The sequence below is a fragment of the Triturus cristatus genome, chromosome 5_2, assembly GCF_964204655.1.
Source record: "Triturus cristatus chromosome 5_2, aTriCri1.1, whole genome shotgun sequence".
Classification (NCBI taxonomy): Eukaryota; Metazoa; Chordata; class Amphibia; order Caudata; family Salamandridae; genus Triturus; species Triturus cristatus.
This window is the reverse complement of record NC_140588.1, coordinates 1,086,520,074-1,086,592,162: the sequence shown is the minus strand read 5'-3', so window position 1 is coordinate 1,086,592,162 and position 72,089 is coordinate 1,086,520,074.

The following is a 72,089-nucleotide window of genomic DNA, read 5'->3' as shown; positions in this document are numbered from 1 at the left end:
TGAACACAACTAACTGTTGGGTGTGTGGTCTTATGCCTCATACTACTGATAAAGGTATCCCTTATCTGGTCCTGCCTTTCAGCCATAATGGCTCTGTGTGGGCATATAGAAAGATGTTCATATACGCTCATGAAGCCAACCCCCTACGTTCTGTGAAAGATAATCCTAAGAATAGTGCTCTAGTTAAGGGTATAGTAGATATGATTAGGGAAGATATTTCCTATGAGACTATCCCGAGAGATGAGACACTAGCATATATTGGATGGAACATAACAGGATATGGAGTTACTCTGAGTGAGAACCAGCAAGCAAAGAGATCCTCCCCGATTTGGATTGTACCCCATAAGGGCCACCTATGTCTGCAAGGTAATGGCAAGAATCCCAGAGCTCAGTTAGGGAAAAGTATCTGCACTAAAACATATGTTTTTGCGTCTCAGACTTCCCCTTCGTTCCTAGCAGCTAAGGGTACCTATTTCATCTGCTATAATAGAGCCTATACATGGTTGCCCCCTGACTTCTCAGGCACATGTTTTGTTTCGTTCCTGTTGCCTCCCACCTACACGGCCGCGGCAGATTACCATAAGACAAGGATAGTTAGAGGTGTCATCAGTAAAGAAGACACTACAGGACAAGAATTTGGAGATTTCGTAAAGGGTTTTCTGCCGTTTTGGGGGCCTATGGTTAACAGCAGGAACATAAGGCAATTGACAAGGGTGGTTGAATCCACGGTAGTTGAAACCGCTGGTGCCCTTAGTAATTTGACTGCTGAGCTCCAGTCGGATCGCCTTATGACTCTTCAGAACAGGGTCGCATTAGACGTCATACTTGCAGACCGAGGTGGGGTATGTAAAGTGATCCAATCAAGTTGCTGTGTTTTCATTCCAGATAACGCTCCGACAGTTTACCAGGCCATTTCCAAACTGCATAAGATCTCCGAATCTATTCACGTGGATAAAGGAGATTGGTCATTGATGGGGTGGTTCTGGGAACTGATATCCGCCTGGGGATGGAAGATTCTGATAGTCACGGGGATGATCTTGGCCATTCTTTTTCTGTCCTGTCTGTGTGTACAGTGTGCTCCTGCAATATGTGGCCTCTGTGCTACATCGTGTGTAAGGAAACCTGTATCAAAAGACGAGCTAAGTAATAGGATGATGCTACAGCAACATCTCAACGACTTTATGAATATAGACCTGGACTCAGATTAGCGTGAGTATAGGTTATTGCCTATGTAAGGGCAAAAGGAGGGTCTGTGGTACTGAAAATTCTGGACCCGTGTTATAAACATCGTCGTATCATGACGATTTTGGTATCAGCAGACCGAGAATGACTAGAATACTATGCACAAGCATTTTCGTCATATTCGGGTGACGAAATCACCCTGAAATCAGAGTTTCTGTCCTGAACCCTCAGGTTCCATTTGAACGGTAGCCATTTTGTGATTGCCCTCACATAGGCCAATGACTAAGGCCAAAAACGAGTCTGAAGGACACGTACACCTTTGCTGACTCCTCTGTGACCTGGGCAAGCTGAGTCCACTGCCTGAAGCCAAACCTGTTCGGCCAGTTCCTTTCCCAGTGGCCGAATGAGATTAGTATCAAGGCACAACATATCATAAAACCTTTCATCACATCCAAACCATGCCTAATCTTACACACACCTGTCCCTGTTTCTTTCTTTATGACTTGCTTTACGAGGAGGAGGTGCCCGTTTTTATTGGGGGTCCGTCGATATCTGACTGAGCCTTGTTTGGTAATTGATTGAGGGCTTAACAAACTGAAATATGGGCTTGTCATCATGACTCTGCTTTTTCTCTGTAGTGAAAATATGTGAATGGTCAACTGTAAAATAAGGAATGTTTGCCTAAAGCATAATATTTTCTATAAAAGGAGAAGGCTGGCTTTTTAAGGGAGCAGTCTCCTGAGAATATACACTGTGTTGTACTTCTAGGATACCTGTTACTGGCTGCAGCCAATAAATACGATCTTTGACTTCACCAAGAAGACTCTGTGTTTCTGTAGTCTGAAACAGGAAGGACTCGAAGTCTTAGGGTGTGTTCCCTGGCACCGCTGGGTTCTGAAAAACCCAGTACTTCACCTGTTGTGGTTTCCTGAGATGCTGAACCCTGTTGTGGTGTCCTGGTATGTTGAACCCTGTTGTGGTGTCCTGAGATGCTGAACCCTGTTGTGGTTTCCTGAGATGCTGAACCCTGTTGTGGTGTCCTGGTATGTTGAACCCTGTTGTGGTGTCCTGAGATGTTGAACCCTGTTGTGATGTCCTGAGATGCTGAACCCTGTTGTGGTGTCCTCAGATGCTGAACCCTGTTGTGGTTTCCTGAGATGCTGAATCCTATTGTGGTGCCCTGAGGTGTTGAACCATATTGTGGTGCCCTGAGGTGTTGAACCATATTGTGGTGTACTGAGATGTTGAACCCTGTTGTGGTGTCCTGAGATGCTGGACCCTGTTGTAGTTTCCTGAGATGCTGAACCCTGTTGTGGTGTCCTGAGATGCTGAATCCTATTGTGGGGCCCTGAGGTGTTGAACCATATTGTGGTGTCCTGGTATGTTGAACCCTGTTGTGGTGTCCTGAGATGCTGATTCCTATTGTGGTGTCCTGAGATGCTGAATCCTATTGTGGGGCCCTGAGGTGTTGAACCATATTGTGGTGTCCTGGTATGTTGAACCCTGTTGTGGTGTCCTGAGATGCTGAATCCTATTGTGGTGTCCAGAGGTGTTGAACCCTGTTGAGGTGTCCTGAGATGCTGAACCCTGTTGTGGTTTCCTGAGATGCTGAATCCTATTGTGGTGCCCTGAGGTGTTGAACCATATTGTGGTGTACTTAGATGTTGAACCCTGTTGTGGTGTCCTGAGATGCTGAACCCTGTTGTGGTTTCCTGAGATGCTGAACCCTGTTGCGGTGTCCTGAGATGCTGAACCCTGTTGTGGTGTCCTGAGATGTTGAGCCCTGTTGTGGTGTCCTGGTATGTTGAACCCTGTTGTGGTGTCCTGAGATGCTGAATCCTATTGTGGTGCCCTGATGTGTTGAACCCTGTTGAGGTGTCCTGAGATGTTGAACCCTGTTGTGGTTTCCTGAGATGCTGAATCCTATTGTGGTGCCCTGAGGTGTTGAACCATATTGTGGTGTACTGAGATGTTGAACCCTGTTGTGGTGTCCTGAGATGTTGAACCCTGTTGTGGTGTCCTGAGATGTTGAACCCTGTTGTGGTGTCCTGGTATGTTGAACCCTGTTGTGGTGTCCTGGTATGTTGAACCCTGTTGTGGTGTCCTGAGATGTTGAACCCTGTTGTGATGTCCTGAGATGCTGAACCCTGTTGTGGTGTCCTGAGATGCTGAACCATTTTGTGGTGTCCTGAGATTTTGAACCCTGTTGTGGTGTCCTGAGATGCTGAACCCTGTTGTGGTGTCCTGAGATGTTGAACCCTGTTGTGATGTCCTGAGATGCTGAACCCTGTTGTGGTGTCCTGAGATGCTGAACCCTGTTGTGGTGCCCTGAGATGTTGAACCCTGTTTTGGTGCCCTGAGATGTTGATCACTTAAGCCAAGTACGGTGATGCTGTTGTCATTACCACCTAGCAGCTGTGGAATCCATCCAGCTTGGCACTGCAGCAACAGGTGAGCATCTGGACACTTTTCATTCTGTTACCAATAGAATTTGTTCTTCAACCCAGAGACCTTTTAAAGCATGAGCAAAGTGGGTATTTACCTAGGGCCCCCACCTTCCAAGCCCCCCATGTGGTTTTAGCACAAAAAGGAGTTTGCACCCACAATGAGAGTTGCACTCATTGCAATCAAGCTGTTTGTCTGCCACGCCTGAGTATGACATGAAACCTATCGTCAGCAGCAACAGTAAGGGCCAGATGTACGAAGTATTTTTGCTTGCGCAAACAGGTTTGCGACCTGTTTGCGCATGCAACAATACCTAAGGGCCATGTACAAACCCTAATTAGCGAGTCGCAATTTCTATGCGACTCGCTAATTAGGATTTGCGACTCGCTATTAGGAAGGGGCGTTTCAAGGGCGTCGCTTCCTAATAGCGAGTCTGAGCCCTTTGTATGACTGTTTTGCAACCGCAATTGCGGTCGCGAAACAGTCACAATGTACCACCTATTTGAAGTAGGTGGTAAAGCATTCGCAAACCTGAAGGAACCCCCAGGGGACCCCTTCCCCTTTGGGAATGCAGGGGAAAATATTTTTTAAGGGCAGGCAGTGGTCCCAGGGACCACAGACTGCCCTTAAAAAAATTAAACGAAAACGTTTCATTTTTTTTTTTTTTAAATGCATCCCGTTTTCCTTTAAGGAAAACGAGCTGTATTTAAAAAAACAGAAAACCTGCTTTATTGAGAAGCAGTCCCAGACATGGAGGTCAGCTGAGCCCAGCAGGCCACCATCCCTGGGACGGCCAGCCATTCCCAATGGCGTCGCAAATTGCGAGTGGCTCGTTAATATTCATGAGCCTCGTATTATGCGACCCCATTGGGAAATGCAATCAGTGTCTTTGACACTGTTGTACATTCCAAATTGTGACTCGCAATGTAGCGCAAATTGCGAGTCGCAATTTGGAATGGTCGTACATCTGGCCCTCGGCTCCCCGAGCGCCTAGTTATTAGTACTCTCTCTATGCCAACCAGTGCACTCTACAAGGTGGTGGCCATGGTTCAGATGCCAACGTTTATATAGGACATGGACCTGGCTCTTAAAAAGTAAATACACAGTCAACTAAATCTGACTAGTCACAAAAGACTCAAAAAAACTTCGCCTTTTTCCTTTTCTAGGCAAAAAGACCTTGGCTTAAGCCGATATAGGTGATGAGTCAAGCCTCTATAACTCATGCGCCTATAGGTCTCCCAGAATCCAAGACCAAACAGACGTGTGAGTGGTGGTAATGTAAATCATGGCCCTTAATCTATTCCAGTAAGGGATTCCACTGGCTGCCAGCTTAGGCACTGCTCAGGTTTACGTCTGACTGCTACATATATGAATTTACTTCTGCTCAAGCCCAAAGTTTCCCTGACAAAAAAAATGAAACCTTAGCATGCCCTCTGAGAATTGTGATCTGACATCAGAATCTTCAGCTCACCTTGTTCACTATTGTGAAACTAAACGCCACTCACCCTGCGAGCCTATCTGTTGTTTCTTACAGCGAGGTACACCATGCACCACCCTACTCTTTGTCTGCCCTCCTCCAGTCTCTAACTCAGGGGCAAGAGATACACCTGACCTTTCTCGTCAATGACCCACCCCTGCCCTGCCAGGGCACCTCTAGTCTCCTGCAACAAGACAAGAGATTCACCTGACCCTTCATAGAAATGCATCACCTCACTCTCTGCAAACCGACCTCTGGTCTCTTATACCAAGGCGAGAGATGCGCCTGGGCCTTCCTGGCAATGCACCTCTCCTCATCCTGTGAGTCCATCTCTCGTCTCTTATACCAAGGCGAGAGATGGGCCTGAGCCTTCCTGGCAATGCACCGCCTCTCATCCTGTGAGTCCATGTCTAGTCTCTTACACCAAGGCGACAGATGCGCCTGAGCCTTCCTGGCAATGCACCACCCCTCATCCTGTGAGTCCATCTCTAGTCTCTTATAACAAGGCGAGAGATGCGCCTGAGCCTCCCTGGCAATGCACCGCCCCTCATCCTGTGAGTCCATCTCTAGTCTCTTATAACAAGACAAAAGATGCGCCTGAGCCTTCCTGGCAATGCACCACCCCTCATCCTGTGAGTCCATCTCTAGGCTCTTATAACAAGGCAAGAGATGCGCCTGATCCTTCCTGGCAATGCACCGCCCCTCATCCTGTGAGTCCATCTCTAGTCTCTTATAACAAGGCGAGAGATGCGCCTGAGCCTTCCTGGCAATGACCTACCCCTGCCCTGCCAGCCCACCTCTAGTCTCCTACAACAAGACAAGAGATGCACCTGACCCTTCATAGAAGTGCATCACTTCACTCTCTGCAAACTGATCTCTGGTCTCTTATACCAAGGCGAGAGATGCGCCTGAGCCTCCCTGGCAATGCACCGCCCCTCATCCTGTGAGTCCATCTCTAGTCTCTTACACCAAGGCGATAGATGCCGCAAAGCCTTCTAGGCAATGCACCGCCCCTCATTCTGTGAGTCCATCTCTAGTCTCTTACACCAAGGCGAGAGATGCGCCTGAGCCTTCCTGGCAATGCACCGCCCCTCATCCTGTGAGTCCATCTCTAGTCTCTTATAACAAGGCGAGAGATGCGCCTGAGCCTCCCTGGCAATGCACCGCCCCTCATCCTGTGAGTCCATCTCTAGTCTCTTACACCAAGGCATGAGATGCGCCTGAACCTTCCTGGCAATGCACCACCCCTCATCCCGTGAGTCCATCTCTAGTGTCTTACACCAAGGCAAGAGATGCACCTGAGCCTTCCTGGCAATGCACCGCCCCTCATCCCGTGAGTCCATCTCTAGTCTCTTATAACAAGACAAAAGATGCGCCTGAGCCTTCCTGGCAATGCACCGCCCCTCACCCTGTGAGTCCATCTCTAGTCTCTTATAACAAGACAAAAGATGCGCCTGAGCCTCCCTGGCAATGCACCGCCCCTCATAATGTGAGTCCATCTCTAGGGTCTTACACCAAGGCGAGAGATGCGCCTAAGCCTCCCTGGCAATGCACCGCCCCTCATCCTGTGAGTCCATTTCTAGTCTCTTACACCAAGGCGAGAGATGCCGCTGAGCCTTCCTGGCAATGCACCGCCCCTCATTCTGTGAGTCCATCTCTAGTCTCTTACACCAAGGCAAGAGATGCGCCTGAGCCTTTCTGGCAATGCACCGCCCCTCATCCTGTGAGTCCATCTCTAGTCTCCTATACCAAGGCAAGAGATGCGTCTGAGCCTTCATGGCAATGCACCGCCCCTCATCCTGTGAGTCCATCTCTAGTCTCCTATACCAAGGCAAGAGATGCGTCTGAGCCTTCATGGCAATGCACCGCCTTTCATCCTGTGAGCCCATCTCTAGTCTCTTATAACAAGGCAAGAGATACGCCTAAGCCTTCTTGACAGTGCACCGGCTGTAACGTACTCCCCAGCCCAGGAGCATGCAAAATGAACACGCCACACAAGGAGTTCGTAACTGACGCCTTTATTCATCCACGTACAACATTCAACTGAACTTCTCCTTATCTCCTAACCATTAATATCCACACCTTAACACCTCCCCAAATGGTTACATAATTCTCTCATTGACTCCACCCAAAACTGCAGTGTCCTGGCGCTCATAGTCTTAAGACACGACATCCCCCCACTTGTTAAATAAAAAGGTGTAAACAATGGCAACATTTTACATTTCTTCGAGATGTCATCTTGGGGCTCGCACTGTTCGGCCAGAATGCGTGGTATGAGGTAGTTGAGATGCACCCTGAGCAGACATCGAGGGTACAGAAGCTGATGTTTGATCTAGGTCATCAGGTGGGCCAGCCCCATCTGGGATTACATGGGCTGATGACTGTCGAGATAGATCATTTCACTCTTTACTGTTCCATCTTCCATGTCAGCAGCTTGATGATATGCTCTTTCCTTAGCTCTTGCAGCCGTTAGCACTTTTTCTAAACTGAGCTTCTCTATCAACACGTGTCTTTTGAACGAGTCCGAAAGACAGCCATCAATGACTCTGAGGCGCATAGCTTCTTCATCATTAAATTCACTAAATGTAGAATTTTTGATAAGACAATCAAGTCTTTCAACAAACTAATCCATCGTTTCACCTTTCAACTTGTTGGCTCGCTTGATTGAAAATGTACCTTTCATAGTAGACATTTGGCATTGGATTGAACTTGGCTTCCTACGCTTTCTTATTTGGATGGTATGATGCTGTATCAGCTTGTAATATTTTCTTCAGCGCTTCTTTTACTCCGTCACCAGAAAAAGTTCTTTAGGTACTTAATGATTTTCTTATTATCTACTTCTTCTAGGGCATCTATGAAATAATTGAATGTCTCAATCCATGCAGTCCATCCTGCGCCCATTTTCTGCTTCTTCGGCATGTCGAATGGGGGTGGTGGTTTCAGAAACACAGCGGCATCATACTTGACGCTCTTTTCTGCTGCAGTTGACCGTATATGCTGTTCAGGTAACGGCAGCTGTTATTCTGGGCCAGGACCTCCTGCAAGCATTGGCAGTGTGCTTGTACGTGAGTTGTCATGCCCGATTGGAGGGCGAAGGACACCACTGTCTTTTTTGATGGGAAGTGACGGTTTCGTCTCTCATATTTGTTCGTCATTGCTTTCAGCTTTTTGAATTGTAACTGGTTGTGGCTACCTTTAGTGCTGTGCTTTGTATCAATGATGGCTCTCTGTTAGGCCGCGGTGCAGTATCTCTTTTTTCGGACTAACCAGAGGATTTCTAGCAGGTTTTCTAAGATACTCCTAGGCAGGGCCTTCAACTTCTTTGAGGGTCGTATATATGGGCTGGAGCGGGCTTCTTTCCAAACACTCCAACCTTGAACTGCTTCTCATCAAAGAGGCGCATGTCGCACACATGAGCAGTTTGATGTAGTGCTGCAAACTCTCAGGGAGAGTAGTCTAATTTCTTCGGGGCACAGATCCCGTATTCATCGCCTGTTGTAACATCCTCCCCAGCCAGGAGCATGCAAAATGAACACGCCACACATGGAACCCGTAACTGACGTTTTTATTCGTCAGCGTACAATAGTCAACTGAACTTCTCAGTATCTCCTATCTGTTAATAACCACACCTTAACACCTCCTCAAACGATTACACAATTCTCTCATTGAGTCCGCCCAGAACCGTGGGGTCCTGGCCCTCATAGTCTTAAAACATTACACTGGCAATCCCCTGTGATTCCACCTCAGGGCTGTTTGCAATGAGGCAAGAGATATCCCTGAGGCTTCCTGGCGATGCATGCACAACCCGCTCTCCACGAGCCTACCCATCTGTCTGTGAGAATGAGATAAGAGATACGCCACAGCTATGCCGGCAATAAACCAACCCACTTTCCGTAAACCCACCTCCTGTCTCTTGCAATGGGGCAGGTGACATACCTAACCCGTCTTGGTAATGTACGACTCCTGCCTCTATGATCTCAACTTCCGGTCTCTTACAAATTGGCAAGAGATACACCTGAACTTTCCTGCCATTGCACCACCATACTCACCATGAGTCCACCACCGGTCTCTTGTAGCGAGGCAAGAGATACACCTAAGCCTTCCCACCAACGCAACACCACACTCACCGTGAGACCACCAATGGTTTCTTGTAGTGAGGCAAGAGACTTGCATGATGCTTTTTGGCATGCACCAGCCCTCCCCCTGTGAACCTACATACAATCTCTTACAATGGGGCATGAGATTCACCTGAGCCTTCCGGCAATGCACCAACCACTCTACGGGAGCCCACCTCCGGTCTCAGATAACGAGGCAAGGAATATGCTTAAGCCTTTGTGCCAACGGACCACCCATTGTCCGTGACCCTACCTCTGGCCCCTTACAATAAGGCAAGAGATACGCCTGAGCCTTCCTTGCAGCGGCTCTCCACCCCCTGCATTCTCACCTCCGATCTCTTATGTTGAAGAAAGAGATACGTTTGAGTCTTCCTGGCAACACAGAGGTCCTCGCCCTGTGAGCCCACCTCTTCTCTCTTACATTGAGGCAAGAGACATGCCCGAGTCTTCCTGACAATGCACCGCACCACTCTCTGTGAGCAGCCCTCATGTCTCTTACAATGAGGCAAGATATAAATGTGAGCCTTTCTGGCATTGCTGACCCTCCCCATATGAGCCCACTCTGGCCATTTACAACTAGGCAAGAGATTCACCTGAGTCTACTTGGCAATGTACTCCTGTGAGCCCACCCCTGGCCTCTTACAATGAGGAAAGAGATACAACTAAGCCTTCCTGGCAATACACCCCCAATTCCCGCTGTGAGTCTACCTCTGGTCTCTTACAACGAGGAAGAAGATACAGCTGAGCCACCCCATCTTATATAAACGGGCAAGAGAATCACCTGAGCCTTCATGGAACTGCAGCTCTTCACTCTCTGTGAGCCGACCTCCAGTCTCTTACAATGAGGCAAGAGATATATCTGACCATTTCTGACATAGCCACCCATACCCATGTGAACCAAACTCCGGTCTCTTAGAACAAGGCAAAAGATACATCTGACCCTTCATGGAACTGCGCCACTTCACTTTCTTTGAGCCGACATCCTGTCTCTTACAACGAGGCAAGAGATACATTTGACCCTTCATGGAACTGCACCACTTCACTTTCTTTGAGCCAACCTGCCTTCTCTTACAACGAGGCAAGAGATACATCTGACCCTTCATGGAACTGTGCCATTTCGCTTTCTTTGAGTTGACCTGCCGTCTCTTACAACGAGGCAAAAGATACAACTGACCCTTCATGGAACTGCGCCACTTCACTTCCTTTGAGCCGACCTCCCGTCTCTTACGAGGCTAGAGATACATTTGACCCTTCATGGAACTGCGCCACTTCACTTTCTTTGAGCCGACCTGCTGTCTCTTGCAACGAGGCAAGAGATACATCTGACCCTTCATGGAACTGTGCCACTTCACTTTCTTTGAGTCGACCTGCCGTCTCTTACAACGAGGCAAAAGATACAACTGACCCTTCATGGAACTGCGCCACTTCACTTCCTTTGAGCCGACCTCCCGTCTCTTACGAGGCAAGAGATACATTTGACCCTTCATGGAACTGCATCACTTCACTTTCTTTGAGCCCACCTCCCCTCTCTTACAACGAGGCAAGAGATACATCTGACCCTTCATGGAACTGCGCCACTTCACTTTCTTTGAGTCGACCAGCCATCTCTTACAACGTGCTCACTACGCCACTGGAGTCAAACTATCCTGGCTGATGACGGCTGATAGCCAGAAACCGGTCCTAGGATGCTTGATTCCGGTCCAGGGAAGACATGGCTTGGCAGTTCGGGCTGGACTGTTCCCATGAGGCACAGGGTCAAGACTGATTTGCATATGGCCATGTCTGAACTGGGGTGGCGTAGTGGGCAAAAGAACGATGGATTTAACCCAGATCTCTTGACTGGGGGAGAATGTCTGCATTGTCAGCATTCCGTCCATCATTTGTTTGTTGTAACGCTTTTCGCCCTAAGTGGGATGGGTATTCCCAGACGTGGGACCCGTGCTCACTACGCCACTGGAGTCAAGCTATCCTGGCTGATGACGGCTGATAGCCAGAAACCGGTCCTAGGATGCTTGATTCCGGTCCAGGGAAGACATGGCTTGGCAGTTCGGGCTGGACTGTTCCCATGAGGCACAGGGTCAAGACTGATTTGCATATGGCCATGTCTGAACTGGGGTGGCGTAGTGGGCAAAAGAACAATGGATTTAACCCAGATCTCTTGACTGGGGGAGAATGTCTGCATTGTCAGCATTCCATCCATCATTTGTTTGTTGTAACGCTTTTTGCCCTAAGTGGGATGGGTATTCCCAGACGTGGGACCCGTGCTCACTACGCCACTGGAGTCAAGCTATCCTGGCTGATGACGGCTGATAGCCAGAAACCGGTCCTAGGATGCTTGATTCCGGTCCAGGGAAGACATGGCTTGGCAGTTCGGGCTGGACTGTTCCCATGAGGCACAGGGTCAAGACTGATTTGCATATGGCCATGTCTGAACTGGGGTGGCGTAGTGGGCAAAAGAACGATGGATTTAACCCAGATCTCTTGACTGGGGGAGAATGTCTGCATTGTCAGCATTCCGTCCATCATTTGTTTGTTGTATCTCTTACAACGAGGCAAGAGATACATCTGATCCTTCATGGAACTGCGCCACTTCACTGTGTGAGCCGACGTCTGGATGCATCTGAAACTTCATGGAACTGCGCCACTTCACTTTCTTTGAGCCCACCTCCCGTCTCTTACAACGAGGCAAGAGATACATCTGACCCTTCATGGAACTGTGCCACTTCACTTTCTTTGAGTCGACCAGCCATCTCTTACAACGAGGCAAGAGATACATCTGACCCTTCATGGAACTGCGCCACTTCATTTTCTTTGAGCCGACCTCCCGTCTCTTACAATGAGGCAAGAGATACATCTGACCCTTCATGGAACTGCAGCACTTCACTGTGTGAGCCAACGTCTGGTCTCTAATGACGAGGCAAGAGATGCATCTGAAACTTCATGGAACTGCGCCACTTCACTTTCTTTGAGCCAACCTGCCATCTCTTACAACGAGGCAAGAGATATATCTGACCCTTAATGGAACTGCACCACTTCACTCTCTGTGAGCCGACTTCCGGTCTCTTACAACGAGCCAAGAGATATATCTGACCCTTAACGGAACTGCACCACTTCACTTTCTTTGAGTCAACCTCCCGTCTCTTACAACGAGGCAAGAGATACATCTGACCCTTCATGGAACTGCACCACTTCACTGTGTGAGCCAACGTCTGGTCTCTTATGACGAGGCAAGAGATGCATCTGACCCTTCATGGAACGGCGCCACTTCACTTTCTTTGAGCCGATGTAGGAAGGTGGAATCTGACTACATGTTTGCCCCCACTTTTTTTCTGGTGTTTTGTAGGTTTTTGACTAATCTGGCTGGGATCCTGCTATCTAGGACCCCAGCCTATCTGCTTACTCCCTTAAATAACATGGTGTGCACATTAGGTGCACTACTGATTGGATACTGTGGTGCCTTATGAGTCCCTAGTATAAGGGTACCTTAGGTACCAAGGGCATAGGTACTTCACAGGCCTACCATGGGCTGAAGAATGTATTATGCCACCCCTGGGAAGCAGACTAAATCTGACACCACAGGCCTGTTACTGCAGCCTGGGTGAGGTGGTTCTAGCACCCCTCACTGAGGTATAGGTTCACTATATCTCTACCTGCACACATATATAAACCTATCAGTCACCCCTAAGGAAGACCCTATCGATCCTGAGGGCAGGGTGCTTGGTTTCCATGTGAGGGGGTGCCTCTGCCTGAGCAGGGCCCCTCTGCAGCTCTCAGAGTCCATTTTCTGGGGCTGTTTGTGAATGCGGTCAAACCATATACTCTTAAGTGCATTATAACCTCGCGGTTAATGCTAACTTTGGAATGGCTGCATCAAAACATGTCGTGTTTGGTGTCAAACGTTTTGGAATCATACCCCCACACCAGTAACTGGTGTGGGAGTATGATCCCACCCTTCTAGAGGGATAGACATGTACCTACTGTTGAAACGCCGTAGAATCCTGAGGAGCCCTGGCATCACAAAATGGATGCCACCAGTCACAGACACTGGGCTGCCCTCCCGCTGATGACCGAAACTCGCAGTGGAGGAGGCCCAACAATAGGTATCCTGTCACAGGGAGGTGTGACCACCTCCCAGACAGGGTTTAGTGTATTGGGGCTGGGTGGGTGCACTCCTAGAGTGCTTTGAAGTCCTGCACTGGGGGAGCAGTAGACTCCTCTGTGCATACACCAGTTCAAACCGGCTCAGGGGCTACCCGCCCCTGCTCTGGCGTGAAACTGGACAAAGGGAAGTGGGTGTAGCCACCCACTCCCCAGACCCTCCCATAGGTGGGGTCATAAAGCTAGTCCCTCCCTTCCTTTCAGTATAAGTTAGGGAACCCTTGCCATTGCAAACTAGATATGCCTGGACGACGCTCTGAAGAAGAATCCTGCACCTTCGATGTTCCATTACCTCTGGAAGACGGAAGAATCTCCCTTGGAGTCAAGGAGTGACTCCCCTGCTTGGCAGGCACCAAATCTTGCAATCAACGGTCGCAAACTTTCCCGCTCAAGCCGCAGTCCAAAGTCCCTGCAGCACAGGAAGAGGATTTCCTGACTTCTCCAAGGCCATTGTGAGTCCCCAGCGACGCTGAGGCAAATGGACCCCACGAGTGACGAGGAACCGCAATCCCTGGGTACCGTGCACTATTTTCGAGTGTAACCCCTTCACAACCTTCTACGAACCTGTGCATTGGACCACGTGTGGTCCAAGCCTCCAGCAGGGAAGCCTCTGAAGATCAGAGGCCTACCCCGTCCCGAGTGACCGTGGGCCCCTGTTGAGTGAATTCTCCTGAGGCGTCTTTGTGATCCTTTGCCGGTTGGCTTGTGGGTCCCCAGAAGACTTTTCTACAGTTCCAAAGGGCTCCCCTGGTTGCTCCAGGCGTACCCTGACTTACCCTTGCTGTGTGAATCCCTCAGACCTTGCAGGTTTGCAGCGCTGACTTTTTGTCCTTTCCACAAGACTTGCTGTTGCCAAGGCTTGTTGGCTCCAATCTGGTTGCCGACACCGCAGTAAGCTGCAAACCTCGTGGTACACGCCAAATCCAGCTCCTTGTCATTGTCGACGCCTCCTGGACCTCGTGGCTGAAGAGTCAAGACACCCGTGATCGCCTGAAATCACCCGACGACTGTGGGCATCTATCTTCCTTGCCCCGGGTCACTGCCAAGTGACTTTGAACACTGTCCCCGCTGCTTTCAGGTCTTCCTTCTTCTGAATCCAGCCTTGGATTCCACCGGACAGTTCTCCTGTCTTCACAAGCAGCAAGTCTTCATTGGCTACCTTTGAAAACGACGCCGCGACCCGACACCAAAAGACATCTATGCACCCGGCTTCCCTGGGTGATGTAACTCCAGCACTACGGTGCTCCTGTGGGTGTTGGCTCTAGAACTACTTACCCTGTAAGTGACTTGCTTGTAGACTCTCCCGAAGTATCCTAAAACTCTTAATTTCCAATTGCGACTTGCTTCATTGAAGTCAATAGGGATTCGCGGCTGTGTTCTCACACTGCATGCGTCTCCTGTGGGTCCTCTACTTACCTGCCTTGGGTGGTTTCGTGAGGCCCCAGCGCTTCTGAAGGCCCTAGGCCTTGTCCGCTTGCAAGTCGTTAACTCTAAGTCTCTTTTTTAGTATATGGTCTGGTACGCCCCTAGGGCCCCAGCCATATTTGTGCTTAACTTATTGTAAAATGTTGATTTGTGCATATGTCCCGGACTTTGAATCTTATAAAGAGATTAGCAGAGAGTTGTTAGTAATAAATAAATATATATTTGATATATATACCTGTGTGATGTCCTTTCATTTAGTAATTCAAGAGATTATAAGGTAAAACAAGCTGATTTACATTCCTCTAAAGACTTAGCCTGAAGGCTGCTCTCCACGGCTACCACTAGGAAAGCTTTCTTTAAAGGTTGTCTTAAACCTACTACCATAAGAGTCGAATTGGACTGGTGCAAGGTGTCCACTTTAACTAGTGAACAGCATATACTAGGCCAACTTCTCACAGCCGACCTCCCGTATCTTACAACGAGGCAAGAGATATATCTGACCCCTCATGGAACTGCACCGCTTCACTCTCTGTGAGCCCACCTCCCGTCTCTTACAACGTAGCAAGAGAAATATCTGACCCTTCATGGAACTGCACCGCTTCATTCTCTGAGAGCCGACCTCCCGTCTCTTACAACGAGGCAAGAGATATATCTGACCCTTCATGGAACTGCACCACTTCACTCTCTGTGAGCCCAACTCCCGTCTCTTACAATGAGGCAAGAGATACATCTGACCCTTCATGGCACTGCGCCACTTCACTTTCTTTGAGCCGACCTCCCGTCTCTTACAACGAGGCAAGAGATACATATGACCCTTCATGGAACTGCACCACTTCACTGTGTGAGCCGACATCTGGTCTCTTACAAACGAGGCAAGAGATATATCTGACCCTTCATGGAACTGCACCACTTCACTCTCTGTGAGCCAACCTCCCGTCTCTTACAACGAGGCAAGAGATACATCTGACCCTTCATGGCACTGCGCCACTTCACTGTCTTTGAGCCAACCTCCCGTCTCTTACAACGAGGCAAGAGATACATCTGACCCTTCCTGGAACTGCGCCACTTCACTTTCTTTGAGCCGACTTCCCGTCTCTTACAACGAGGCAAGAGATACATCTGACCCTTCCTGGAACTGCGCCACTTCACTTTCTTTGAGCCGACTTCCCGTCTCTTACAACGAGGCAAGAGATACATCTGACCCTTCATGGAACTGCACCGCTTCACTCTCTGAGAGCCGACCTCCCGTCTGTTACCACGAGGCAGGAGATACATCTGACCCTTCATGGAACTGCGCCACTTCACTTTCTTTGAGTCTGTAGGAGAGTAGGATCTGCTTCACATGGGTACCCCCACTTTTTGCTGGTGTTTCACTGTTTTTCGACTTTAGTCTGGCTGTGGCCCTTCTAATCAGGACCACAGCCTAGCTACTTCCTCTCTAAAATGGTTTCCATGTACTTTAGGTACATATCTAATTGGATTCTGGAGTGCCTTATAAGCCCCTAGTATATGGTATACTATGTACCTAGGGCATAGGTACCTCAAAGGCCTACCAGGGGCTACAGCATGTATTATGCCACCCCTGGGAAGCACTCCCAAAATGACACCACAGGTCTGCTACTGCAACCTGGGTAAGGGTGTGCTTGCACCCCTTACTGTGGTATAGGCTACCTATATCACTACCTTATACAGATACATATAAACCTATTAGCCACTCCTATGGCAGGCCTTGACAATCCTGAAGGCAGAGTGCTTGTTTTTATGTGAGAGGGTGCCCAAGCATGAGCTGAGCCCCTCTGCAGCATTCGGAAATACTTCCTTATGCCTGTTCTGTGATACAGCCATACCATATACTCTTAAGTGCATTATAACCTCGCGGTAAATGCTAACTTTGGAATGGCTGCATCAAACCATGTCATGTTTGATGTCAGACGCATTGGAAAACTACCCCCCGCCAGTTCTGGCGGCGGGGGTAGCATTCCACCCTTCTAGAGGGAGAGACATGTTCACACTGGCTAAACCCGGTTAAATCATTTCAAAGCCCTGGCATCACAAAATGGATGCCACTGCCACAGACATGGGTCTGGCCTCCTGCTGCTGGGGGAAACTCTGGCAGGGGAGGCCTGGACAATAGGTTTCCTGTCACAGGAAGGTGTAACCACCTCCCCAGACAGGCTGATGTGTATTGGGGCAGGGTGGGTGCATTCACAGAATGCTTTTGAGACACTGCCTGGGGAACACAAGGTGTCCCTGTGCATAGCCCAGTTCAAAAAGGTTGCAGGGGCACTCAGCTCCTGCTCTGGCGCGAAATTGGACAAAGGGGAAGGGGTGTAACCACCCCCCCCCCAGGCCCACCCATAGGTGGGGCCTTAGAGTTAGTCCATCCCCTAAATGTAGTATAAGTATAGGAATCCGGTCCCTAGGACTTTAGATTACCCTGGACGAACCTCTGAAACATATATCCTGGACCTTCAACTTTCTATCTCGACTAGAAGACGGAAGAAATCTCCCTTGGGGTCAAGGAGTGACTCCCCTGCTTGGCAGGCACCCAAGAAGCAACTGACCGGTCTGCCTTGCTGAAGCTCCCTCCGGACGCCAAAGTCTCTGCATCACCAGAGGTGGATTTCCAGACTTCCCTGAGGCTACCCTGTGTCCACAGCAAAGCTGAGGACCATGGCTATCGTGGGTAACGTGGAACCGTGACCCCTGGACACCGTGAACTTTTGCAGCAACAACACCTTCCTGGTCTTCCTCGAAGTTGTGCTTTGGGCTCCGAGTAGCCGCAGCCTTGAGCACCTACTGCATCGAAGATTGTTGGCCTCCACTCCACGAGTGACCCGTGGGCCAGCTCCAAGTGCGACCGCTCGAGGCTCCTTCGCGATCACTAGCCCATTGGCTAGCAGGTCCCCACGAAGGCAACTCCACTTCTACTTGTGCTTTTCTGGTTGCTCCAGACTTGCTCTTACTTACCCTCGCTGGGTGAGTCCATCAGACCTTGCTGGTCTGCACCGCAGTCCTTTCTTTCCTGAGACTTGCCGTTGCCAAGGCTTATTGGATCCTTTCTGGTCACCGACACCGCAGCACTCGACAGACTTTGTGGGACAGCTCGAATCCGGCTTGTGGACTTCGTCGACACCTCCTGGACCTCGTGGCTGAAGAGTCAAGACACCCGTCAACTCACCTGAAGCACCCGACATCTGTGGGCATTGGTCCATCCTGCCCTAGGTCACTGGCAAGTGACCCAGACTCTGTCCCCTCTGCTTTCAGGTTCCTTACATCCTAGATCCAGGCTTGGATCTCTCCGGACACTTTTCCTCTTCACGGCAGCAGCAGTTCTTTGCAGGCTTCCATCGGAGTCGAAGATGCGACCCGACACCAAAAGACACCTATGCACCCGGCTTCCCTGGATGAGGTAACTCGAGTACTCTGGTGCTCTCGTGGGTGCTAACTCTAGAACTGTCTAAGTCCAAAACGGTTTGGTCCTAGCTCGATTAGAAGTGTCCCTAATCTTTAAAATTCCAATCGCAACATTCCCCATAGAAGATAATAGGAACCAGCGGTTGTGTTTTCACACTGCATACGGCTCCCGTGGGTCCCCTGTGCACTACCTTGGGTGGTTCCTTGGGGTCCCAGCGATTCTAGAGACAATAGGCATACTGCCTATTTCAGTCGTGGTTCTTATACTATTTTTTTAGTATATGGTTTGGTACGCCCCTAGGGCCCAAACGTGTATTTGTGCTTTAACTGATGCTTAAATACTTGTAACTAAAGTACTTCGAACTCCAGTCTCGTAAAGAGACTAGAGGGGTGTGTGTTATCTTAAATACATATTTTTTAAATAAATATATACCTGGTGTGGTTGTCTTTTCATTTGATCATTCAAGAGATTATAGACTGGTAAAACAAGCTGCTTCACATTTCTTTAAGACTTAGCCTGAAGGCTGCTCTCCATAGCTACCACTAGAATAGCTTTCACATATGGTTGTCTTTAACCTATCACCATAAGGGGTTGTTTGGACTGATACCAGGTGCCCACTAGAACTAGTGGACAGCACATATCAGGCCACCTTCTCACATGTCTCTTACAACAAGGCAAGAGATACACCTGACCCTTCATGGAGCTGCACCACCTCACTCTCTGTGAGCCGGCCTCCCGTCTCTTATAACTAGGCAAGAGATACACCTGAGCGTTCCCATCTCTTATAACAGGTCAAGAGAATCACCTGAACCTTCATGGAACTGTATCACTTCACTTTTTATGAGCTGACCTCCAGTCTCTTACAACGAGGCAAGAGATATATCTGACCCTTCATGGCACTGCGCCACTTCCCTTTCTTTGAGCCAACCTCCCGTCTCTTACAACGAGGCAAGAGATACATCTGACCCTTCATGGAACTGCGCCACTTCCCTTTCTTTGAGCCAACCTCCCGTCTCTTACAACGAGGCAAGAGATACATCTGACCCTTCATGGAACTGCACCACTTCCCTTTCTTTGAGCCAACCTCCCGTCTCTTACAACGAGGCAAGAGATACATCTGACCCTTCATGGAACTGCACCACTTCACTTTCTTTGAGCCGACCTGCCGTCTCTTACAACGAGGCAAGAGATACATCTGACCCTTCATGGAACTGCACCACTTCCCTTTCTTTGAGCCAACCTCCCGTCTCTTACAACGAGGCAAGAGATACATCTGACCCTTCATGGAACTGCACCACTTCACTTTCTTTGAGCCGACCTGCCGTCTCTAATAACTGTGAGCCGACCTTGAGTCTCTTACAACGAGGCAAGAGATACATCTGACCCTTCATGGAACTGCACCACTTCACTCTCTATGAGCCGACCTTGAGTCTCTTACAATGAGGCAAGAGATATATCTGATCCTTCCTGACATAGCCACCCATACCCATGTGAGCTCACCTCCAGTCTCTGATAACGAGGCAAGAGATGCACCTGAGACTTCATGGACGGTAGTTTGGGGCAGAACCCATGGCTCTGTCAGAGTTTGTAAGAAAGGCCTGTTGGAAGCCCACCTCTTTCCCGCTGCCTAGTGCTTGGAGCACTAAGATCCTTAAGAAACCCAGTAGCTTCAAGAGAAGAGTCTGACATTCAGTAGACATTTTCAATGCATCCCTTGGCTCTAGCAATAGTGGTGAGAGAGGCCTGCTTGAAGCCCTCTACTTCCCTCTGCCCAGGCTCCCTAAAACACCCTGTCTGTAACAGCAGCTTGGGGCCTATCCTAAGAGTCTACCGGTGGTGGCCGAGTGGTGTCTCCGGTACCCACCACTCAATCAATCAATCAATCAAACATTTATAAAGCGCTGCAAATCACCCGTGAGGGTCTCAAGGCGACGATACTCTTCTGACCCGCCCCAAGCAATGACCTTTTGCCCTTTTTTGAGTGATAAAGGTACTGTACCCAGGAGCTCCTGACTTGGGGTGGACAACATCGGGAGGATCTGGTTGAAGGTTTTCTCAGTGATTGTCCCTAATGAAGTGAGAAAACAAAAGAAAAGATATTAAATCCAGTTTTATACACTGCAGGCCGTGCGAGAAGAGCAACACAAGATATGTTCAGATTGGAGAGTCCTCCATAATACAGTGGTGGTTCCATCAATAACTACCCAACAAGTGACGGACAGAGAAGGAAACACAAGATTTCATGCCCTGATGCTCACAGGGGCTGTCTACACTGAACCACAAGGTAGCATATGTTCCTGGATATAGCAATTGGAATGGGAGAGGGACACAGGAGGGGCACCACTTTACGGCCATGGCCTTTAAGGTCTGACCGTAGTGGGGTGCAGTGACTGAGACCACAGGAAAGCTAAGAGTGTTGTCACAAACCTGAAGGGTCAAGAGTGGGTCTGTGCCCTATATATTGTTACACTGCGCCAATTGGGAAATGGAAGACTGCAGATAAGACTACAGGCCTGGCTTAGATCTTGGCGGACGGGTTACTCCATCACACCAGTGAGGGATATCCCGTATCCTGAAATATAAATCACATAGGATATAATGAGAATTATATGTCGTCGGACAGGATATCAGTCATGTTGTGACGGAGTAACCCGTCCGCCAAGATCAAAATCAAACCCTAGGTTCTGTATTGTGTTGTAAATTCCCATACACTGCGGTAAGAACAAAGAATACAGTCTTCCTGTATCTGGACATAGTTACCATGTGTACACACAGGCTCAACGCGGACAGACTGCATGTAGGAAGCTGGCTCTCTACACAGTGTACTAAAAAGAAGCACTGTGCAGAGAGTCCAGAAATCCCCAAATGGTACACAGAGACTAATGCTCTTTTTGTGGTAGTGGGGCGAGCAGTTAGGCTTATCAGAGGGTAGTGCTAAGTGTAGGAAGCTGGCTCTGTATATACTATACCAAAGTGAGGTATAGTGTGCACAGAGTCCAGGGGATCCCCAGAGGTATAGCAGAGGCTGAAGTAGATAATACCTCACTGTAGGAAGCTGGCTCTGTACAAATCCACACCAATTTGGTAGGTATAAACAAGGTATACTTATGTGTTATTTCTAGAACCAAAGCTGGACTTGGCGCAGGTAGGCAAAATGTACTTGCAATTGTAAAACTTTACATGGAAATGCAGTTGGGAATGGATTTGCAAATGTTACAGGTTTGTATTGGCTTTTAAAACAGTTTAAATTACATAGAAATTACTGGTGATTACTTTCATGTTACTTTTGGATTACATCGACTACTCTGGGTCATATACCTGGATATCAAACCGTGGATCCTACAATACAAGGGTAAGTAAGACTTTTTCGAGTTTAAAACACAGTTACTTTTCTTTCATACAAAACACAGGTCAAGACATTAATGGAAACTGAAATTTGTAACATTGGTTCCTATGGGGAAAAGAGTGTCAAAGGTTTACAGGTAAGTAATCGACCTGAAAATACGACTTTTGGGGGTTTGGACCAGGGTTCCCCAAGGTCCATTAAGGCACACAAATTTCACCACCAGGGGCACTGGGGCGGCCAAGTACAGAGTACAGGGGCCCAATGTTAGCCAATGGGGCTAACGGGGCCTTCGGTCAGGGGCTGCTTACGTGCAGGCCACTCGGGTATGGGAGCAAAACTCCAGGGTGTAGGATCATCCTTGCAGGGGCCAACAATCCGCACAGCAGCTGCACCACCAGCGGCACGGGGCGGGTGGATGCAGAGTGCCAAGAAGACGTCAGGAGCCCTGTAGTTTGCAATGGAGAGCTCCGGTTCCAAGAAAAGGCTTCTGGCATGGGAAGGGAGGCTTCCTGAAGATGACCACCAGCAGGAGAGGTAATTTGGGCTCTTGGGGGATGCCTGGACACCGTTGGTTGGGCCACCAAAGGCCGTGGGGTGTCGGGTGCAGGGGTGTCTTTTGGAGTCGGGTCTTCTTACCAGCACTGGTGGGGGGGGGGGGAACCCTTCAGGTTGAGGCTGCAGGCGTCGGCTTGAAACTCATAGTAGGTCAGGGATCACCAGATCCCAGTTCAGGATAGCTGGGTAGACCTCCTCGTGATGTTGGGCCACATGAACTCGGGCCATAGACGTCGGGTGCAGAGTGGTGCAGAACCACGGAGCTGCGTGGATCTGGGTTCTGTGTTTGAAGTCTTTGTTGAGCAAGTCCAGTGCTCACGGGAGACAGAGTCTTTTAAGGTAAGTGCAGGGCAGGTCCTCAAAGCTCTGGGGGGCTGCTGGCTGCTAGACATGCCCAATTGGCAGGGTCTCCTCATCTTCAAGATGGAGGGGACTAAGACGTGTGTTTCACCTCGCCTCCCCCACCTGAGGGGTGGGGTTGGCAAAGGTGGGCACATCTCTCTTCCTAACTCAGTTTTCCCACCTATTCTGCTGCCCAAAGTGGGAGTCAGAACTGGTGGGATCCAGTTGCTGGGGGCAGCAACTGGCAGGGACAGCTTACAAAGGCGACAGGTCTTTGAAGCTTTCCGTTCATGGACCCAGCCCATCCTGGGGGAAGAGGCATGACACCTTGGCCCAGGATGGGCTTTATTTCTGGACCTAGAGAGCGGAGGTTCTCTACCCAGGGATTCAGAAACCTGTCTAGTGGTGGCACATGGCGAAAAGCCATTTAGGAACCACACCAAGGCTGGTTGTTTTTCAGGGGGCATCTCTAAAATGCACTCTGAGTGCCTTTTACATTAAATCCTAATCTATCATCAGTGTGGGTTAATGTGCTGAGAAGTTTGATACCAAACTTTCCAGTTTTCAGTAGAGCCATTATGGAGCTGTGGAGTCGTAATGACCAACTCCAAGACCATATACTCTTTATGGCTTTACTGCACTTACAATATCTAGGAATGGACTTAGACACGATAGGGGTACAGGGCTCATTCCACTGTACCCTCACCAGTGGCATAGTGCACCCAGCTAGAGGGTTGGCCTACCTATGCTACGGCAGTGGATTGTAGGCATGGCACACAGGGGCACTGGGGCGGCCAAGTACAGAGTACAGGGGCCCAATGTTAGCCAATGGGGCTAACGGGGCCTTCGGTCAGAGGCTGCTTACGTGCAGGCCACTCGGGTATGGGAGCAAAACTCCAGGGTGTAGGATCATCCTTGCAGGGGCCAACAATCCGCACAGCAGCTGCACCACCAGCGGCACGGGGCGGGTGGATGCAGAGTGCCAAGAAGACGTCAGGAGCCCTGTAGTTTGCAATGGAGAGCTCCGGTTCCAAGAAAAGGCTGCTGGCATGGGAAGGGAGGCTTCCTGAAGATGACCACCAGCAGGAGAGGTATTTTGGGCTCTTGGGGGATGCCTGGACACCGTTGGTTGGGCCACCAAAGGCCGTGGGGTGTCGGGTGCAGGGGTGTCTTTTGGAGTCGGGTCTTCTTACCAGCACTGGTGGGGGGGGGGGGAACCCTTCAGGTTGAGGCTGCAGGCGTCGGCTTGAAACTCATAGTAGGTCAGGGATCACCAGATCCCAGTTCAGGATAGCTGGGTAGACCTCCTCGTGATGTTGGGCCACATGAACTCGGGCCATAGACGTCGGGTGCAGAGTGGTGCAGAACCACGGAGCTGCGTGGATCTGGGTTCTGTGTTTGAAGTCTTTGTTGAGCAAGTCCAGTGCTCACGGGAGACAGAGTCTTTTAAGGTAAGTGCAGGGCAGGTCCTCAAAGCTCTGGGGGGCTGCTGGCTGCTAGACATGCCCAATTGGCAGGGTCTCCTCATCTTCAAGATGGAGGGGACTAAGACGTGTGTTTCACCTCGCCTCCCCCACCTGAGGGGTGGGGTTGGCAAAGGTGGGCACATCTCTCTTCCTAACTCAGTTTTCCCACCTATTCTGCTGCCCAAAGTGGGAGTCAGAACTGGTGGGATCCAGTTGCTGGGGGCAGCAACTGGCAGGGACAGCTTACAAAGGCGACAGGTCTTTGAAGCTTTCCGTTCATGGACCCAGCCCATCCTGGGGGAAGAGGCATGACACCTTGGCCCAGGATGGGCTTTATTTCTGGACCTAGAGAGCGGAGGTTCTCTACCCAGGGATTCAGAAACCTGTCTAGTGGTGGCACATGGCGAAAAGCCATTTAGGAACCACACCAAGGCTGGTTGTTTTTCAGGGGGCATCTCTAAAATGCACTCTGAGTGCCTTTTACATTAAATCCTAATCTATCATCAGTGTGGGTTAATGTGCTGAGAAGTTTGATACCAAACTTTCCAGTTTTCAGTAGAGCCATTATGGAGCTGTGGAGTCGTAATGACCAACTCCAAGACCATATACTCTTTATGGCTTTACTGCACTTACAATATCTAGGAATGGACTTAGACACGGTAGGGGTACAGGGCTCATTCCACTGTACCCTCACCAGTGGCATAGTGCACCCAGCTAGAGGGTTGGCCTACCTATGCTACGGCAGTGGATTGTAGGCATGGCACACAGGGGCACTGGGGCGGCCAAGTACAGAGTACAGGGGCCCAATGTTAGCCAATGGGGCTAACGGGGCCTTCGGTCAGGGGCTGCTTACGTGCAGGCCACTCGGGTATGGGAGCAAAACTCCAGGGTGTAGGATCATCCTTGCAGGGGCCAACAATCCGCACAGCAGCTGCACCACCAGCGGCACGGGGCGGGTGGATGCAGAGTGCCAAGAAGACGTCAGGAGCCCTGTAGTTTGCAATGGAGAGCTCCGGTTCCAAGAAAAGGCTGCTGGCATGGGAAGGGAGGCTTCCTGAAGATGACCACCAGCAGGAGAGGTATTTTGGGCTCTTGGGGGATGCCTGGACACCGTTGGTTGGGCCACCAAAGGCCGTGGGGTGTCGGGTGCAGGGGTGTCTTTTGGAGTCGGGTCTTCTTACCAGCACTGGTGGGGGGGGGACCCTTCAGGTTGAGGCTGCAGGCGTCGGCTTGAAACTCATAGTAGGTCAGGGATCACCAGATCCCAGTTCAGGATAGCTGGGTAGACCTCCTCGTGATGTTGGGCCACATGAACTAGCTAGAGGGGGCGGTGGGGGCGGTCCACCCCAGGCGGCACTAATTTCGGGGCGGCGGGCACGCAGCACTGATGGCCCATGGCGGGTCCTTTATAATTTATTTGCGGACACTGACACCTTGGCCCCAATGGGCCATCAGTGCTGCGTGGCCGCCGCGTATGTGAGTCCCAGAGCCATCAATCTGGTAGCGCGCGAAAGCGCTACCAATGATGGCTTTGGGAATCATTTTTGGCCAGCCCCTACGCTGAAAGCGCAGCAGTGACGTGAAAGCGTAGCAGAAAGCGCAGCAGTGACGTGCGCCACCACCACACGCTCTCGAGTCTGGGGAGTTCAGGGAGACTGTCATGCGATGCCGCCAGGCCTGTGAATTATTTGTGAACATCCAGAGAGCCCGGGCGGCCCCGCCGACACAATGCCACTGGGTGAAGGAAGGAGAGTGCTGCGTCATGCACTCAAGAGACCATGGTGAGAGGTGAGTGGTTGAGGGCCGATCGTCACTGGTAGCGTCACGCTGACTCAGCCTGGGGGAAGAAGAACGAACGAACACTGTAAGTTAACCAGCCACTGCCAGGAGAAGATCCGACCTGTGTGTTCCAATGCCAAACGGACCTGCAGTACCGTGTGTGTAATTATGAGGAATGATAACCAGTCCTGAGGGAGGCAGGCTCGGGCTTTCATTGCCGTGTGCATCTGAGCCTCGACTCTATGCTGTGAGAGCAGGCCTGTGCACCACGGGTAGGCTTCTAGTGTGGCCGTTTAGACAGCTCACAGTTCACTGCGGAATATCCGCTAACCTCTAGCAATAGTCACATTGGTCAATACAAACACATAAAAGGCACTCGAAGAATGCCGACTGGCCCTGGTGAAATAGTATTTTAGGTCAAAATGGCTGGCATATTAATCCTGCGAAGTCCTTCAGTAATAGTGAAATCTCTGTGCTCTGAGGTTCTCCCGAAGCCTTAAGGATTGTTAGCCATTTCATTTATTTTAGCAGAGGTTCTCGTTTTTCGTAAATGTGCTACTGGTGTCTGTATAAAATCATTCTGCTGGACATTAAAACAGACTAAACGACTGCTAGCTGTCTATTTCTGTTAGTGATGAGCTCAGGTTTTCAGAACAGGATTCACTGTAAACTTATGTTTTTTGCATTTTCAAAGTTTCTGGGAAGACCAACTATTGTCCTGTGTTTGACCTCATGGTTACAGGTTCAGATCCTGGCATGTCCACTCAGCCTTTCATCCTTCTGAGGTCGATAAAATGAGTACCATTCAGTTGGGTAACAATAAATATCTGTTATTCAGGTCCAAGGTACCCTTCTGGGTGAGCGTGTACACATGTCATGTATGGCGTGACTGCCTAAGGTTGTAAAATAGCCCTGCCGCAGCTCTTCATCTACATAGACATGGTCAGCCTTGAACTGCGGCCACCGCCTGTGCACACTCTGTGATGTATGGCCCACTATGTCTTAAGTTGGAGCACCTAGTGCTCTCTTTGTGTGATGACTGTATTTATAAAATCCAAACTGCTCTGGCCCCTGGAGCAGACAGCTCTCATCGAGAGGGCTGCACTTTAGGAATGAAGCACCCTCGAGGAGTTTCGTTTTGAGGGCAGGTTGCACCTAGGTGAAGGGGCAGTCTAGTCAGCAGATCAACATGACCGAGTGAGAAGGCAACAATGTTTGCCGGGGTTTGCTCAGACTCTGCAGCTTCTTAGAGAAATTGTGGCAACACTGTTATCGCGCACCCTGTGGGCATGTTCCTGGTTCAGAAAATGATTTGAATGGATGAATAAGGCCTTGAGCACTTTTCCAAGCTCCTGCTCTACTGTAGCGCCTAGCCTCGAGTGTCCTGATTCTCATAAACAATCGTAAATATGCACCTGTAGGTTTCCTCCCTCGCATGAGGGAACATTTACGAATCATTCAAATTCACAAAGGCTTCCAAGAGTAGTTGCAGGTTTCTAGGATGGAAATGTTTGGTGAATTCCCTTCTACGCACATGCAAAGGTAGTTCAACGTGCTTGGGCTGAGGCTAGCGCCTAAAGCACCCAGTCCAAGACTCTGTGGTTGACCTCATTATCACTGGTTCAAATCCTGGCAGGGTAAATTAGCCTTTCATACTTTCAAGGATGATAAAAGGAGTACTATTAAGTTGGGTAACAATAAACATATATTACTTAGTGCCAAGTTGCTCGAAGAAGTGAACGTACGCTTTACAAATGCACTTAATATTATGTTATAGTGCGCAGTTGTGTATTGGAAGATGCCTTTTGTATTTGTGCCATTGCACTTTCGTATTCTTTGTTTCTGCATGGTGAAACATTACTACAGTACACACGGATGCACATTAAATGTCAAAGCACACTCCTGCAGACAAGCATGCAATCCAAATGTCTGAGACCTTCACACAACACCTTCACATATAGATGGGCCGCCTGTGACCGGATCATGCAGCCACTGGTTTGATTGCTCATACCAGCTGCTGCATCAAGGCCCAAGAGGTTCCAGCCCAGAGAATAACCTGCTGTTCTTTTTTTTAATTGATAGTTTGCAAAAGCATATTATTACAACAGTACCTAATCAATACTTCTTGCAAGGCCTTTATAAAAGGCATTGTTTCCCTTTGCAACGAAGAGGCAAGACTTCAATTGATACATGTACATAAGTAATGACAATTGCATATTCCAATACCGTACTTCTATAATAATCTCGGTAATAAGCAGCAGTATGTATCATGTTTCATACCAGACCTCATTGACTGTTCATGCTAAGTACAACAGGACCACCGTCTTAAACTTTCAGAAAATTGATAAGAGGGTAAAAATTCAATATCTGCCTATGGAAGGCTAGTTAATTGCAGAAGCCAAATACAGTGAGCTAAGAGAACACGTTCCACATCATATTTGATACCGAAGCCAGATCATCATTTAGGAAAATTACTAGTAAGAAAAAGAATAGCACATTGCACATCAAGAGTCCTACCGAACCCCGATTACGGCAGATTCTGTTATATCTGCCTAACTGATTCATTATTTTTGCATACGTGAATTTAGAGAATTTAACTCCATCTATTTTGCTTTGTTAAGGGACACAATGGGTCATCACAGTTATTTTCCACTGCTGTAGAATCAAAGACCAGTTTACAGACATAAACCAAAACTGTCGCTCAGCTGTTGAAAACATCTAACCCTGGGACCATCATTTCTGATTATCCCCAACAAAATAGTGAAAGTCTCAAGCAGAAATGATTCATTCGTGAACCTAGATATGCAGCTAACTGATCCCAGAAATAGTACAGGGCTGGGCCGGTGGCGATAGCATGCCACCAACCCCCCTTCCCCTGTAGATGACATCTAAAACATCCATTTATGGCAGAAGGATAAAACCTGCTCACTAATTTAGGAGGTAATAACTATGTTCTCCTAAAATTTGCAGCCCTACATACCTTATAGCTATGACGGCTTAGTTCTTCCCGCCCCTTAGTCATAATTCAAAACCCTGGTTCCTTCTCTACTCTCTCTAAGTAGTTAGTGAACAAGCGAACATGCTGACTACCTGCACCTATGTATACCAGCTGCCAATACCTCAAACCTTAACTTGAAACAGGGCCGGCTTTAGGGCGGTGCGACCGGTGCCACCGCACCAGGTGCTGGCATCCTGGGGGCGCCCTGTTTGCAAGTTTATTATGTTTTTAAAGCACCTGCTGCAGCCTTTCTTTCCTCCAGCAATTGCCAGGCCTCACAAAAATGTCAAGATAACCAGGGCTGGACTGGCCGTAGCGGGCACTGGGCAATACCCCGGTGCGCCGCACGGATGGGGGCCGGTTTTGGGCCCCTGGGGGCCGTTTTTTGTTACAGGGCCTTTTTTGCAGCATAGCTGCAAAATCGGCCCTGTACCAAAATCGGCCCTGGCAAAGAGCTCGGTGGCACCCCTTCCGGCTTGCTTTCCTGGACGTTCGGGGACGGGCAGAGAAGGAATAGGACTCGGGCAATGTCCTCTTCTTTTTTGTGCTGGCAGCTGTCCCCCCTCTCCTCCTATTATTCCCTCTCTTTCTGTCTTGCTCATCACTTACAGAAAACTGTAACTTGAAGAAACGGTTCACAACCTCTCTTTCCTTCTTTCATTTAGTTGCTTCCCTGTGAAATGGATCCAAAAAAGAAAAACACTCTTGCGGGAAATGCCCTTTTTCTGACATTTTAGTGCACCCCCGGGATGGAGAGAAATAGAAGGTTTTAAATATGAAAAATAAATACATAACTAAATAAAGCAAGACAGAGTGGTTGCAAAGTGGCCAGATTGGTTTTATTCACATCCAAATACACCAGCATCACTTTACAGAGTTTGCCAGTGAAGCGCTACTTTTGTTTTCTCGTCTTTCTTTGAACAGCGTTGTTGTTCCCAGGTGGGAAAGTGCACCATTCCTGGAGGTACTGCAATACCTGGTTGATGGGTGGATTGGAAAACAAAATGTGTACATTGGCTCTGTTTATGGATGTGGTCTTTTTAAACCATACTGCTTACATTTATTAAGGATATAAGCAATGGACATTGAAACGGTTCCCTTCAGGGCCCTGTAGTCATGTCCTTAACTTTTCAGGCAAAACCACTCGCTGATTTCTGAATAGTGAGTGAGAGATCGTTAAGGTAACCATGTTGTTTCTGCTTACATTTCACATGCTTTACTTAATCTTGCATTCCCTACGAGTGGTTGCTTTTACTTTTTTTGTTTAGGCAGCATATTACTCTTATCAAGTGCATAATTTGAATTGAGCCACATCCAAGTGTTTATAGCGGGCACAATTAGGTTGTAGCTGAAGGCAGTGCGAGTTTCTCTCAGTGGGGCAGTATGGTGTTCAGTGGGGGAGAGGATGTGGCACTATGGCCAGAGCTGTCGAATTTGGAACTGGGGAACTGGGTTCAGCCTTCATGACCAGTCCACCAGACCACTCTACTGAGGGAGCATATTCCCATGCTAGACCTTACAAGGCCCCACTAGACCTTAGAAGGCTTGATGTCTTAGCACAAGAAGGTGTACCCTAGTGGTGTCAATTGTGAGTGTGGCTCAATGGTTAGAGCGGCAGACCCTGATGCAGAGTTCTGGCCCAAGACCAGGGTTCAATTCCTGCCTCGGTGGGTCTTGGGCATAATTTCCTTGGACCCGTTAATTCTCGCCTCGGTGCCTATTCTAATCATGGGTCCCACCTGCAACTCTGGGCAATAGCTTGCTTAACCTCCACAACGGCCCCAACAGTGCTAGGATGCCTGGCCTCACCTTGGGGGTGCACAGGAGTGGGCACTTCACAGGGAAAGGCCAGGGAGGGTTCCACAGCAGTATGTGTACAGCGCCTTGATACCCCCTTGGGGGTGATACGTGCACTATATAAGCACTACTACATTTACATTTAACCTTGAAGGCCTGTCCACCAGAATCCATACTGAAGTTCATCTCCAGTCTTGCGGGAAGGCCTACGAAGCAGCACACCCTAGAGCAACAGTGATCCAGTCACTGTGACTCTTTCACTGAGGTCACATGAACCTTGAACAGGTTAGGGCGGTGCAAACGGTGTGACCGCACTGGGTACCTATTTCGGGTGGGTGCGTAGTGTTTGCAAGTAGATTATGGTTTAAAAAAAACTCGCTGCCGCCTTCCTGGCCTCCAGCAATTTTCAGAAACAATAAAAATGTCATGATAACTTCGGTGATTAATGTTCTTCCTAGAGAGAGATCGGAGTTTTGTCTAGTGGAAGGGTTGACTCCTGGAAAGGTAGCACAGAGGGTTAATGTGCCTGCTGCAAAGAACATGTGCCATGCAGATCACAAAGTGCACTGCTTTAATGGGGGGACCGTGATGAATGGTCATTTAATGTCAGCTGTAGATGATGGATATCTGAACAGTGTCATGTATGTGCATGTTTGCATTGTGCTGAGGGGATTATCAGGTAATTGTTCACACAGCTCTCTGATGGATGTCACATGCGGTTTTTCTGAGTCCCCAGAAAGTTTGTGTGTTCTCTTTTGTACTGCCAGTCACCGGTGTATTCAACAGTGTAGCCTTGGACCGTGTCATGTATGTGCATGTAACTTGCATGATCGAGGTAACTATTAGCGGCGATACTACTTGTCTCTCGGTCCTCTTTCAAGTGCTTGCCGTCCTTTTTCCCCAACCCCCCCCCCCTATCCCCCAGGGGCGGCAATCTGAGGGAGAGCCCCGGGCGCCACAAGCTCTAGCTACGCCTCTGCTGGACACCGTTGGTTGGGCCACCAAAGGCCGTGGGGTGTCGTGTCAGGTCCCGCGAAGGCCTCTCAGGATCGGTTTGTTGCTCAATGGGGTCCCCCCTATTGACAACCCTAATTCCGAGTTGCCGTAAAGGCACGGAAGCTTAAGGGGATCAATCGGGGGTAAGGAAAGGAAGGGAACAGCGGGGAGGGAGATCTGTAAAGGAAGCACAGGGTTTGGTTAGCAATACCGCCTTTACCGTAAACAACAATATCACCCACTTGTCTCTCATAAACAATTAGGTCTACCTGTAAAGGAAAAGAACCAAAGCTAGCTTTGCCAGAAGAAGGGCGATTAAGATTTGTCAAAGCCTCTTCACGGCCAGCTAGATGCAGGGTGCTCAAGGACGCCTCAGGTCTGTATACGTTACCCAAAGGGCACAACTGTTGATAAACAAACAACACATAAAACCCCCCCTTGTTTGTACAGCAGAGGAATATACCTTAGTTTCTTTTATAGGGCGTGAAATATGTACCCACCAGAAAGGGTGTGCTGGTAGGCCTCACTGGGGAAAGAAGGTCTTATGCTGCAGCCTAGCGGCCACTCTACAAACCCCCAGCTAGAAGACAACACAAACACACACACACATATCAGCGGTACATGGTAGGCTTCACGTATAACATTAGGCGTTGAGCTTTGACATCTGATAAGGCAGAACAATGTTGAGCAATGAAATCCACAGCATGGTATTAAGTCATACCACCTGGTAAATGTCACTAGTTTCCGAGCGCTCCACGCACTCACTCATGTAGGATAAGTATTTCCCTGACAAAGTCTCACGAACAAGCAGTTTGGTTTGGCAGTTACAGTTTACCAGTTCGAGGAAAGCACGAACGTGTGCACGAAAGGACTCTTGGCGGTGTCACTGACACCCTTACCGCACCCGGGGAACACCACGATTCAGCGACGAGGTTCAGGTCAGGCTCCAGGATAATCTGCGAGCGTATCTCCTCGCTTTCCGGGCTAAATGGGTTCCTGGCTCTTTGCGCCGCGTCACTTCCTGTGCGCGCGCGTCGCCGGCCCATAGGCTGCTGGGATTTGAAGTTCTGTGGCGGCTGCGGTAGTCCCCCATTTGACCCGCATCTCGCGGAACTGGTTCGCGGCCCGATACCAACGGCCCGTGTCTTCCATGAGGGAGGTCGAGGGGGCAGAGGTCCGGTGAGTGTTCATGACAGCTCGGGTGCAGGGGTGTACCATGTTGACTCTTCACTTTTCTCTTCACCAAAACACGCAGCCCGCAGTGGCAGTGTGTGGGTGTGAAGGTGCAAGGCCTCCAAGGGTGGCACAATAGGTGCTGCAGCCCTTAGAGGCCTTCCCTGGACACAGTGCCCTTGGTACCCATGGTACTTTTACATTCGGATTACCTGTGGCCAGAGCTGTGCCAATTGTGGGTACAAAGGTACAGCTTTGGGGAAAAATGCAAGCCCTGGGAACCTGATTGGCAGGGACCCAGGGCACACCAAGTCAAAGTGAATCCAGTGTCAGGCAAAAACTGGGAGGGTGACCATGCACAAAGGGTCACTTTCCTACACTAAGCATTTGTTGTGCTCCACAGAGGCAACAAATGAGACACACACTCAAGAACAAATCACAGACCAATATATAAAAATATCGATTTTTATAGATTTTTTTTAAGACCAAGAACACAGTTCTAAGGTACGTACTTTAAGAGTTATGAATTTGCAAAGTTCGGAAAAGATAATACTTTTGTGCGCAAATACAAACCATAGGAAGTAATGGGGAAAAGCTGAAAAATACATATAAAATCATGCAATGCAATCACAAAGTTCACCTTCTCGTTTTAGGTCGATGTCAGGACCGGGTTCAAAGTTCTAGCAGGAGAAGATTGGGAGTGTCCCGGATTGGCCGGGAGTAGAGTGCTGAGGGTCTTGGAAGCTAGTGCGCAAAGACGAAGGGGCCACTTGAAAATACACTGCACAGGAGCACTAACAAGCAAGTCTGGTGGGTGGGTCTTCTTTGTGGGAGGAGGTCGCAATGGCTTGGGGACCAGAGGCGGACAGCTGGAAAGTCAGTGCCGGGGTGGGTGGGGCTGGGTGCAGAGCAAACAGGTCAGCCGGGCGTCGTGCGTCTCGAGTTCCTCGCGGTCAGGAGCAGGCAACTTGGAGAGGCGATCTTGGGACAGCGGGGCCACTCGAAGGGAGTCTCAGGTGTCTCTATGTCCCTCAATGGGTGCTTACTTCTGTTGCTTTGGGAGTCTTGTGTGGACTCTTCTACTTGGTGTCTGCCGTAGGTTGTCCAGTAGCCGGGTATTGGTACACCACGGCTCCGGTAGGTCCTGGTGTCTCCAAAATTGGTGAGGAGGCAAATCTGATCTTCTGGAGCTCATTTTCCTTCGGTGCAGTGTCAAGGTCATCGGGAAGCAGCAAGTCTACAAACCACACTACACGGGATTGGTGCCTGTGGAGTGCAGGGGAGTGATACCTTCACTCCAAGGGAGCTTCTTGGCGATTTCCAGAAGGCTGGAGGTGTTCCGGGGTTCTTGTGGTCCTTTCAGGTTCAGGACAATACAGCAGGGAGTGATTGTCGAGTCCTGAGAACAGCAGGCAGCGTTTGGCGGCTTTTTCTTCTGCAGCAGGGGCTTCAGTTCTCGTGCAGCGGGTCTTCTGTGTCCTGGTCTTCTCTTGTCCATTACATCTGGTGTTCAGGTTTCGGGTGTCAAGTACTGAATTTATGGGTACTACAAGGGGAGACAGGTAGAAGTAAAGGGGCCACTTACCTTAGAGTGTTTACACTCTCTAGTGACCACTTCCTGTGGGAAGGGGCACTAGCCTAGCCCTGATAAGTTGTTTCTCTACCATCACAAAATGGTAGAATTTCAGGAGAGGGGTTTGAATCGCCTGCAACTCCCTAATGGAGGTGTAGGCTAAGTGAAGATATTCCTCCTAATCTAACTAATTTTCTCACCTTTCCTCCTGCGAAAGGTGGAGCAGGAAAGAGGGAGGTTCCTGAGTTGGATTTCAAAGGCGTCCTCGCTTTACGCCCAGGAAGGCCATCTTGTCCTGGAGGAAGTATGAAACATCTCTGCCCAGAGCAGGCTTTGTCTCTGTCCTCTGAGAGCGCTGGCTCCCACCCCATGAGGTCAGAAATATATCTGATGGTGGGAGACTTGTGAAAACAAGTCAGGAACCACACCAGTGCTTGGTAGGTTTTCAGGGGACCCTCTAAAAAGGGTCTATTGTGTGAATTTATTAATAAATCAAACACTGGGATCAGTGGTGATTTATTAAGACAAGATGTTTGGTATCAAACATCTTAGAAATCAGTGAAGCCCTCATGGAGCTAGGAAACTCGTATTGAAAGGTATCCAGCCCATGTACTCCTCATAGCTTCCCTGTGCACTATCTCAGAATAGACTGGACACTGTAGGGCGAGAGGACCTATGAACCATGAGGGCTCAGACCAAAGCTGTGAAAACCTCAAAGTAGAGCTTGATTTGGACTTTTCAATTGGTCATCATACCAAAGCTGTAACCAAAAACACCAGTCTCTATCTGTTGATGCCGAGGAATCCTCGAGTTGCTCCAACATCCTCAGCGAATCGAACTGACGAGCTTCGGTGCTATCGAGTCCAGACTACTGTAAAGTGGTCTCCACGGGAGGACCGAAGAAAGAGGTGCAGAACCAAGAAGCCGGATCACCTTTGCATGTTGTATCTGTCCCACAACTGCATAGGTTGCTGAAAGCGCTGTTAATAAGGTTTAAAGCTCTCTGCACCATCATTGAATCTTGGGTGAGAACTGACCCAAAATACCACCAGTCCCTGTTTGCAAACCACACCGAGGAGAAACCTCAGCTCCTGCGAGCATGATCTGCCTGGTGAGACAAACTCAACTTGAAAAGCCTTGGTGGGAGCTGAATCTAAGGCATGGGAGAAAAAACAACTCAACTTGGCAAATTCAAAAAAGAAACCGAAAACTATCCTCTTCATAGATGTTTTTTTACCATCCAGGAAAATACTGGAATTACTGCCCCTCAAAGATGGGACTGGAGCTCCTGGAAGTATAAATACTCCGACTGTGCATCCATACACTCTCATACTGTACAAAATAGGTGCATGGACTCTAGTCATACATGGCCCGTGATAATGCCTAAGCGGCATCCTGCCAACCTCTTCGCCTCCCTTTGAACTGCACTCACATTCGTGAAGCACACGCGTCCGACAGACCTCTACTTCAGCTAACTACTTCTCTTCCCAGCTTATATCTGCTTGCAAGAGCACATGACATTGTTTTTATACCTGCTTAAAGTACTACCAAACCTTTGCATTATTTCACATTAATGCACATTTTAAATGGATCCTCTCACAACTGAACACCATTTCTACTGCCGAGCTCTTCCCAATTGTGAAAGCTGGAAATCTTTCATTCCCACAGTCTGATCTTTCCTGCCCAGAAACTTTCAAACCTCTTGTTCCCTCCACCAGCTCCATCTCAGTTAACTTCTCCATTGCCTCTCTCAATACTCTCATCCAGTGCTTAATTTGTAAAAAGCATAAGTGTCAGGGCTCTCGTCAGGAGATCACTGCAGCTGGCACCACCCATTGCCCCTGCCAGTGCTGCCAATGACAGAACTACTAACAATCACACTCCTACAAGGGTGACAATTCAGACTAGTCCAGGCCCCCAAAGCAATAGGAATGGCTCGGTGGCAGGTGATAGTCATTTTTTAATCTATATTGAATTACTAATTAACTGTTGTTGTGGTCATCTCTAAATTAGCCCGACAGTGCCACTTTGTGGCAGACTGTCACATGTTCTGGTGTTGACCAATAAGTGCTGGTGCCGAGCACCTGAAACCACCAGCTCAACTTAAGCCCTGCTCCTCGGCATTACTGTTGTAGCTCTCAACCGGCTATCTCCCTGCCTCTCTGACTGCTCTTTCTGGTAGTCTGGGACTCAGCACAAGCCCCACCTACTCCACTACATGTTGTGGTGGTTCAGGGCTCAGTCTACGCCCTCATCTGTTCCCTCTATACCTTCCCTGGTGATATCATCTCAGCATTTGGTTTCTCCCACCATCTCTGTGCAGATGACACTCTCTCTCCTCCACTCATACATAAAAAGAGAAGGTCCTGGCTCTGGTGACCTCATTCCTTTCTGACTGAGTTCAAATGGTTGCCCTGGACCAATATCTCTTCACCTCTTTCTCTCTTCCTTGCGGGGTCTCTCAGGGGTCCTCGCTCAGTCCAACTTTATTTAACATTTATGTAACAGGGCCTGTACTCATTGATTAAAACGTTTGGTGTCTCCCTTACCTCGTATGCTGACGACACACAAATTGTCGTCTCAGCCTACAACAACTCCAATATCTCCACACGGTTCCATGACTGTATGCGGGCGATCAGTCTATGGATGATTAAACATCGCCTTAAAATGAACTCAGGAAAGACTGAGGTCATTTTGTTTGTTGGGTGGCCGGAGGAATTAGGATCTCCCCTTATTCCCATAACTAAGGCAAAGAACTTAGGAGTTGTAATTGACAACAAACTGAATGTTTGAAGCCAGGTTAATGCTGTTGTCTCTTCAGTTTCCTTCACCCTGAGGATGATTAAAAAAATTCTTCCTCTTATTCCAGTTAACACAAAAAAATGGTTATCACAGCCTTAGTTCTGGCTAAGCTAGACTATTGTAATAGACTAGTTGTAAATTTGCAGGAACAACACTTAAAAAGACTTTTGGCTGTTCTTGAGTCTGCCTAAATTTCAATCAGTTTCCCTGAAAATCTACAAGCTCCACTGGTTGCCAGTCAGAAGAAGTATTATATTCAAGCCCTCTTGTATAGCCCACAAGGCCCTACATGATACATGTCCTAAGTTTCTTAGACCTTAACTGGTACGAAAACAGTAAATTCCTGCGCTCATCTGGGGCTAAGAAGATGCTGGTTCCCAGATTTCACAGGACTTTGGTGGTAGGAGTTTTGTCACAGGAATTAACAAGTTTTGGAATGACCTTCCTTCCTATATTAGGGCTTCACCCTCCCTGACTTAATTTAGAAAGGAGTTTAAGACTTGGGGCCATATTATCAAGCGGCAGCGATAATTGTCACTGGCCGCTCTTAGCGTGAGGATTTTTATCGCCGGCTATCAATGGAAATTATCGCCATGCTAGCACTGCATTAACAACGCATAGCGCAATGGCGATAATTATTCCAGCAATAGCAGTGTTTTCCATGGAACATCGCTGGTTTTCCATTGATGTTCCATGGAAAACGGCGATATCCTTGATGATAGGGCCTGTGGTCTTAGCCACACAATCCACCCCCTATGTTAGGTATGCCTTAGTCAGGAATTTAGCGGACGTTAAATTCCTGCGTTAAGGCATACTTAACGCGATTTCAAATATCGCTACCCCTCGTTGATAATATCGCGAAGCTGCCTTCGCGATATTATCCCATGTTGTTTTCACAGCCACGCCTCCTTTGCATCTCGGTATCGATGCAAGGCGAGGCGTGTGGAAAACGGGCGCTAAGTCAAGGAATCACGCGCTAGCGTGTCCTTGATGATAATGCGATAAAATTATCGCCGAAAACGGACGCTAAAGCGGCGATAATTTTATCGCGGGCCCTTGATAATATGCCCCTTGGCTTTTTAAAAACTGATAGGGTCATTCCTAGTCGAGTTAGAGTGAGTTTAGCGCCAAGACACCTTTGGGTATTCGAGCGTGTAGGACCTGGGGTCACCGGGCCCTAAGGGGGTAACGTGACTCGAGCGGTTGGGCACCCGAAGGCTTACGTGTGAAGCAACCATGCAGCACACACAACCCCTGAAGCAGGAAGCGCACGCAATAACTGACACCACACAGTATGTTCAATGAAAATCAATCAGTTTATCTAAATCAGGTTAGATTCAAAAGCAGTGCCTTAGGTTTCAATTGGCAATACCGGAATACCTTTAAAACGTCAGGTTCAAAAGCATGTCATTACATTTCCCGGGGCAATACCTGAATACATTAAACCTGGTAAGGAACCCAAGCGCGCCACCTGGTGATCCTGGGGGAGCGTCAAACACAGAGGTCAAACATCGCGCTGCGCTCAGCAGCTAAACAGCGTTTAAAATCAGGCATAGGAACATAGCGCTACACATAGCAATTGAATAAGGCTTTAAATCATCATCATCAATTATCTTTATTTCGGTCGTTAAGACCATAAAAGAGTACATCAAAATACAATAAAACACATTACAGTATAAAAACATTGCACAATTGGAATAAAATAAGTTAACTCATTAGATCATCTCTGCTTGAGATTACTTTGAGAAGGCGTAGGCGTGTGAACCACATAGACGTTAAAAATTTGGCAACAGCAAAAGCAATTGGGGGCGAAAGGTCAGACTTCAGTATTCTAAAAGCGGGGGCGTATTGTTTAAAACCCATATTTCTAAGTAGGGGGCAAAGCCAGTACTTCCTTGCTCTTCGGTACACCGGACAAAAAAATAAAACATGCAAATCTGTCTCTTGTGTCTGCTTGCAAAAAGGGCATAAAGCCGTATGTTCCGAGTGTAGCCAAAGTGCAGTATGTGCCCTGAGGGGGAGAATATTATAGCGCCATTGCATATAAAGCTTCCTTGTGAGTGTGGGGCCCATATCATTAAAAGTCAACTCTAAATGATAAAAGTCTTTAGAGGCCAAAAAATGGGCAGTGTGGGATCCCTCCCTCACATTCCTTATAGCATCTCGTAAATGATACTCCCGAAAGGCCTTCGTGATAAGTTTGCGTGAGACCCTGGGGTAAGCAGTCTCAGGATCGTACCACAAATCTGGTCTGTCAAGTGCCTCACAAGTATGCTTTATATAACTTAACCATGGTATTTGTGTGTTGTTGCGAAGGCGCAAAATCTCTATCAACTCTGCTCTATATTTAGAGAGTTCTGGGGAAGACCATATTTTGCACCAGAGGGTTAGGGGTTTCAAGCCCAGCTCCTCTGAGATCGGTCTTAAACCCAGATCTAGTCTAAGTGGCAGGAGAGGTGTACTAACAGGTAGAGCTGTCAACTGCCTGAGAAAAGTGTTCTCCGTTACCTGGAGCTTCTGTGAAGACGTATGCCCCCAAATTTCTGCTCCGTAGGTAGCGGCCCCCCTGGCCTGAACTTTATATATTTGTATACGTGGGCCGAGGGGCCTATAAGTGAGTCCTTTAGTCATCCTGCCGATTCCGCCCACCAGCTGAGTCAATTTCATATTTGCCCTTATTTTGTGTGATTCCCAAGTCATAAGCTGATTGATGACTATGCCCAGATATTCAAAAGTGTAGACCCTCTCCAACCTAGAGGACCCTATACTAGGGCTCGCACGTGTGGAAGAAGGGGGGTTGAAGATCATGTATTTAGTCTTAGCGGCATTGATCTCCAAGCCACGTTCCACGCAGAATCCTGCAAAGCCATCCAGGACCCGTTGGAGTCCCATAGGGGATTTGGAGAGCAGCAGGGTATCATCCGCAAACATAATTGCAGGGACCCTGCTGCCGTCCAACTTTGGGGCATCAATATCACTCAGGGTGCAGAGATGGTCTACAACCCCGTTGACAAACAGACAGAAAAGGGTCGGGGCAAGGACACATCCCTGCCTGACCCCCCTATCAACAGGGAAAGCGTCCGACAGGGTGCCTCCTCTTCCACATCTTACTTTTGCGTAATTCCCCTGGTGCAACCTTCTTAAAATTGAAAGAATGTCAACGGGAACCCCCATGTCCATTAACACCGACCATAACTTGTCTCTAGGCACCAAGTCGAAAGCGGCACGGAGGTCCACAAAAACTGTGTAAAGACTGCCGCCCTCAATCAGCACCGTCTTCCAGTAAAAAAGATTTAAGCGGAAGATTTGATCGGTGGTAGAAATACCCCGTTGGAAACCCGCTTGATAAGGACTCATAATCGCTGTGTCTTCGATCCATTCCTGGAGGCGATTTAAAATGAGTCTGCCAAAAATCTTCTGCGGTACATCTATGAGGCTAATGGGTCTATAATTGGCTGGGAGCAGAGGCGAGCCCTTTTTAAAAATTGGCACAATCTCTGCCCCCAGCCAAGTACCGGGCATAGCCATGCCGCCCAAGATGGCATTATAGAGAATCAAGAGATAGGGGGACCAGACATCTGGCTCCTGCTTGAACAAGTCGCCCGGGAGCCCGTCTAGCCCAGGGGCCTTTCCTGATGCGAGTCCAGTCAGAGCAGCTCGTACCTCCTTAAGTGTGAATGGTTCGCCGGTCTCAAGGGGACAGTAGGGATGGCTAGAATTTACCCCAGCATCCTCAGGTAATTTATAGAGAGACTGGAAATGGTCCTGCCATACCTTAGCTGAAATATTAGGTTCTATGGCAGATATCAATTCCTCGGAGCCTGTGTTGACGCAGCGCCAAAATTTGCGCGAGTCTGCACAGGCCAGGAAGTTGGTAAGTTTGATCCATTTGTCATATTCCCACTCACTTTTGGCGTTAGAGGTCACAGACTTATAAGCTATTCGTCTAGGCCTGATGTCCCCGCCACCCCTTCCTTCCTTAATTGATCTCAGGAGGTCGGCTTTTGCCTTACGGCAAGCACCGTTATACCAAGAGGGGCCCGGAATTTTTCCATTAGACCTGGTTATTGGTTTGGTTAGGAATTCAGAAACCGTTTTGAGAAGGTCAGCATGTAGCTGTCCCAATTGAGAATAAATAGCCTCAGTGGTGTCTTTCTCCACAAGCACCTCAAGTTTTTCAAGTAAGGGCAGTGCTTGTGCATATAGATTAGATATCTTGTCCGGGTGGGAAGATATGTGCTCCCACTTCACTCTGCGTCTGTTATTCTCGAGTACCCGGCACTCCTCAGTTTCACCCATTTGATTTTCCCTGGCGGGGGAACCAGGATGGCTATAGTTTAGTTCGAGGGCGTTATGATCGCTATCATCCCTGTTAGTAACCCAGAAATCTTTAACATGGGGCCAAGAAGACACAGGGACCAAGACATAGTCCAATCTTGACTCGCTGCCCATTCTATTGAAAGTGCATTTTGCCGAAATGTCAGAGTTGAACCTGCCATTACAGGCCCGGAGGCCATATTTCAAAGATAAGGTGTTAATTTGCAGAGCCAGGGGGGACCATGTTTTTGGTGCCGGAGCCTGTGTGGGTGGTATATGCCACAGAAGATCCTCCTCCATAGCCAAGCCTTCCATAAAGCCTGGGAGGGGCTCGTAGTGGCAGTTAAAGTCCCCTCCTATAAGATAGGGGGTGCCCTCTGGTATATCATTCAAGACCAGCGCGAGCTCCGTTATGGTGGGTGACTCCTGGGTGATATTAGTTGGCCTCGAATAGATGTTAATCAACAGGAGGCTTTCGGCATTTGGCCACTCCAGCAACACGGCAAGAATATCTGCTGAATTAGTGGGTAATACATCCGCCCTGCAACCTAAGTCAGTAGCCACCCATGTTGCGAGGCCACCGAGGGACGCCCTCTACCCCCCCACGTTGCGTGTGTAGAGAATGTTGCAAAGCCCATATGATCGATGTCTTCTCTAGCCCACGTCTCTTGTAGGAGACAAATATCTTTCTGCTCAATAAAAGAGCACCAAGACGGGTTGTTCAGTTTGTTGGGAAGGCCCGCAATATTCCAAGATAGGATTTTAAGGGGAGAGGAACTTAATGCCACGTGGGGTGGACTTGGGGATAAGGCCACTTCCAAATCCATCCTCCGAGGGGGGGTTGAACCATATTCAGTTCCATAAGTAGCCCTCTCAGGTGGAATGGGCGGGAGAAAAAGAGCCGCCCCTAAGCCACCCTCTTCAGTAACTATAGTATGAAGAGGGTGTTCCTTCTCCTTGGGAGGTACTAGTTGTCTATTCTTGGTTTTGTTCGACGCGCCACCACCCACGGGCACAAACGGTCAGTCCACCATATCTAAAGTACAGAATCGATTGTGGGTTGGGACTTGGTCGAGTCTGGGGCAACCTATCATCCGGGATTCCCCGTCTGCCATTTGGGCCCTAGTCCCATTTCTCCTAGATACAAAGTCCCATCCTTCCTCAACTTGCACAGTTGTTATGGGGGGATAAAAAAATGAAAGAGGGAGAGATTGAATGAGAGATCCCGGTGTTGAGTATGGCCAGCTGCATATGTGAGATACTGTGCGGGGGTCCCTAAAATTAATCAATACACAGTCACCCTTGATAGTTTTTTTGGTGTTTCCAAGCCACGGGAGTCTCCTTACCATAAGGACCTCGGCCCATAGCGCTGCACATAGCCAATCTCTAGCGCGTTAAAATATGGCCTAGCGACATGGCGTTGCACATAGCATTCGAATAGCGCGTTAAAGCAGGCCTACGAGCATAGCGCTGCACACCACATTTGAATAGCGCTTCACAGCATGACATGGCACATAGCGCTACACATGGCAAATTAATAGCGCCTCACAGCAATGCATAGAACGTGGCGCTACAACTGGCAACCTAATAGCGCCTCAAGCCGGACATGTAACCCAGCGCTGTACATAGGCCCTCCAGTGAAGTGGTGTCTCCAAATATCCAGAGCGCTTCGGGACTGGCGCTTCAGCGGAGCCCCTAGTTCCACAACGGGGCCCACAGTATTCTCCGGGAGCCCTTCAGAGGGCGAGAGGTGCTGGGGGCAAGGGTTCTGGGCCAGTACTCCGAGCTTCACGGTGGCAGGTGGGTCAGTTAGGGAGCCCGGCAGGGGCGAGGGGCCCGGGTCGGCCTATTCCCTCGTCGGGGTCAGTGGAGGCCCACCCGGCTTACGGAGCACTTCCCCGGGGGAGGGGCGAGTCCAGGGCCTCTCTCCGGCCTTCCGCCCACCTCCCCCAGGGGTTACCTGATTCTTCGACCCTCGCGGGTCACGGCCGTCTGCTCCGGCACTCGGGTCTGGGCAGTGCACACTTCGGCTCCCTCCCGGCGATGTCCGGGTCGGAGGAGGATGGCGCGGGGCTCCCGGACGGGCCAGACGTGGCCTGGGATCCAGGGATTTCCTCGCGGCTGCAGAGGTCCGCGCCCGCAGCCGCCAATGGCAGTGCAGTCTGCGGGGGCGCGGCCCAACCAACCAATGGCACTACGGCGGGGGCGGCGTTTGGCAGTCCGCCCCCGTCAGGTGATGCGAGTGCTTGGCTTCAGGCCTACGCGGCCGCGGCAAGACGCCTGGGCCCAACGAGGCCTTCTCGGCGCTGGGGGGGTCGCGATTCTTCGGCTGCGACGGCAGCGGCAGGGCCCCGGGCTTCTCCGCGGGCCCCGGTGACGACAGGGGGCAGTTTCCCAGCCCTGGGCCGTAGCGGTGAGTGCGCCTCGAATCCCCACACCCGGGGGGGGGGCAGAAATTAAGGGGTGACTTTCGTGACCAGCGCCTGGTACAGGACTGACTAGGGGGGATCCTAGGCAAGGTCGGGGAGTGCAGGGGTCACAGCGCTAGTACCTGGTCGATCCCCCAGCAGTCCAGTAGGGAGTCTTTGAGAATAAGTTGCAGTCTTCAGTTTCGGCAGTAGCTCTCAGCAGTAAGTTCCTGCAATCAACTTCAGTATTATGTTTCAGCAGTCTTAGTGGCGCAGTTGGTTCTCGCACCCTTAGGAGTTCTGTTCCTTGGGGGGGGGATGGAGTTGGTAACTAGTTCCCTCCTAGTCAGCTTGGCAGATGGCCCCCGGGTTTCCCTATCGCTGGGCTAGATCAGTGGGTAGGACAGGATCCCTCACTCACTTAATGGGCAGTGCCTAAACCCTGTCACCTTCAGAGGCATAAGTCTCTGCCTAGGCCCTACCGCCTAAAACCCCTGCGTGGGGTCCCCAGGTCTGCGTTACTCCAACTGACTAGAAAAAGTTCCCTCCCTCTGTTAAGTAGCCCTAGGTCAGGTGACCACCTCCTAAGAAGGCAAAAGTAAAACCCCACCCTTCTTCTAGAAGGTTCCAGCACATTCCAGGAGCTTCCCCACTCTAGGTATAGGACAAAAAAAGCGGGCTGGTGTCGCAACATTGTTGTGGGGTCCCAGCCAGCTCCTGGCAGCTAGGGTGCACTAGAAAGGCCACTCCGCAGTAGCAGGGGCCTGTGGAAGCCATCTTAGGAGAAGGGAGCACCTGCACCTTAACACTGATTGGCAATAAAAAGGCGACCGGAGACCTAAGTCCAACACAAAAATGAGGGTGGAAAAATGAGGCACGATCAAAAATACAGGGGGAGACCACGCTAGAGCTGACAGGTCTAACAGAGCGCGCTACAAATCCCTTTATCATAACATAACATAACTTGATATCTAACTATCATACTTATATTTGCCACTGGGTGACTCGATAGTTCATGCGGAATTCATCAAAACTCGAGCTGTAGTTTCCATCTTCATCTGCACCTCTTACCCAAGCCTTCCCAAGTCCCTCCCGGTGCATTAACCTTCGCCTCATCTGCGATGAACCTGCATGTTCCCTTCACTCCCTCCATGAGCCTGGAATCTGTCCTCCCCACTGAAGCCACTGCAGCACACTTGTCAAGTTTCAAACCAACAGAAAATCCACACGTTCACTCCACTCCCCCCACTGGTAAAGCACTGACCCCCCCCCCGGCTTCAAGGGATAACGCACAGAGAAATGGCTAGATAATAGAATGTGGCCCCATGATTTTAGCTTTATAGTGGCATAGAAGTTAAGGTCTTGAAAGGGGAACCGTTGTTATCTGTTATGTTATTCTGCTTACAATGAACAAAACAGTTTTTAGCAAAACGGTAACATAACATCAGTGAATAGTCCAGTCCAAGGGCCTGACTTAGAGTTTGGCAGACAGGGTACTCCGTCACAAACATGTCCACCAGACCCTCGTGCACCAGCTCAGTTATGAGTTGGCAGTCCATCAGTTTTCTGATGGTAGCACCCATGCTGGCCCTGCCATCGGAAAACGAACTCCGACAGCCCGACTGAGTAGGGGCCATTGGAGTAAGGACAACAAACCACCCGCCCAAAATAGAGCAGACAGCCTATTGTTCTTTTTTTATGTCTGTCACAAACAGAACAAATAGTGACCTCCCAGGGAGAAGACTCCCAGAGTGTGGGGTTTATTACTTTTTTGTTCTTCAGAAACAAACTTTTGCTCCTGCTTTGTGAGTTTGTTTCTAAAAAGTTTCTGTGTGCGGCCATCAAACAAATGGCAGTTGTTGGACCTGTCAGCCCTAGGGTGGTCTCCCCTTCCTTTTTTGATCGTGCCTCATTTTTTCCACCCTCATTTTTATGTTGGACTAGGTCTCCGGGCGCCTTTTCATTGCCAATCAGTGTTAAGGTGCAGGTGCTCCCTTCTCCCAAGATGGCTGCCACAGGCCCCTGCTACTGCAGAGTGGTCTTTCATAGTAGCACCCTAGCTGCCAGGAGCTGGCTGGAACCCCACAACAATGTTGCGACACCAGCCCGCCTTTTTGTCCCATAGGTAGAGTGGGGAAGCTCCTGGAATGTGCTGGAACCTTCTAGAAGGGAGGTGTGGTTTTTCTTTTGCCACCTTGGCTAGAGGTCACCTGACCTAGGGCTACTTAAGTGAGGGAGGGAACTTTTTGTGGTGAGTTGGCCAGTGGGGTGAAGCAGAGCTGGAAGAATCCACCAGGAGTGGAGGCGGTAGGGCCTAGCCAGGGACTTATGCCTCTGAGAGTGACAGGATTTAGGTGCTGCCTCTTAAGTGAGTGAGGGACCCTGTGAAACCCACTGATCTTGCCCAGCAGTAGGAGGACCCAGAGAACCTCTGCCCAACCTGACTAGGAAGGACCTAGTCGCCTTCTCCATCCCTACCCCCTTTAACAGAACCCCTTAAGGGCGCCAGATACATCTGCGCCAACAAGACTTCACCTAACATCTGAGAACAGAAACTTATATGCCAAGCACTGAGACTGCGTGTCCAGATTGAACTCTAAAATTATATGCCAAGCGCTGAGACTGCGTGTCCAGACTGACCCCTGAAGCCGTATGCAAAGCAGATTGAAGAGCCACCGGGGATCGACCAGGTATTAGCGCTGTGACCCCTGCGCTCCCTGACCTGGCCTGGGACCCCCGGCAGCGTGCTCCGCTGAGCGCGGAACCCCCATCCTTAACTTGAGCACCCCCCTGTGACGTGGAAGCCAGTGCGCTCACCGCCGCGGCCCGGAGGCCGGAAGAAGTGCCCTGCAGAGTCGCGAGGCCCGTGAGAAGCCCGGGGCCCCGCCGCTGCCGTCGCAGCTGCGTGAGAAGGTGCGCGAGGCCTGGGCCGAGTTTCCCCATCGTCGCTGGAGCGGACGCCTTCAGACGCCGAGAACGAGGTAAGCCCGGAGGCTGGGATTGTCCCTGGTGCGCCCCCTACTGGTTGGGAGCCACACCGCACACTCAGCCAGGGTTCCCTCTCCGTGGGAGTCCCCCTTGTCTTCGCGACAGAGAGACCCCGCCGAGGGATCCCTCCCTGGTGCCCCCGTGACTGCACTGAAGCGCGGTGCCCTACCAACTGCACCGGAGCCCGAGAGACTCGCTCCGCAAGTCCTGTGTGCTCCCTGCTGACAGCCCCGTGGGAAGCCTTGACTGTCCTTGAGTACCAGTGGCGCTCTGATATCCCTGCTCCGTTGTGAAGTGCTAAATGTCATCGCTTACGAGCAGCGCTATGTTAGTTATGCTCCGTAGTGAAATGCTAAATGTAATTGATTTTCGAGTAGCGCTCTGTTATTCATGTGCCATATTGAAGCGCTACGTGCTATTGATTACGAGTAGCGCTCTGTTATTCATGTGCCATATTGAAGTGCTACGTGCTATTGATTACGAGTAGCGCTCTGTTATTCATGTTCCATATTGAAGTGCTACGTGCTATTGATTACGAGTAGCTCTCTGTTATTCATGTTCCATATTGAAGTGCTACGTGCTATTGATTACGAGTAGCGCTCTGTTATTCACGCCCATATTGAAGTGCTACATGCTATTGATTACGAGTAGCGCTCTGTTATTCATGTTCCATATTGAAGTGCTAAATGTCATCTATTACGAGTAGCTCTCGGTGCTAGATGCCCCGTTCTGAGGTCGGTACAAAAGGGGGTGGTGATGGACGGAGCATCAGAACCAATCAAACACTCACACCCAGTCAACAGATCTGGGTTTGATCCATCACCGTTCTTTAGCCCACTCTGCCACCCCAGTTCAGACATGGCCATATGCAAATCAGTCTGACCCTGTGCCTCATGGGCACAGTCCAGCCCGAACTGCCAAGCCATGCCTTCCCTGGACCGGAAACAAGCTTCCTAGGACCGGTTTCTGGCATTTCAGCCGTCTTCAGCCAGGCTTGCTTGAATCCAGTAGCAAAGTGAGCAAGGGACTCACGTCTGAGCATACCCTGCCAACTTATGGCGAACAAAGCGGTACAAAAGGGGGTGGTGATGGACGGAGCATCAGAACCAATCAAACACTCACACCCGTTCTGAGGTCGTCACCAGTTAGCGCGCACAGCGCTGTAATCACCCCCCTAAGGCGCTACAGGAAGTGAAGCGCGCTTGGACACCTACGTGAATGGTAGTTGTCCCTCAGGCAGTACTGATATTTCATGAATTGCATTTAGGGTATGACCAACTTTTATAGCTTCTGACTGATATGTATATCGCTAGGAATTGTGTTATCAGCTTATGAAATGTACTGCTACCTCATGAACTGCATCTAACGTGATCTACTTGGATTAACTTGAGTATTTACCTAACTCCTACAGTGTGGCGTCACTTATTGTGTGTGTTCCTCGTCCCATGTGAGGTGCGTGTTGTATGGTTGCTTTACACACAGACCTTTGGTGGCCCGACCACTCTTGTCACGCTACCGCCCCATAGGGCCTGGAGACCCCAGGTCCTACATTGGTGGCAGCGGTGGGATCCTTAGGACCTGTGACCATACAGCACCCTTCCGTGAGGCGGAGGGCGCCACAATTAAACGCCTAATTGTTCCAGAGCTCTGAAACCATTGATTGCTGCATTGTTATTTCCACTGTCCAGGTTGAGAGTGCAAGAAGCCTGGTTAGCTGATAACTGTTACCTATACCCTAGGAATTTTTCTCCTTAGTGTCTAGGTCCCCACCTGCCAGATGGAATTCCGGTTAGCTGACCTCGAGGGGTACTCGGTGAAGCAACTGAGAGAGTTCGGGCAGGGGATGGGGGTGCCTGGGGTACGGAGGGCGAAAGGACCGGAACTCCGCACCGCCATTAGGGCATGGGTAGAGGCCCACCCAGAAGGGAAAGAGGATGAGGGACAGGAGGCGCCAGATGCACCTCAGGAGGAGAGCGCCCAGGAAGTACTAGACATCTTAAATGTAGATATGTCGGAAAATGTGCCCCCAGAGAGACGTTCTGGGGCCAGTAGTAGGACAGGGTCTAGAAGGAGCGCGTCTCCAGAGGAGTACAAGGACAGGAGGGAAGAGAGGCAATTAAAATGGGAGCTAGCGAAATTAGAACATGAAAGAGAAAGGGAAAGAGAGAACAAGAAATGGGCAATGGAAGAGAAGAAGCTGGCGCACGAGCTTCAGCTAAAAGAGCTGGAGCTACGCGCCCTTCAATTGAACGCGTCCAATAAGGACAATGGTGGCAGCATACCTAAGGAACCTCAAGAATCAAAATTCTACCTACCTAAAGAGGTAATTGCCAATTACACAGTGGGGGACGACATCGTGAAATGGTTGGAGGCATACGAGGTAGCCTTGACGGCCCATGGGGTACCCGAGAGTAATTGGGGAGGTGGTTTATACCGGTATATACCTCCCAATGTTAGGGACACCCTGCTATATTTGGCCAAGGCGGATCAGGTAAGGTATGCCCCCATGAAAGAGGCCTTGTTAAAAAAGTTTGGTCTTAACCCCGAGAGGTACAGGCAAAAGTTTCGTGGCAGCCATAAGCTGTCCACACAGACATGGGTAGATTTTTTTGATTATGCAAGGAAGGCACTAGATGGTTGGGTGCGTGGCAGCGAGGTGCAGGACTACCAAGGGTTGTATGATCTTTTTTTAAGGGAGCACCTCTTGGATAAGAGCTTTCCGGAGCTGCGCCAACATCTGGTGGACCGCAAGTTGATGGATCCCCGTGAGCTTGCGGAGGAGGCAGATATTTGGGTGAGCACCCGGGTGTCTCACAAGGGCCCCGGGGGAGATGGCTCGAAAGGCGGACAGGGTTTCCCCCAGAAGAAAGAGGGGGGGAGATAAAAAGGTGGAGTTCTCAAAAGGTCCCCAAAATAAGTTTGGGAAGGGAGTAGGAACCCCACCCCTGTCCAATTCCACAAGACCCACTTACCCTGACAGGAGTCAGCAGCCAAGGATTGTGCGGTGCTACGAGTGTGGGGAGATTGGACACTACCGGGGAGATCCCAAGTGTCGCAAGCGACCACCTGCCCCAACGGGCGGGAAAAGTCCCGGGGTGAGTAGTATAGCGCTTGGGGTGGAGCTGCGGCCTTAGACAGGGAAGGGGAGTGGACAGGCCTGACGCTGGTTTCACTCGGGGATAGAGAGGTGGTCCCCGTAGTGTCCCTGCCCCGAACACTGCTAAATATCAGCAGAGGGTGAGAATTAATGGGGAGGAAGTGGAAGCTCTGAGGGACACAGGGGCCAGCATGACCACTGTCGTGCGGCGGCTGGTGTCCCCAGACCAAGTAGTCCCCGAGGAGTTCCATCCGGCCGTATTGGCTGACGGTAGTATGAGTCACTATCCAGTGGCTCGTGTTCCATTTGAGTGGGGAGGAGTCAAAGGCCTACTGAGAGTTGATGTGAGCCCTGCCTTGCTGTGGGGTGTTTGCTAGGGAACGACCTGGAGCACACCAAGTGGAAAGATGTCGAGTTTCACGCTCACAACGAGATGCTGGGATTACCAGGGTGGACTTGCGTAAGCACGCGGTCCATGGCTGCCCGGCATGGAACTCACCCTGGGTTGGAGCCTGTAATCATGGCCCAACCCAAAGCCAAACATGGAAAGAAGAAGGTGGTAGAGGACATGCCCCGTGAGATGGATGGGGAGGCCGCGGAGGTGCCCCCGGAGTCCGCGGAGGTAGATGTCGTTCCTGTGGAGGACTTGCCGACCCTTGCTGACTGGCATGTGGAAGGAGGGCCTACCCAAGAGGAATTTTGTCAGGCACAAAGGACGTGCCCCACGCTTGAAGGCATGCGGCGGCAGGCCGAAGCCCAAGTGGCCAGTCAGGAGCTGGGAGGTTATCATGTGTATTGGGAGGATGGTCTCCTATACAGTGAGCCCAGGGTGCCGGTACATGGATCTTCGAGGGCCATAGTGGTCCCCCAATGTTACCGGGCCTTCCTGCTGGAGTTGGCGCACGAGATACCCTTAGCCGGACACCTGGGTCAGGACAAAACCTTTGCACGGTTGGTCCCCCATTTTTATTGGCCCAGGATGAGGATTGCCTCAGACACCTTTTGTAAGACCTGCAAGTCTTGTCAGGCCAGTGGCAAGACTGGGACTAAGTTGAAGGTCCCGTTGGAACCGCTCCCCGTGGTCGGGACCCCTTTTGAGAGGGTCGGTATCGATATTGTTGGGCCATTGGACCCTCCGACCGCAGCGGGACACCGGTTCATCTTGGTTTTGGTGGACCACGCCACAAGGTACCCAGAGGCTATTCCTCTGAGGACCATCACTGCACGGTGGTGGCGCGGGCACTGTTGGGGATTTTTACCCGTGTAGGATTCCCCAAGGTCGTGGTGTCGGACAGGGGCACAAATTTCATGTCGGCCTACATGCAGGCCATGTGGAAGGAGTGTGGGGTGACCTACCGGTTCTCCACTCCTTACCATCCCCAGACTAACGGACTTGTAGAGCGCTTCAATAAGACATTGAAGGGGATGATCCGAAGCCTACCAGAGGGCTTGAGGCGTAAATGGGACGTCCTCCTCCCCTGCTTGTTATTCTCCTACCGGGAGGTACCGCAGAAGGGAGTCGGGTTCAGCCCGTTTGAATTGCTCTATGGCCATCCCGTTAGGGGTCCCCTCAGTTTAGTGAAGGAGGGGTGGGAGAAGACTTCACAGAAGCTTCCCCGTGACATTGTCAGCTACATGCTGGCGGTCCGCAGCCAGATGGCCAAGCTGTGGAAGGCAGCCACGGAGAACCTGGAGGCTAGCCAGACCGTGATGAAGGAGTGGTATGACCGCAACGCTCGGACGGTCGAGTTAGACGTTGGACAGAAGGTGTGGGTTATGGAACCTGGGGAGCTTTGTGCCCTCCAGGACCGGTGGACTGGCCCGTTCGACATTGTGGAGCGGCGAGGCCAGACCACGTACGTAGTCGATATGAAAACCCCCCGTCAGCCCCTCAGGGTGCTCCACGTCAACCGCCTGAAGCCGCACCATGAGCGATCAGAGCTTGCTCTCCTTATGGTGACGGATGGGAGCGAAGAGGAAGAGAGTGAAGCTCTTCCTGACCTTCTAGCGGTACAAGAGAAGGATGGTTCGGTGGAAGGTGTAGTCCTCTCCCCATCCTTGACCCCAGAGCAACAGAGGGACTGTCGCCATGTCCTGGGACAGTTCGCCTCGTTGTTCTCCCTCACGCCTGGAATCACTCATTTGTGTACCCATGATGTGGACACAGGGGACAGCCCCCCGGTGAAGAACAAGTCTTACCGGCTCTCTGACCGAGTGAAGGATAGCATCCAGCGTGAGGTGGCAAAGATGCTGGAGCTGGGGGTGATAGAACCTTCCAGCAGCCCGTGGGCTAGTCCAGTGGTGCTGGTGCCGAAAGCGGCCCCACCGGGTACGACGCCAGAACTTCGGTTCTGTGTGGACTACCGGGGGTTGAACTCTGTCACGAAGACCGATGCTCACCCCATCCCACGTGCAGACGAGCTGCTGGACCGGCTGGGAGCAGCCCGGTACCTCAGCACCATTGATCTGACATCCGGACATTGGCAGATTGCCATGGCCGATGGAGCAAGGGAGAAGACAGCATTCTCCACCCCCGAGGGCCACTACCAGTTTCGAGTGATGCCCTTTGGGCTCAAGAATGCTCCGGCCACATTCCAGCGGTTAGTGAATCTGTCCTGGAGTCCTTCTCAGCCGCCTACCCGGATGACATAGCTGTCTTCAGTAGCACCTGGGAGGACCATCTGCAACACCTCCAGGAGGTATTGCAGGCGCTGCAACGCGCTGGCTTAACCATTAAAGCCAGCAAGTGCCAGATTGGACAGGGATCTGTCGTGTACCTGGGACACCTGGTGGGCGGAGGTAAGGTGCAACCCCTCCAGGCCAAAATAGAGACCATCTTGGCTTGGGAGCCCCCCAAGACCCAAACAGAGGTCCGAGCTTTCCTCGGCCTCACTGGGTATTACCGCCGGTTCGTCAAGGGATATGGTACCATCGTAGCCCCCTTGACGGAATTGACCTCAAAGAAGCAACCCCGCAAGGTCATATGGACAGCTGCATGCCAAGAAGCCTTTGACACGCTGAAACATGCGATGTGTACCGCTCCAGCACCAGATTTCAGCAAGGAATTTATTGTGCAGACAGACGCCTCAGAGCACGGCATAGGTGCGGTGCTCTCACAACTCAATGCCGAGGGCCAAGATCAACCAGTGGCCTTCATATCCAGAAGACTCCTCCCTCGGGAACGGCGATGGAGCACCATTGAGAGAGAAGCCTTCGCGGTGGTCTGGGCCCTGAAGAAGTTGAGGCCATACCTCTTTGGAACTCACTTCCTTATTCAGACCGACCACCGGCCCCTTCGCTGGCTCATGCAGATGAGAGGCAAAAACCCCAAGTTGTTGAGGTGGTCCATTTCCCTACAGGGGATGGATTTTCGGGTGGAACATCGGCCCGGAGTTGACCACGCCAATGCTGACGGTCTCTCCCGGTTCTTCCGCCTTAGTGATGAGAACTCCCTAGAGGTTGGGTAGCTCTCCCCTCTTTCGGCTGGGGGGGACGCATGTTGGACCTGTCAGCCCTAGGGTGTTCTCCCCTTCCATTTTTGATCGTGCCTCATTTTTTCCACCCTCATTTTTATGTTGGACTAGGTCTCCGGGCGCCTTTTCATTGCCAATCAGTGTTAAGGTGCAGGTACTCCCTTCTCCCAAGATGGCTGCCACAGGCCCCTGCTACTGCAGAGTGGTCTTTCATAGTAGCACCCTAGCTGCCAGGAGCTGGCTGGAACCCCACAACAATGTTGCGACACCAGCCCGCCTTTTTGTCCCATAGGTAGAGTGGGGAAGCTCCTGGAATGTGCTGGAACCTTCTAGAAGGGAGGCGTGGTTTTTCTTTTGCCGCCTTGGCTAGAGGTCACCTGACCTAGGGCTACTTAAGTGAGGGAGGGAACTTTTTGTGGTGAGTTGGCCAGTGGGGTGAAGCAGAGCTGGAAGAATCCACCAGGAGTGGAGGCGGTAGGACCTAGCCAGGGACTTATGCCTCTGAGAGTGACAGGATTTAGGTGCTGCCTCTTAAGTGAGTGAGGGACCCTGTGAAACCCACTGATCTTGCCCAGCAGTAGGAGGACCCAGAGAACCTCTACCCAACTTGACTAGGAAGGACCTAGTCGCCTTCTCCATCCCTACCCCCCTGTAACAGAACCCCTTAAGGGCGCCAGATACATCTGCGCCAACAAGACTTCACCTAACATCTGAGAACAGAAACTTATATGCCAAGCACTGAGACTGCGTGTCCAGATTGAACTCTAAACTTATATGCCAAGCACTGAGACTGCGTGTCCAGATTGAACTCTAAACTTATATGCCAAGCACTGAGACTGCGTGTCCAGATTGAACTCTAAACCTATATGCCAAGCGCTGAGACTGCGTGTCCAGACTGACCCCTGAAGCCGTATGCAAAGCAGATTGAAGAGCCACCGGGGATCGACCAGGTATTAGCGCTGTGACCCCTGCGCTCCCTGACCTGGCCTGGGACCCCCGGCAGCGTGCTCCGCTGAGCGCGGAACCCCTATCCTTAACTTGAGCACCCCCCTGTGACGTGGAAGCCAGCGCGCTCACCGCCGCGGCCCGGAGGCCGGAAGAAGTGCCCTGCAGAGTCGCGAGGCCCGTGAGAAGGCCGGGGCCCCGCCGCTGCCGTCGCAGCTGCGTGAGAAGGTGCGCGAGGCCTGGGCCGAGTTTCCCCATCGTCGCTGGAGCGGACGCCTTCCGACGCCGAGAACGAGGTAAGCCCGGAGGCTGGGATTGTCCCGTGACTGCACTGAAGCGCGGTGCCCTACGAACTGCACCGGAGCCCGAGAGACTCGCTCCGCAAGTCCCGTGCGCTCCCTGCTGACAGCCCCGTGGGAAGCCTTGACTGTTCTTGAGTACGAGTGGCGCTCTGATATCCCTGCTCCGTTCTGAAGTGCTAAATGTCATCGCTTACGAGCAGCGCTATGTTAGTTATGCTCCGTAGTGAAATGCTAAATGTAATTGATTACGAGTAGCGCTCTGTTATTCATGTGCCATATTGAAGCGCTACGTGCTATTGATTACGAGTAGCGCTCTGTTATTCATGTGCCATATTGAAGTGCTACGTGCTATTGATTACGAGTAGCGCTCTGTTATTCATGTGCCATATCGAAGTGTTACGTGCTATTGATTACGAGTAGCGCTCTGTTATTCATGTTCCATATTGAAGTGCTACGTGCTATTGATTACGAGTAGCTCTCTGTTATTCATGTTCCATATTGAAGTGCTACGTGCTATTGATTACGAGTAGCGCTCTGTTATTCACGCCCATATTGAAGTGCTACATGCTATTGATTACGAGTAGCGCTCTGTTATTCATGTTCCATATTGAAGTGCTAAATGTCATCTATTACGAGTAGCTCTCGGTGCTAGATGCCCCGTTCTGAGGTCGTCACCAGTTAGCGCGCACAGCGCTGTAATCACCCCCCTAAGGCGCTACAGGAAAGTGAAGCGCGCTTGGACCCCTACGTGAATAGTAGTTGTCCCTCAGGCAGTACTGATATTTCATGAATTGCATTTAGGGTATGACCAACTTTTATAGCTCCTGACTGATATGTATATCGCTAGGAATTGTGTTATCAGCTTATGAAATGTACTGCTACCTCATGAACTGCATCTAACGTGATCTACTTGGATAAACTTGAGTATTTACCTAACTCCTACAGTGTGGCGTCACTTATTGTGTATGTTCCTCGTCCCATGTGAGGTGTGTGTTGTATGGTTGCTTTACACACAGACCTTTGGTGGCCCGACCGCTCGTGTCACGCTACCGCCCCATAGGGCCTGGAGACCCCAGGTCCTACAGCAGTCAAGCAGGAAACCTTTTGTGCCTTCACAGGAGCCACTATGACAGCGACTCTGGTGAAGGCACAAAGATCATCTTAGGAGCCGTAAATAACAAGGGACCTGCAAAGAGCCATAAATAACAAGGGACCCTGCAAAATCAGAACCCTGGTGGGCCTACATCTTAGATCCGGCACTGAGCACCTATTAAAAACAACTGGAATAAAAAGAGCCAGATGGGGTGGAAGATCTTTTTCCCATCTGGCACCCAAGCTATGGAATTCACTACCTCGGGAACTCAGATTTCTAGTCACAGAATCGACCTTCAGAAAAAATCTGAAGACCTGGTTATTCCAACAGGTCTGCTAATTTGATCTTCTGCAGCGTGTACCGTATTTTATGCTTAGCGCTGGGAAGCCTTTGGGCAGCTATGCGCTCTACAAATACCTAAAACATAACATAAAGTACATCTGTTGGTGATCTATGAATTTGGTGGGCGCCAGTCTGGCCTGGGTGGAAGAGGAGATGACCTCTGCCACTCTGATGGACATTGTGCCACCCTCCAAAGTATCAATCAGCCTCTTAGTATCTAAGCCCCATTGCAGCTCAGGGCACGCGTCTATGATCATCGTACCTTGTTGAGATTTCATTTATTGAGTCTTAGTGGTCTATAATTCCCCAACTGGGCACTTACTACTACTTTAAAAAGCACACACACACTCTCATATATATGTGTGTGTAAACACACACACACACACACACATATATATATATATATATATCACGTTGTATCCGTTGAAGAATCTCTTGTTTGCTTTTCTCAAAGTAACGGACACGGACCCAAACTGGTCCTTAGAAGATCTTTATTCCACCGTCGCCATGTGTAAGTGGCACGCTAGATTCTAACCTATCACTTTATCTTTCAGAAATAAAACCCAAATTTGAAAAGCACTAACCTGTATGTATGTTCGATATACACATTTCTGTATTTCTGTGTATTCTGTGTAGAGAGTGGGAATAGTAAATGTAATCCCTCTGAAGTCCAACGCTTTCTCTACTGTTGCACATACTGGAATGGGAATAGTAACTCTTAGCCCTCCAAAGTCCAACGCTTTTCCTACTGTTGCACAGATTGGAGGTGGAATAATAAATATATTCCCACCTAAGTCCAATACTTTCCCTACTTTTGACTTGTCTGGAGTAGGACTAGTACATTTAAACCCTCTGAAAGCCTACGTTTTCCCTCTGTTGCATAAACTTGAGTGGAAATTGTATGTGTATTATCCCTAGACACCAATACATTTCCTAGTATTGTTTAAGTATATCTATTATTATTATTTGTTCATTTTTTAATGTTATATTATTTGTTCATACATTGTTTCTTTTCGTTTTTAAGATAATTTTTGTAAATATATGTATTTGGGGATTTTAAATTTGATATATTTAATTTATGTGGTAATTTTTTTAATTGTAACAAATTTGTATATATCTTTTATGGTATATATATTTATATATTCACTGAAAGAAACATAGGTTTCAGAGGTGTTATAGTTAGCTGGACTTTCCACTTGTACAAAACCATTGAAATTCCCCTGTTATAGTTAGTTCAGCTAACTATAACTCGCGCGGGGATCCGAGGATCACAGGTTAAGAACCCCTGGACAATTGAAGCTATCAACATAGGCAACAAACATCTACTGGATATAACAACACAAATATTGAAATGCAACATGTGATTAACAAGTAATTTCCATATCTGCTATAGAATGAACTAAGGATAATTCAGAGGCACATTTTAGTGACACTCCATACCTAGATACTCAGTGTTATGTGAATTAGTTTTTTTTTTTAAGACAATCTTTATTGGGTTTTTTATATATGAAAAGTACATTATAGCATGTATTGAAATGAAAATAGACTGTATCTTCCCGAAAATGTTGCCTAAAAAACATTAATACCATCAATGTAAACAGTTGAATAGAATATATCAAATCATGGCATATTGTCCTTATATCATCGTATAAACCACTGGTATTAACAATAATACTTGAGTAGAACCCAGTAACACCCCCCTCTCCTACCCCTTACTACAGCCCTCCCTCCCCCTGGCTCTGGCTGTACAATTCAATGTCTTGAGTACTCGTCCCTCTCTTAGCGTAATTCCTTGCATTACACTGAAGTGCTCCTTTGTCCTGCCCATGTCTAATGGTGAAGGACAGCATAAAAACGCAACGCTACCTCTGCTGCTAAGTATACGGAACGCCGTCCGGGCTGGTACGTTTGTGGGCTTCTAACATTGTATCCCATTCCATAGAGATTGGGTTTTTCCAGAGACCACGGGCCTCCTCCCTACGCAGAGCAGCGCTTTCGGCCCCCGGCCACCTAGTCAGTTCAGTATGCCATGTGCGCAACGCAGGAGCTTTGGCTGACTTCCAGCGCATGGTAATAGATCTCTAAGCCACTATAAGCGCCAAGTCCAGAAATCGTAACTGAGTTTTATGGTTTTTTTTGTCGCCGACGGATACCCAATATGCACTCTAATGCTGCACCCCCCCATGGAAAGGTGTGTAGTTTCCTTTGCCAGGCGCTTGACCCCTTCCCAGAACTCGCCAAGGCATGGATAACCTCAAATCATATGAAGTAGATCTGCATCCGGCAGTGCACCGGGGGAATCGGTGGGCTGTGGCCGGATACATCTTCTGTAGCCTATGTGGGGTTAGGTAGGCTCTGTGTAGAATCATACATTAAATAAACTTGAATTTTGCGTTACGGGGTATCCTCCGTGGATAAACCAAAACATCCACCCACTCCCCATCCGTAAAGGCCCGTCCCATGTCCATTTCCCATTGCGCCCGTAGAGTATGCAGGGGAAGCTTTGCATGTGCCCGGGTACTAATGTATAACCACTTAATGAGATGACTGCCATGTCCCATGTAATACAGAGACTTGCCTAATTCATTCGTTTGGGGTTGTCCCCGGTTTGGAGACCACTGTTTTTTAATGTAGTGCAGTAAAGCTGCATGTGTCATATATAACACGTTAGGCGCCCCTGTTTCTTGCAGGAAGTTAGCATGATCCATAAGGGTCCCTCCACCAAAAAATGCTCCAACCGTTTCCACCCCCACGTCCAACCAGGGTCTGAGTACCAGTATCGTCAGCCTACCACCCGCCAATAGTATCCCCAATAGTGGAATACTACCCGTGTAAGAACCACAGCCAGATATGTATTTTAGGGCTTTCCTCCAACACTGTAAAGCTATGTGCAACAGAGGTGATAACACCGGGGGAGGCTTGTGTTATGTGAATTAGTTAACAGGCTCTCAGTATTTTGGTGTGTGGTCTAATTAATTTGATCTCTGGCGGGGAGCTGCATGTGAACTTTCTGGCTTCCCTGCTAATCACCTAACAGACACAAAAGATCTCTTAGTGGTTGGATGTGTGACCTACCTGGCTCCCCTCAAATCACCTAACAGAAACAAGAGATCTTTTAGTGGTTGGGTGTTTGACCTACCTGGCTGTAAACAAATTACTTAACATGTACACAAAAGATCTCTTAGTGGATGGGTGAGTGAACTACCCGGCTCCCCACAATTCATCTAACAGACACAGAAGATCTCTAAGTGGTGGGGTGTTTGACCTATCTGGCGTTACCAGAATCAGCTAATATGTACACAAAAGATCTTTTAGTGGTTGATGTGTGACCTACCTGGCTCCTTGTGAATTACCTAAGAGACACAAAAGATTTCATAATGGTTGGATGTGTGACCTATGAAGCAAGGTCTAGTTTTACCATATAGCGCTCCAGGCCCCTTCTGTCTACATCTGAAGCATGAGAGTCTCAAATGTCCCCCATGCCCATAAGAAAGGGTCATGCTAAATTGTCTACACTGCCTTGAACGTCCACAGAGGCAGAAGGCCTCATGCATTCTGTAACCATTGATGTATCTCTCCTGTAAAGGCCACTAACCTCAGTTCACTGCCTTTCTGATAAACACGTCCTGAGCCCCAGTCCTCTACGTGCACATCTTAATGTACATCATGATGCTGAAGAAATAACAGGTTGCATCTGTCATCTAGAAGAACATGATGGGCTAAGAGCAGACGTGAGGGCTAACCGCAACTTCCTGCAACTTCTCACCTGATGTTTTGCTAGCTTTTGAAAGTTAAGAGAGTGAAATGGCTCAAAATAAACCATAACCTTTTGATAAACTTTGTACCTTTCTGTAAGTCCAACTTTCTAAACTTTCCAAGAAGTGACACAAATTGTTTTCGATAAAATGTCTAGCTTTTGTTATATTCTGCAGTCAAACAACTGCTAATGTTTTGATTCTGCAGTCACCAGTTCTTCATTAAAACTGTATAAAAGAACTGTCCACTGACCAGCTTATTGATCACCTCATACAGTGTAATCCACGACGAGGTGCTCCCAGCTAGCTGATTGATTTATTGATTGAATTAGCAATAGATAAGGTTATTCTGCCTCATTACATTTTTAAAATTCTCTCTCTCTCACTCTCTTTGAATTGCTGTGATTTAATATTTGCAAGATTGCGTGCTTTTGTTCTTGATTAATAATGTGTCTTTGGCATGTGTTACTTGCTTGTTTGAATGAAGTGCAACTCCTGACTCGATCCCTGCTTCTCAGAGTGTATTTTGTTACTTCAGAAAACACACTAAGCATTTGTTTTTGTTGGTGAAAAAAACACCCTCTAACACCTACCTGGCTCCTTGCAAATCACTTAAGAGACACACAAGATCTTTTGGTGGGGTGTGTGAACTACTTGACTGCCCTCAAATCACTTGGCAGAAGCAAAAGATATCTTAGTGGTTGGGTGAATTACCTACTTTGCTCCTTGCGAATCACCTCAGAGACACACAAGATCTCTTACTGGTTGGGTGCGTGACCTAACTGACTCCCTGCGAATCACCTATCAGACACAAAAGATCTCTTACTGGCTGGGTGCGTGATCTAACTGGCTCCTTGTGAATCACCTAAGAGACACAAAAGATCTCTTAGTGGTTGGGTGTGTGACCTACCTGACTCCTTGCAAATCACCTAAGAGACACAAAAGATCTCTTAGTGGTTTGGTGTGTGACCTACCTGGCTCCGCCTTAATTACTTGACAGACACAAAAGATCTCCTAGTGGTTGAATGTGTGACCTACCTGATTCCTTGCCAATCACCTAAGAGACACAAAAGATCGCTTAGTGATTGGGAGTGTGACCTACCTTGCTCCCTGCACACTACTTGGCAGACACAAAAGATCTCTAAATGGTTGGATGTGTGACCTACCTGGCTCCTTATGAATCACTTAAGAGACACAAAAGGTCTCTTAGAGGTTGGGTGCGTGACCTACTTGATTCCCCTAGAATCCCTTGGCAGACACAAAAGATCTCTTAGTGGTTGGGTGTGTGACCTACCTTTCAAATCACCTAAGAGACACAAAAGATCTCTTAGTGGTTGGGTGTGTGACCTACCTGGCTCCTTGCAATCACCTAAGAGACACAGAAAATCTCTTAGTGGTTGGGTGTGTGACCTACCTGGCTCCTTGCGAATCACCTAAGAGACACAAAAGACCTCTTAGTGGTTGGGTGTGTGACCTACCTGGCTCCTTGCGAATCACCTAAGAGACACAAAAGATCTCTTAGTGGTTGGATGTGTGACCTACCTGGCTCCTTGCGAATCACCTAAGAGACACAAAAGATCGCTTAGTGGTTGCGTGTGTGACCTACCTGGCATCTCGCAAATTACTTGGCAGACACAAAAGTTCTCCTAATGGTTGGATGTGTGAAGTACCTGGCTCCTTGCTAATCACTTAAGAGACACAAAAGGTCTCTTAGTGGTTGGGTGCGTGACCTACTTGATTCCCCTCGAATCACTTGGCATACACAAAAGATCTCTTAGTAGTTGGGTGTGTGGCCTACCTGGCTCCTTGCAATCACCTAAGAGCCACAAAAGATCACTTAGTGGTTGGGTGTCTGACCTACCTGGCTCCCTCCGAATCACCACAGAGACACACATGATCTCTTACTGGTTGAGTGCGTGACCTACCTGACTCCCTGCGAATCACAGACACAAAAGATCTCTTACTGGCTGGGTGCGTGATCTAACTGGCTCCTTGTGAATCACCTAAGAGACACAAAAGATCTCTTAGTGGTTTGGTGTGTGACCTACCTGGCTCCCCCTTAATCACTTGACAGACACAAAAGATCTCCTAGTGGTTGAATGTGTGACCTACCTGACTCCTTGCCAATCACCTAAGAGACACAAAAGATCTCTAAATGGTTGGATGTGTGACCTACCTGGCTCCTTGTGAATCACTTAAGAGACACAAAAGGTCTCTTAGAGGTTGGGTGCGCGACCTACTTGATTCTCCTCGAATCCTTTGGCAGACACAAAAGATCTCTTAGTGGTTGGGTGTGTTACCTACCTTGCAAATCACCTAAGAGACACAAAAGATCTCTCAGTAGTTGGGTGTGTGACCTACCTGGCTCCTTGCAATCATTTAAGAGACAAAGAAAATCTCTTAGTGGTTGGATGTGTGACCTACCTGGCTCCTTGCGAATCACCTAAGAGACACAAAAGACCTCTTAGTGGTTGGATGTGTGACCTACATGGCTCCTTGCGAATCACCTAAGAGACACAAAAGATCTCTTAGTGGTTGGATGTGTGACCTACCTGGCTCCTTGCGAATTACCTAAGAGACACAAAAGATCGCTTAGTGGTTGTGTGTGTGACCTACCTGGCATCTCGCAAATTACTTGGCAGACACAAAAGATCTCCTAATGGTTGGATGTGTGAAGTACCTGGCTCCTTGCTAATCACTTAAGAGACACAAAAGGTCTCTTAGTGGTTGGGTGTGTGACCTACTTGATTCCCCTCGAATCACTTGGCATACACAAAAGATCTCTTAGTGGTTGGGTGTGTGGCCTACCTGGCTCCTTGCAATCACCTAAGAGACACAGAAAATCTCTTAGTGGTTGGATGCGTGACCTACCTGGCTCCTTGCGAATCACCTAAGAGACACAAAAGACCTCTTAGTGGTTGGGTGAGTGACCTACCTTGGTCCTTGCGAATCACCTAAGAGACACAAAAGATCTCTTAGTGGTTGGATGTGTGACCTACCTGGATCCTTGCTAATCACTTAAGAGACACAAAAGGTCTCTTAGTGATTGGGTGTGTGACCTACTTGATTCCCCTCGAATCACTTGGCATACACAAAAGATCTCTTAGTGGTTGGGTGTGTGACCTACCTGGCTCCTTGCGAATCACCTAAGAGACACAAAAGACCTCTTAGTGGTTGGGTGTGTGACCTACATGGCTCCTTGCGAATTACCTAAGAGACACAAAAGATCGCTTAGTGGTTGTGTGTGTGACCTACCTGGCATCTCGCAAATTACTTGGCAGACACAAAAGATCTCCTAATGGTTGGATGTGTGAAGTACCTGGCTCCTTGCTAATCACTTAAGAGACACAAAAGGTCTCTTAGTGGTTGGGTGCGTGACCTACTTGATTTCCCTCGAATCACTTGGCATACACAAACGATCACTTAGTGGTTGGGTGTGTGACCTACCTGGCTCCTTGTGAATCTCCTAAGAGACACAAAAGATCTCTTAGTGGTTGGGTGTGTGACCTGCCTTGCTCCCAGTTAGTCACCTGACTGACACAAAAGATCTCTTAGTGGTTGAGGTGCGTGACCTACTTGACTGCCCTCAAATCATTTGGCAGATGCAAAAGATCTCTTAGTGGTTGGGTGCGTGATCTACCTGGCTTCTTGTGAATCACCTAAGAGACACAAGAGATCTCTTACTGGGTTGATAAGTGACCTACTAGGCTCACTAAAAATCACCTAAGAGACACAAAAGATCTCTTAGTGATTGGGTGTGTGACCTACCTGGCTCCCTGCGAATCACTCAACAAACACAAAAGATCTCTTAGTGGTTGTCACGGTCCCCTTGGATCCTCTCCTCAGGATGACGTCGATGCTATGTGTGGGTCCCCCGCCCATCCGTCCCCTGTCCGGTGCACGTGTAATACCCTCGGACAAGAAGATAGGTGGGTGAGGGAAGGAAGGGTAGGAACAGCGGGGAGAGAGACCTGCAAGAAACAAGGAGATGGATTAGCCAAAGGCTCTCCCCTCTTCCCAAGACACCAACCTAGGCTTGTCGTTCCCCCTACCTGGTACTCCTTTCTTCCTAGATCTGGGTCTCAGCTAGGATCCACTCTTAGGTGCTGGTGGGGTCTCTGGTGAGAGTACGTAGAGTCAGGGCGCTCTCCGCCGTACCTTCCCCTTTAATGCATGGTGAGACGAAGAGTGAGATGGCCCAACGCCACCAGAGAAGCCAGCTAGCAATGTTGCCGGTGCGGGTTTGTTTTCAGGGCGCCCTCCTCCGTACCTTCCCCGTTACGTCACGGGAGGCGAAGGGAGAGAGCCTAGAGACACCAGCGGGGCCGGTGTTGAATGAAGCAGGCGTTGCCACTCAACGCCAGGATAGCCAGGGGCGGAGGAGCGCCTGTGATGCTGGAGGTGAGGTAGGCGCTGCCACTCAATGCCGGGAAATCCAGGGGCGGAGGAGCACCTGCGAGGTTGGAGGCGTGGTAGGCGCTTCCACTCAACACCCAGAAATCCTGGGGCGGAGGAGCGCCTGAAGAGCCGGCACGGTTACCGGTCCGGGTCGTAGTTAAGATGCTGGCAAAGGAGTATACACCGCCGCGAGATCCGCGGACGATGCGAAGAGAAGTTACAGAAGCTCGCACACCTCCTTGATGTAGCCGGGGGAAGCTTCGCGGCCTGCTTCTGCTATTTCCTCAACGAGTCTTCAGCAAGTCCGAAGTGGCGGGAGCCGAGGTCGCAGCAAAGGTCCGAGGGTCTGCTCGGCGGAGCCGTTGATAGGTACAAGTTACGGGAATCACTGGCCCCGCCTTCCTGGTCGACGCGCCTTTTATCCGTGTCCATGGTTACGTCAGGTCTCATCCGGTGGGAAACGACGGAGGCTTCTGGGACTTGGAGTCCGCTGAACTCGGAGTCGCGTCGCGCACCCAGGATCATGACAGTGGTTGGGTGTGTGACCTACCTGGCTCCCCGTTAATCAATTGACAGACACAAAAGATCGAATGTATGACGTTACTACGTAAGCAAATACCATGCAGTAGGTTACAACGCGGTCGTTACAATGACTGCGTTGTTACCACGCGTGGCTTTACATTGCAAGTCGTTTCTACGACATGAGCTAGATGGAGCGCTGGACTTAGGAATAGTATAAATTACTATTCCTACTCCAGTTAGCGTAACAGCAGGGAATGTGTTGGACTTAAGATCCAACACATTCCCTGGTGTTGCACGCCACCTAGCGCAAGTCGTAGCAACGACTTGAGATGTAAAGCCACGAGTGGTAACAACGCGGTCATTGTAACAACCGCGTTGTTACCGACCTGCGTGGTAACAACAGCATTGTAAACACTGTTTCCTCAAAAGGTCTCTTAGTGGTTGGATGTGTGACCTAACTGGCTCCGTGCGAATCACCCAAGCGACACAAAAGATCTCTTAGTGGTTTGATGTGTGACTTACCTGGCTCCTTGTAAATCACCTAAGTGGGACAAAAGATCTCTTAGTGGTTGGGTGTGTGACCTACATGGCTCCCTTTGGATCACCTAACAGACACAAAAGATCTCTCAGTGGTTGGCTGTGTGACCTACCTGGCTCAATGCAAATCACCTAACAGCCACAAAAGATCACTTAGTGGTTGGGTGTCTGACCTGCCTGTCTCCCTGCGAATCACCTAACAGACAGAAATGACAAAAGATCTCTTACTGGTTGGGTGCGTGATCTACCTGGCTCCTTGTGAATCACCTAAGAGACACATAAGATCTCTTAGTCGGTTGGTGCATGACCTACCAGGCACACTAGAAATCACCTAAGAGACACAAAACATCTCTTAGTGGGTTGGTGTGTGACCTACCAGGCACACTAGAAATCACCTAAGAGACACAAAAGATCTCTTAGTGATTGGGTGTGTGGCCAACCTGGCTCCCAATCACCTAAGAGACACAAAATATCTCTTAGTGGTTGGGTGTGTGACCTACCTGGCTCCCTGCGAATCACTTAACAAACACAAAAGATCTCTTAATGGTTGAATGTGTGACCTACCTGGCTCCCCTCCTATCACCTAAGAGACACAAAAGATCTCTTAGTGGTTGGGCGTGTGACCTACCTGGCTCTCCTCTGATCACTTGGCAGACATGGTAGACCTCTAATGGCTGCAGGATTTTTATGGCACTCTCAAATGGTGTCTTGGACAGGAAGAGGAGCTTCAAACTTCCATTGATGTCACACAGGTCAATGGTTTCTGCAAGAAAATCAGCATCACCAAGCTTGTCAGTAACAATTAATAACACAGTACAGCTTCACTATAAATCTCTTAATTTCAATAAAAAAGATGAAAAACGATATTCTACAGTAAAAGAAAATGATGTATTCTGGTTAAGGTTTAATGGAAAGAACACCGGAATACTGGATGTTGTATTTGTTTTGCGTCATATACGAAACATTATGTAAATGTAAGTTTGAAAGATTGAATGGGGAGGAAGTTCAGGTCCATCAGATGGGGAAGCATCATCCCACAGGAAGCAGCAAAAGCATCATCCCACAGGAAGTACCAAAAGCATCATCCCACCGGAAGTAGCAAAAGCATCATCTTACAGGAAGTACCAAAAGCATCATCTTACAGGAAGTACCAAAAGCACAATCCTGCAGGAAGCACCAAAATCATCATCCCACAGGATGTACAAAAAGCATCATCCCACAGGAAGTAGCAAAAGCATCATCCCACAGGAAGTACCAAAAGTATCATCTTACAGGAAGTACCAAAAGCATCATCTTACAGGAAGTACCAAAAGCACAATCACGCATGAAGCACCAAAAGCATCATCCCACAGGATGTACCAAAAGCATCATCCCACAGGAAGTAGCAAAAGCATCATCTTACAGGAAGTACCAAAAGCATCATCTTACAGGAAGTACCAAAAGCACAATCCCGCAGGAAGCACCAAAAGCATCATCCCACAGGATGTACAAAAAGCATCATCCCACAGGAAGTAGCAAAAGCATCATCCCACAGGAAGTACCAAAAGCATCATCTTACAGGAAGTACCAAAAGCATCATCTTACAGGAAGTACCAAAAGCACAATCCCGCATGAAGCACCAAAAGCATCATCCCACAGGATGTACCAAAAGCATCATCCCACAGGAAGCAGCAAAAGCATCATCTTACAGGAAGTACCAAATGTATCATCCCACAGGAAGTACCAAAAGCATCATCCCACAGGAAGAAGCAAAAGCATCATCCCACAGGAAGTACCAAAAGCACAATCCCGCATGAAGCACCAAAAGCATCATCCCACAGGATGTACCAAAAGCATCATCCCACAGGAAGTAGCAAAAGCATCATCTTACAGGAAGTACCAAAAGCATCATCTTACAGGAAGTACCAAAAGCACAATCCCGCAGGAAGCACCAAAAGCATCATCCCACAGGATGTACAAAAAGCATCATCCCACAGGAAGTAGCAAAAGCATCATCCCACAGGAAGTACCAAAAGCATCATCTTACAGGAAGTACCAAAAGCATCATCTTACAGGAAGTACCAAAAGCACAATCCCGCATGAAGCACCAAAAGCATCATCCCACAGGATGTACCAAAAGCATCATCCCACAGGAAGCAGCAAAAGCATCATCTTACAGGAAGTACCAAATGTATCATCCCACAGGAAGTACCAAAAGCATCATCCCACAGGAAGAAGCAAAAGCATCATCCCACAGGAAGTACCAAAAGCATCATCCCACAGGAAGTAACAAAGGTATCATCTTACAGGAAGTACCAAAAGCATCATCCCACAGGAAGTACCAAAAACATCATCCTGCAGGAAGCACCAAAAGCATCATCCCACAGGAAGTAGCAAAAGCATCATCTTACAGGAAGTACGAAAAGCATCATCCCACCGGAAGTAGCAAAAGCATCATCCCACCGGCAGTAGCAAAAGCATCATCCCACAGAAAGTAGCAAAAGCATCATCTTACAGGAAGTACCAAAAGTATCATCCCACAGGAAGTACCAAAAGCATCATCCCACAGGAAGTAGCAAACGCATCATCCCACAGGAAGGAGCAAAAGAAAAGCATCATCCCACAGGAAGGAGCAAAAGAAAAGCATCATCCCACAGGAGGCACCAAAAGCATCATCTTACAAGATGTACCAAAAGTATCATCCCACAGGAAGTACCAAAAGCATCATCCCACAGGAAGGAGCAAAAGCATCATCTTACAGGAAGTACTAAAAGCATCATCCCACCGGAAGTAGCAAAAGCATCATCCCACAGTAAGTAGAGAAAGCATCATCCCACAGGAAACAGCAAAAGCATCATCTCACAGGAAGTACCAAATATATCATCCCACAGGGAGTACCAAAAGCATCATCCCACAGGAAGTACCAAAAGCATCATCTCACAGGAAGTAGCAAACGCATCATCCCACAGGAAGGAGCAAAAGAAAAGCATCATCCCACAGGAAGCATGTAAGAAGGTGGAATCTGACTACATGGTTGCCCCCCCTTTTTTCCTGGTGTTTTGATGGTTTTTGACTAGTCTGGCTAGGATCCTGCTATTCAGGACCCCAGCCTATCTGCTTACTCCCTTAAACAACATGGAGTGCATATTAGGTGCACTAGTGATTGGATACTGTAGTGCCTTATGAGTCCCTAGTATATGGTACCTTAGGTACCAAGGGCATAGGTACTTCACAGGCCTACCAGCGGCTGAAGCATATATTATGCCACCGCTGGGAAGCAGACTAAATCTGACACCATGTGACAAACGGACCCTAGCCCGGCTGACAACATGAAAGAAGGACCCTACCCCAGTGAAGATAGGAAAGAAGGACCCTACCCTTGTGACGATATGACAAACGGACCCTAGCCTGACTGAGGATATGACACACGGACCCTACCCCAGTGACTATAGGAAAGAAGGACCCTACCCCAGTGACTATAGGAAAGAAGGACCCTACCCCAGTGACTATAGGAAAGAAGGACCCTACCCCAGTGACTATAGGAAAGAAGGACCCTACCCCAGTGACTATAGGAAAGATGGATCCTACCCTAGGGATGATATGAAAGAAGGACCCTACCCTTGTGACGATATGACAAACGGACCCTAGCCCGACTGAGGATATGACACACGGACCCTACCCCAGTGACTATAGGAAAGAAGGACCCAACCCCAGTGACTATAGGAAAGAAGCATCCTACCCTAGGGACGATATGAAAGAAGGACACTAGCTTGTCAATACAACAGACGGACCCTATCCCAGCTGACAATCTCACAGAAAGACCTTGGCCCGGCTGACAACATGAAAGAAGGACACTACCCCAGTGACTATAGGAAAGAAGGATCCTACCCTTGTGATGATTTGACAAACAGACCCTAGCCCGACTGACGATATGAAAGAAGGACCCTAGCCCGACTGACGATATGAAAGAAGGACCCTAGCCCGACTGATCGTTTGACAGAGGAACACTACCCCAGTGGCGATATGAAAGAAGGACCCTAGCCCGACTGATCGTTTTGTGGTAAATATTTCTCCTTTACCGGGACTGAATTTGATACAGGAACATAGTAAAATAGCTCAATGAAATGAGAGGCAGAATCCGTGGTATTAGAGGTTCGGAATGGGCTTTATTCCAATAAGCGATTATAATCGGATGCTTCAAGTTCCATCACCACGGGGGTTCAGGAAGTGAAGTACATACTTTATTGACGAGCAGTAACTTTTATAATACATACATTATAATGAAGTGAATACAGTAGGCGTAACAATTGATAAGGACATTGACGTTTGGTTTGCGTAACCGAAAATGGGTGTAATAATGAGTAAAAAGGAACATGATTGGCTATGATGTAATACATAGGTGGATCTATAAGATAATACTTGGCATTGATGCGCGCGCAGCAGTCTGACGTGTAATTGACGTGTAACTAGGGGGTGACGGGGACTTGACATTTAGCTCTACGTGTGGAGACAAGAAGTCTGGGGGGTCAAGTCAACCTAATCCCAAATCATATCTAACATCCTATGTTTAAAGAACTATGTTATCCACAAAAGAAGGACTCTCGGACAGAATCTATTCTATACTGACTGTGCGTGCGTGTACAAGCGTCTAAGTGTCTACACTGAATGCGAGGGGGTAGGAATATTCCATGGTAACAGGGCTATGAATTACTTGCATGAGGACAGAGAAGATGGGCCTTTTTGCTTGGTAACTGGAAGAATGTTTACTTAAGCTACTAGGCAGGAATGCATCGGCTGAGGGGGAAGCAGATAATTCGAAGGTGAAATACAGTTCTTGGCAGAGAATAGGCTGATGTCAGGCTTCGTGAGCCGCGCAGAGAATGAGACAAAGTTCATGGTCACAGATGCAGGCTTGAACTGGAGCTTTCAGAGGCAGAAGGCAAGAGGAGTTTGATGACAGAATCAGGGCCTACTTGCCTGGACTGTAAAATGGCATAAGTGAACCATATAAAGCCGGTGGCCTTTCATATTTAGGAATGGAATATCCAGCCCATTTATGACGGATCTGACAGAGGACATGTTGACGGTGGACGCACATGTGTTTGCGTCATCATTACTGGAACTGGAGGGAACATACATGTACTTGCGACATGCACATAGAACCGTTGGGGTCCAAGATAGGGGACATAACTGACCAGAAAAATCCATATTTCCACATTCCCTCCTTGTCCCCTTCTTGCCCTTCAAGAGATATCAATCTTCATCAATCCATTGATCTGTTCATATAGCATCATTTGTTCTTCTTTCTTCTTCGGGATCTTGAATGAAAATCTTGATGTGGGATGCACGATGTGGCACATAGACCACAAATTGCTGGTCCACATTGTAGACATAGACAGCAACTGAATAGTATGAGAAGGCCAATACCTAGGAAGGATAAAACTCTCCATCCCCAGGCTGATACCGCATTCCAAAACCAACTGGACCAAGTCCAAGTGCCTGGGTTCTGGTGTATCTGGCTTACAATCTTATGAAGGCGAGTGATGGCTTTATATACAGATGGCGAATTTTCTGGTATGAATACGCAGCAGCTTGATCCGATGACCCTACAAGCTCCGCCTCTATCAGCCAGGATGACGTCAAGGACAAGACGATTTTGAAGCACAACAATCCGCATAGCAGACTGCTCTTCTGTTAAATTGCCTAAGGCGGAAATAGTTTCATTCACTACTGCTTCAAGGGTTATAGTTAATCTACGTATTAGCTTACTATTAGTAACAGTACCTATATAGGGAAAGATGCCTTTATTAAAATCTACATACTTGTCCCATGCCGTCTCAGTGTAATCGACAATGGGGAGATCTCTCCGTTCTCTGTTGTGTACTAAATGAATATTTCTGTAATAATCAGGAGGAGCTAGGAAAACAGGTGGCAAAAGGAATGCTATGTAGCAGGTACCATCCCAATCTAGAGGTAGACGCATATATGCAGTCTGACCACATATAAAGTAGGAGTGGCGAGAAGCTCTGAATGAAGATTTGCCTTGATCACTGAATTCTACTGTAGTAGTGCATTGACTATGGCCCATATGTATAGAACCAACCTTTCTTACACACAATTCACCTTTTGCTGGGAATACTGACATGGTGGGTAAGACTAGCTCAACTTCGGATACGACATTTAGAATCATGAGATTAGGTGTAAAATTACCTAATCCATATACTTCATTTTCTAGATCAGTTCCTGTTCTTTTGGGGCGACCCTCCTTGTCAGGGTAGCAGACTTTGAGTAAAACTAGGTTCAGGTTTCCCCATATCCAATGGTCTTGGTAAACTGCTGTGTTTGAGTCTATGGAATTAATTAAACTAAACCATGCTCCACAGGAGCCATTATGTGTAAATGGATGTGGAAAGAAAGGCAGGACTCCTTCATAATTCTGATAGGGAGGGAGTCGGCCACACACCCAACAATTGGTGGCGTTACTAGTCTGATGGGAATGATGTAACATACTAATGAAAGTGTTATTGCGCAGCGCAAGTCTGTAAGACAATTCATGCGGAGGTAAGTCACTAAAAGAATGTTCAGCAGCAACATTATAAACATGTCTAGAAATAGGGTAATATATGTGCAACAACATACTTGTAATAATTATTAAAAGACTCAATGAAAACAAAATTGATAATGTCACTATGCAGTGGCTACGCAGTGATTTACAATACGCCTGTCGTTTCAACATTTTTCCGGTATTTCCTCTACTTAGGTCCAGGGGATACATGTCAGAGACAATTCAACCGCTTCACCTTGGAGAGGACTTAAACAATCAAATTGCTCGACTTGGTGGGCCTAAGCTTTAGTTTGTAATTTTCAGATTTGTTCTGTTCAACAA